Below are 71,419 nucleotides of genomic sequence, written 5' to 3' on the forward strand. Positions count from 1 at the left end.
TTAGAAATTAGAGAGCAATTGATTAAGAATGAATATGTGCTACATTTGTGCCTGTGCTGCACTTATACCACCAGATAACAGGAGCCTCTCGGACCCCGAGAACCAGATCAAAAACAACCTCACGGTTCGGACTTTAATCAAGGGGTCTGAGATAAGGAGGACTGTTCACAAAGGGACAGGTTAGGAACATGTATATGTATAGGAATGTTCATGTATATGTAACTCTTTACTAGAGCAATTTGCCACGTTAGGCGCGCACGACTTTGGTGGGACTACCTGTCCCGTGCTGCATGGAACTGAGTAAACATACCTACTTTACAATCTTACTGATTGTGGAGTCAGCTTTCTGTGAGTCATTTTGGTGAGCCAGGCAGGAAACACTCTGCTCGGCTGTGGGATCAGCTGCAGCGTGGACGCCCCTAGGTGCACCCTGAGTGTTTTTGCTCGGAGGGGACTCCACTCTCAGCTGCTCACCGCAGGAGCAAAGATCTCCTGAAACTGCAGACAAACGGTATGTTTTCGGCTGCTGGAGGGATACTAACTGGAGTGTTAATAATTGTATGTGTTTTTATGTATGCATTTTGTGTTGTATTTTGTGTTGAAATTTTGTATATTGTAATATTTGCATATTGTATGTATTTTGTGTTGAAAGTATTTGTGTAAGTGTAAGGGTTTGAAACAAAGTGTTACAAGTCACTTCACGAAGAACACAGTCAGAGACAATACTTATTTGGTTGGTTATCATTCTAAATTATATTCCTGTGGTATGAATGAGATGTGCTGGAGGCCTCCGTGTGCGATTGTGCTGTGTGAGTGAGACGCAGCGTTGCTGCAAAGCGAGTGCAGAGTTCCAATCCGTGGTTCCGTACTCTCTGCAAGGGGAGTGGGCAGAGACGAACAAAGTGCGTGACAGACTGAAAAGAAGTGCTGTTTTATCCAAGTTTTGAGTGGTGGTGCCTAATATATGGGCCCGGTGTATCTTGTGTATCTTGTGTATCCTATTTTTGCACTTAAATGTTTTGACTGTGACAAGAAAAAGGCAGGAGCATGACATGACATGCTTCCTGCAACATATGAGGCCCGCACAGGCCGAGACCTGGACTCGCTGAGACCTGAACAGGCCGAGAGACCGGAGCGGCGCCGAGAGACTGGAGCGGCGCTGGGAGACCAGAGAAACTACGGAGGGACTACCGCTAGACGGAGAGAGCCCTGAGAGACGCTGCAGAGCCACGGACGGCTCTGAGAGACACAGAATAGACCTGACAGAAGCTGCAAAACGCGGGGAAATTGAAGTAATTGCTGGACATCCGAGATCGAGTTGCTACGGGAGATCAGAGGCATCAGTGGACACCGGCAGTCGACTCTCACCGTGTGGCGAGTCGGCACAGAGCAGAGGGACGGACATCAGGACCCTGCAGCCTGTCTGATGTAACCATGGAGGCAGTGGCAGCAGCGGCTGTGCTGCTTCACTCTAGCATTCTTTTTATAAAAGGTTTATCTTGCAATGCAAAAAAGACTATTAGTCCCCAGATCGGTGTTATAACCATTACTAATGACGACTTAGCTCTATTGCAGGGCAGGAGTGCAGAGACGCAGATTACACTGCCAAATGACCACCGGCAGGCTCTTTCACAAACCTAAGGTTGCAGCTGGCACTGCCTGCAGCCGTATAGCAGACGTTACACTCTCTTTCCTAACTAGTAATCATGTGTCTCATCCAGTTGTGGTGAATGGTCAGTGGCAAAAAGAAAAGGAGGATGCCACTGACACTAACAGCATGGGTAATAGGAGTAGTATAATTGACACAGGTGACGGTGCGGGGCGCTCTGCCTGCTGCTCGCCTTCGCCTGACTGTGCACTGCTGCCGACGGTGCAAGAGTAAAATGTGAAGACTGCTCAGATGGCAGTGATGAGAGTGCTTGTGTGAAGAAGATGTGTGCTGAATCTGACTTTGTGTGCAACAGTGGTCAGTGTGTGCCAAACAGATGGCAGTGTGATGGGGACCCGGATTGTGAAGATGGGTCTGACGAAAGTGCTGAGCTGTGTCATATAAGAACAGTGTCATGGAAATGTGATGGTGAAAAAGACTGTGACAGTGGAGAAGATGAAGAGAATTGTGGCAATGTGACTTGTAGTGCAGCAGAGTTCACATGCAGTAGTGGACAATGTATTTCCAAAAGCTTTGTCTGCAATGGTCAAGGTGACTGCTCCGACCACTCGGATGAATCTTTGGAGCAGTGTGGCTGCCAGCCTGCACCTCGGGTGAAGTGTTCTGTGAGTGAGGTGCAGTGCGGCTCAGGTGAATGTATCTACAAGAAGTGGTGATGTGACAGAGATCCTTATTGCAAGGATGGAAGTGATGAAATTAACTGCCCTTCCTGGACCAGTTCAGATGTGAAGATGGGAACTGTGTCCATGGGAGTAGGCAGTGCAGTGGTGTGAGAGACTGTCTGGATGGCACTGATGAAGCAAACTGTAACAATGTTATTCAGTGCTCTGGACCTGGCAAATTCAAGTGCAGAAGTGGAGAATGCATAGATATCAATAAAGTGTGTAACCAGCAGAGAGACTGCAAGGACTGGGGTGATGAGCCCCTGGAGGAATGCAACATAAATGAATGTGACTGTCCAGCTGGGAAACTGTGGAGATAGTGATGAATGCCAAAATCCTGGTATCTGTAGTCAAATATGTATCAACCTGAAAGGTGGCTACAAATGTGAATGTAGCCGTGGCTATCAGATGAATCCTGCTACGGCAAAGCAAACTACATAACCGTTGCTTAACTTGTCAGAAGATAAAAAAGGAAGTGTTTCAACAAGCAGCCACGGGAGGGAAGAATCACTGAACCCCTGATGTGAGGGACTGTACCTTGTTTCACTGACTACTGAAACAGCTGTGAGAACTGCAGAAAGGGACCCACGCATCCAGAATAAAAGGACCAGTAACTACTGAAACTTGGAGGGTTGAGTCCCGCTCCTGGGAAACTGAAACTCAAGCTAAGGGAGAACTAATATTCTGGCAACGAGGCTCTGCATGAATTAAGGATGCCAAATAAAGGGGACAAGCCTAAAGGGAGAAAAGGGAGAAGGCAAGACCGGGGCAGGACCCTCCACTGCGGTGTGTATGGTCTACCGAGGGAGGCAACCCCTATGGGTATTGACTGCCGAGTGAGAGGGCCTCGACCGGACTTCTCCCACACTAAGATCAGGTTGTCCCAAGAAAATAACATAAGAACCTTTTTAAACCTATATAAAATTGTGATTCGTTTTACAGGAGCTGGATCACCCTGACAGGCTGAACGGTAACACAAGCCTGAATCGACCCTGAAGGCGTTTGCCTATTATGATCCAGCTACGTGGGCAGAAGATAGATCCTGGGGCTATAGGACCTCAGTATATATACTTAATAGAATAATTAGGTTATTAGCTGTAATAGAAATAGTTATAAATGATGACAACTGATCTAAATGAGTTATAAAGATGAGAACTGCTTTGTATCAAAATTGCCTAGCTTTGGATTATTTACTAGCACAAGAAGGAGAAGTCTGTGGAAAATTTAGCTTTAGTAATTGCTGTTTAAAGATTGATAAAAAGGGTGTTTCTTCCTAGTAGCTGATAGAATGTTATGTTCTGGTTTAGGATGAGAAGAATGTTAATAATATGATGATGTTTTAATTGTTTTTAATTGTTACAGAGCAGTGCTTACACCAAGCCAAGGACCAAGCCAAATTCAGCTTCTCACTGTCCTGTCAGCAGGCAGGCTGGGAGGAGGGCCGGACTGCTCGGGGTTAGGTTGGGCATCGGACAGCAGGTGGTGAGCAATTGCATTGTGCATCACTTGTTTCGTACACATTATTACTAGTAGTACTATTATCATCATTATTGTTATTATCTTCTTGTTTTTATCTCAACTCACAGGCTTCACTTTCCCATTTCTCTCTCCCATCCCAGAGAAGGAGGGGGGGGAGGTGAGCGAGCAAACACAAACCTGGAAGGATATGGAATGGGATTTATTTTCATGGTTGCCTGGTGCACCATAGGTTAAAAGAGTGTTATTTTTGTTGTTATGTGGTGTAATGATGTTATTGTTTATACCTTGTATGATACCTTGTCTTACATTATTAATACACCGGGTGATAAATAGTACATTTGTAATAACTTCATTAAAAAAGGAAGGGGATATGTCAATTATGATGTTTAAGAATTGGACCCTCCAAGAACGGACTGATGAAATCCAGTTATTAACAACAGAAGTGACACGAATTGTTGATATTAAAAAGAAGATAAGGGATTGTGAGGAATGTTTTAACAGTTCGTGTCCATGAAGAACAATTCTGTTTGAATCCTGTCTGCCTCTGGGCCCTGCACTGGCAATTTAATTCTTGAACCACAGATGCAGTGTGTCCCAGTCTCCCCCTCATTCTAGTCAATTTATCACGTCTTCAGAAAACACTCCTTAAATTTATGAACCTGTTTGCTTTTGTTATTCCGGACTTCTATTTCTAACACTGCTATAGATGTGTCTTTGAATGGCTGGGGAAGAATGTTTTAATTACTCGTGAAGCGTCAAATAAGAAAGCTGTTTGTGTTTGATGTCTGGGAGTTTCAGAACAACTGATAACAACTAGTGACTGTTATGGGATACTATGCGGATCTTTGGTATCTGGTTAGGGGGGCCGAGAGATTAAGAGGAAGGAAAAAGAAGCTGAAGGTCGGCTGGGAGACAAGACTTGAAGAGAATGTTCTATAAACTTGGCATGGTGCCAAGTAAGTACAAAGGGGGAGAGGAAGACTACAAGCCTTCAGCATGAAAGACCCATGGAGACCCCCAGAAGAGACCCCCAGAGGAGACTGCGCATGCTCCAGTAGGAGGGACTGCACCCCGGAAGCTAATTATAATAATCTATTTTTTTAGAAGTAGTAATGAATATGTATTAGTCTAGGAGCATAAAAATCAGCTGCTTGATGTAACTGGTGTGCGTCCTGGTGGAGCAGAGACTCCCGGTGCACCCAGCGCTGTTTGCTTACCTCTATTCCTTTATATTCTTTTAATAAATCCTATTTTTTTATTTAATCCTAATTTGAATCCTGAGCCATTTATAACAGCATTATCTAAGTAACTAACAGTTTGTAGTGGGTTTACATGGCAAGGTTTTGGTAGCAGGGGGCCATAGGGGTGGTTTCTGTGAGATGGATCTAGAAGCTGCCCCATGTTTGGGAAGAGCCCCATTGTTTTCCAAAGCTGAGCCAATAAGCGATGTTGCTTTGTGCCTCTGTGAGAGCATATTTAAGACAGGGAAAAAAACGCTGCGCCACACAGCAGCTGGGAGAGTGAAAGGAGTGAGGAACGGCCTTGCAGGCGCCAAGGTCAGTGCAGAAGGAGGGGGAGAGGTGCTCCAGGCGCCGGAGCAGAAGTCCCCTGCGGCCTGTGGTGAGGACCATGGTGAAGCAGGATGTCCCCCTGCAGCCCATGGAGTACCACGGTGGAGCAGGGTTCCACGCTGCAGCCCGTGGAGGAGACCACGGTGGAGCAGGTGGCCCTGCACCGACGGAGGCTGCCGCCTGTGGAAGACCCCTGCCGGAGCAGATTCCGGGCCGGACCTGTAGCCCGTGGAGAGGAGACCACGCAGGAGCAGGTGATCTGGCAGGAGCTGCTACCCGTGGGGGAGCCAGGTTGGAGCAGTTTTCTCCTGAGGGATGGACCCCGTGGTACGGACCCATATCTGGAGCAGCTCTGGAAGAGCTGCTGCCTGTGGGAAGCCCACGCCGGATCAGTTCATCAAGGACTGCATCCCGTGGGTGGGACCCCACAGCACAGGGGACGAGAGTGACCGAGAAGGAGCGGCAGAGAAGAAGCGCTGTAGACTGACCATAACCCCCATTTCCCCCGTTCCCCTGCGCCGCTCGGGGGGAGGAGGTGGAAGAGGGTGGATGGGGGGAGGAAGGTGCTTTTGGCTTCTTTCCTTTGTTTCTCACTTCTCTAGCTTGTTAGTAATAGGCAATAAATCTCCTTATGCGGAGTCTGTTTTGCCCGTTACAATAATTACTGAGTGATTTTCTCATCCGTATCTCAACCTTTGAGCCCTTTTCATATATTTTCTCCCCATTCCTCTTTGAGGAGGGGGAGTGAGAGAGCAGCTGTGGTGGAGCTCAGCTGCCCACTCTAGCGGAACCACGACACAGTTGAGAAGTGTTGGTGTATTTGCTGTGGTGTTTGGTCAGTTTCCCAAGTACTGGTGGGGGGGGGAAGGGGGCTGTCTGATTATCAAAGCAGAACGGAGAGAGTCATTTCTTTGGTGGTTTGGGCTTGAGCCCTGGGAATTTGGTAAGAAGGGGGGGAGCGAATTTATTTAGGCATCAATACCTAGGATACACAGGAGCGATTCCTTGTTTTGTATGGGCTTACTAACAAAGTGCATGAGAAAAATTGGCATTCGGCTTGAAATTCGGTCCTGTTGAAATGTAAATTTTTGTGGAAAAGGTGGTAAGGCTTGTCTAGAAGATGGAAGGCTGCATGCTTCAGCTGTTTTCCTAAAGTTCCGTGGATTTATGATTGAAACGGGGCTCATTAATAATCTGAAATAGTAAAGTTTGTATGTGGGAAGAAGAGTTTAATCCCAGAGACTTGGGACATTTGGGAAGAAGATTAGGAAAAGATAGTAAAAACCCGCAGTAAAAATGGTTTAGTGGGGACTGTTAGCGTTAGGTCAGAGGTTGGACTCGATGATCTTGAGGTCTCTTCCAACCTAGAAAATTCTGTGATTCTGTGATTCTGTGAAATTGAAACAAAGGACAGTAACTAGTAAGGAATAGTAATAAATAAATAAACAAATAAAAGGGAATGGGAAATCAAGGAAATGGGTAATATCCAAAACAAAGACGTTTTAAAGAAAGCCTCCTTGGATGCATATTGGCACATTGGAAGGATATTGTTAGAACTGGGGGCACAGAAAGCAAGAGGACTGTCACTAAGTATTGCAGTCAGTGGTGGCCACTATATAAAGTGAATGGCCACTTTATGGATCAATCGACTATAACACTATCTTGCAATTAATGTTGTTTTTGAGGAGAGGAGGAAAATAGGATTAAATGTCTCATACTGATATGTTGTTTCAGCATCTTAGAGGGAAAAGGAGTGGAATTAAGTTGGCCCCTGACTTAGCCTTTGGTGTTGGCATGAGAAAAGTACAGGGTTGAGAAAGATAAAGGAAGGGTTAAAAGAGTTGTTGAAGGTGTTAAAGGTGTGGCATGTAGTATTTAACAGAGCTCTTTGAAGCTGGTTTCAGTTAGAACAGAATTAATTTTCTTCCTAGTAGCTGGTGGAATGCTGTGTTTTGGCTTAGGATGAGAAGAGTGCTGGTAACACCCCGATGTTTTAATTGTTGCAGAGCAGTGCTTATACCAAGCCAAGGACATCTCAGCCTTTTGCTCTGTCCTGCCAACAGGCAGGCTGGGGGTGCAGCAAGAGCTGGGAGGGGACAGACCCAGGACAGGTGACCCAAACTAGCCAAAGGGGTATTCCATACCATCTGACATCATGCTAAACAATATATAGGGGTGGCTAGCCGGGGGGAGGGGGCCGGACTGCTCGGGGTTAGGCTGGGCATCGGTCAGCGGGTGGTGAGCAATTGCATTGTGCATCACTTGTTTGTACATATTATTATTACTTTCCTATTATCACCATTGTAACATTATTGTTATTATTGTTATTATTATTTTGTTATTATTATTTTCCTGTCTTATTAAACTGTCTTTATCTCAACTCACGGGCTTCACTTTCCATTTCTCTCCCCCGTCCCAGAGAGGGAGGGGGAAGGGTGAGTGAACGGCTGCGTGGTATTTAGCTGCCGGGTTAAACCACGACAGTCTTTTTGGCGCCCAACGTGGGGCTCGAAAGGTTGAGATAACGGCAGATCTGACCAGAGTGTGTTAAACTAAAATTGGTGTAAGTATTAGACCTGCTTAATAGTCACTTGTCATAATGCTGATTGCTTTAATCTCAACTCTGCTGCGCCTGTTTTCCAAATTGAGTATTATAGTACATTATTTTCCGTATGTGCTCTCTGTCATGTTGTTTATCCTCTCCGGGCCCTGGTTTCAGATCATTATGGTACTGAGTGTTGTAGCAATGGCTTATGAGACGATGAGATATCTGGTCATGACTCTAACTTGGTATTTGTACTCAGTAACATCGTCGACTCTGTACTTTGGAAACTGTATCTTGGAAACTATTAGCAATTATACCTATTGTTTTTTTCCATTAGGGAGTCAATCTGTGGAGGGGAAAGGGGAAGATATTTTTTCTTACTTGATTACTCTCCCTTTCTCCTTCACCACCCCTGTATCCTCCTGGATCACTCTGCCTTCCTCCTTCACCACCCTCTTACCCTCCGAGCTTGCTACAATAGCTCTCCAAGATATTGAATATCCTTGGGATACTCAGACCAGCATAGTCTTGTTGTTCTGCCTCCTGAATGCACTTCAGATTCTGCTTAAAGTTAAACAACTACTTAGGAAGCTCATACGGAGATCTGCCCGGAGGCAGTATAGTTGTGGGTGGCAGGGAGTATGGGAGGATATGGGCAGGCATCTAGAGCAGTTGGCACCCCCAGTGTTTTGGAAATTCACCCCTGAACAACTGCAAAATCCTCAAAAACTGGCAGAATGCTTGAGAAAAAGGTGTCATGATTCTGGCAGTTCCAAAGTAACACAAATCATTGTAACATGCTGGGGCCTGGCTCATGCCTATCAAGCTGCCATTGATACTGCTATCAACTTAGTGACAGACCCTGCGGCCACTCCAAGCCCTGTGACAGATCCAACGGCCACTGTGACCCCTACGGTGGACTCTGCAGCCGCTCCAGTCCCAGCTTCTGCAGATGCTCCAGTCCCAGTTCCTGCAGATGCTCCAGTTCCAGCTCCTGCAGCCGCTCCAGTCCCAGCTCCTGCAGCCGCCCCAGTTCCAGCTCCTGAAGCCGCTCCAGACCCAGCTCCTGCAGCCGCTCCAGTTCCAGCTCCTGCAGCCACTCCAGTTCCAGCTCCTGCAACTGCTCCAACTCCAGTTCCTGCAGCCACTCCAGCTCCGGTTCCTGCAGCTGCTCCAGCTCCTGCAGCCACTCCAGCTCCTGTGGCTGGGTCAGAGAAAAGAGCTGTAGCAGTGCAAGTTGACCCTGCAGAGGGTATTCCAACCTCTGTGGCAGACCCTGTAACAAGGTCAGAGAAACGAGCAGTAGCAGTGCAAGCTGCCCCTGTAGAGAAGGTGAAAAAATGGTATAGAGATTCAGGTCGTTTAGAACGCAGAGAGTCTTCTGCCAAATCTAGGTATAGAGACGACGGAGACGACGACGACGCTGGGCCATCAAGGATTCAGGAGGAGGAAGATGAGGATGCCGAAAAATCAACAGTAACTACCCGAAGCCTAAACGAGCGTGAGTTACGAGATGTGCGAAAAGATTTTGGTCGCTGTATAGGTGAGCAGCTTGTCACCTGGCTGCTCCGATGCTGGGACTCTGGAGCCAATTGTGTGGAATTAGATGGCAGGGAAGCCAAGCGACTGGGATCCCTTGTTCGAGATGCCAGCATTGACAAAGCAATTGCAGATGGAGCACAATCTCACAGCCTCTGGAGGCGTCTCCTCTCAGCTGTGAGGGAAAGGTATCCCTTCAAGGAAGAACTTTTATGTCTACCAGGCAAGTGGACCACTATGGAGAAGGGAATCCAGTACCTGAGGGAATTAGCCGTACGGGAAGTGATTTATGAGGATCCAGACCTCAGACAAACATCCAAAGATCCAGATGAAGTCAGGTGTACACGACCCATGTGGCGGAAGTTTGTACGGAGTGCACCATCATCATATGCCAGCTCATTGGCAATAATGGCCTGGAAAGAGGATGAGGAACCCACAGTGGATGAAGTGGCTAAACAACTCCGGCAGTATGAAGAAAGTCTCTCCTCTTCCTTACAGGCCTGCGTCTCAGCTGTGGAGAAACTTTCTGAAGAGTTCCACCGACTTAAAGAGAATCTATCTTCATCCCCACCTGAACCAACCAGTGTCCACCGACCAAAAGAGAACACTTGGGAGAAACTTTCTGAAAAGGTTCACCAACTTGAAGAGAGATTATTCTCCTCCGCACCTGCACAAAGCAGTGTCTCAGCTATCAGGGGTAGGTGTTCATCCACACAAGGAAGACGATATGGTGGGTACTCACCCCGTGCCACCCTGTGGTTTTACTTACGAGACCATGGAGAGGACATGAGAAAATGGGATGGAAAATCTACTGCGACCCTAGAGGCACGGGTACGTGAGTTGCAAAAGAAAACAATCAAGAAAAAGGGATTCTCTGAAAAGTTTGCTGCTCCAACTTCCAGCAGACAGTCCTTCAAACACAGAAATGAAGAAGATTCTGACCAGGATTAGGGGAGCCCTGCCTCCAGCCAGGGGGAGGAAAGGGACAATCGAGTTTATTGGACTGTGTGGATTCGATGGCCTGGCACGTCAGACGCACAGAAGTATAAGGCTTTAGTAGACACCGGTGCACAATGTACTATAATGCCATCGAGATATAAAGGACCAGAGCCCATCTATATTTGTGGAGTGACAGGGGGATCTCAGCAGTTGACTGTATTGGAGGCTGAAGTGAGTCTGACTGGGAATGAGTGGGAAAAGCGCCGCATTGTGACTGGCCCGGATGCTCCATGTATCCTTGGCATAGACTATCTTAGAAGAGGATATTTCAAGGACCCAAAAGGGTTCCGGTGGGCTTTTGGTATAGCTGCCTTAGAGACAGAAGGCATTAAAAAATTATCTACCTTGCCTGGTCTCTCAGAGGACCCCTCCGTTGTGGGGTTGCTGAGGGTCGAAGAACAGCAAGTGCCAATCGCTACCACAACTGTGCACCGGCGGCAATATCGCACTAACCGAGACTCCCTGATTCCCATCCATAAGCTAATTCGTCAATTGGAGAGCCAAGGAGTGATCAGCAAGACTCATTCACCTTTCAATAGTCCCATATGGCCAGTGCGAAAGTCTAGTGGCGAGTGGAGACTAACAGTGGACTATCGTGGCCTGAACGAAGTGACGCCACCACTGAGTGCTGCAGTGCCGGACATGCTGGAACTTCAGTACGAACTTGAATCGAAGGCAGCCAAGTGGTACGCCACAATTGATATCGCTAATGCATTTTTCTCCATCCCTCTAGCAGCAGAGTGCAGGCCACAATTTGCCTTCACTTGGAGGGGAGTCCAATATACTTGGAATCGGCTGCCCCAGGGGTGGAAACACAGCCCTACCATTTGCCATGGGCTGATCCAGTCTGCACTGGAGCAGGGGGAAGCTCCTGAACACCTGCAGTACATCGATGACATTATTGTGTGGGGTGACACAGCAGAGGAAGTTTTCGAGAAAGGGAAGAAAATAGTCCAAATCCTTCTGAAAGCCGGTTTTGCCATAAAACAAAATAAAGTCAAAGGACCTGCACGAGAGATCCAGTTTTTAGGAATAAAATGGCAAGATGGACGTCGTCAAATCCCAATGGATGTGATCAACAAAATAACAGCTATGTCTCCACCAACTAACAAAAAAGAAACACAGACTTTCCTAGGTGTTGTGGGGTTTTGGAGAATGCACATCCCAAATTACAGTCTGATTGTAAACCCGCTCTACCAAGTAACCCGTGAGAAGAATGAGTTTGAATGGGGCCCTGAAAAACGACAAGCCTTTGAACAAATCAAGCAGGAAATAGTCCATGCAGTAGCCCTTGGGCCAGTTCGAACAGGACCAGATGTAAAGAATGTGCTCTACACTGCAGCCAGGGAGAACGGCGCCACCTGGAGCCTCTGGCAGAAAGAACCTGGGGAAACTCGAGGTCGGCCCCTGGGGTTTTGGAGTCGGGGATACAGAGGATCTGAGGCCCGCTATACTCCAACTGAAAAGGAGATATTGGCAGCATATGAAGGAGTTCGATCTGCTTCGGAGGTGGTCGGTACTGAAGCGCAGCTCCTCCTAGCACCCCGATTGCCGGTACTAGGCTGGATGTTCAAGGGAAGGGTCTCTTCTACGCATCATGCAACTGATGCTACGTGGAGCAAGTGGGTTGCACTGATTACTCAGCGGGCTCGAATAGGAAACCCCAGTCACCCAGGAATATTGGAAGTGATTATGGACTGGCCAGAAGGCAAATACTTTGGGATATCATCCGAGGAGGAGGTGGGTCATGCTGAAGAAGCCCCACTGTACAACCAGTTACCAGAGAATGAAAAGAAATATGCCCTGTTCACTGATGGGTCCTGTCGTATTGTGGGGAAGCATCGGAGATGGAAGGCTGCTGTATGGAGCCCTACACGACGAGTTGCAGAAGCTGCTGAGGGAGAAGGCGAATCGAGTCAGTTTGCAGAAGTGAAAGCCATTCAGCTGGCTTTAGACATTGCTGAACGAGAAAAATGGCCAGTTCTCTATCTCTACACCGATTCATGGATGGTAGCAAATGCCCTGTGGGGATGGTTACAGCAATGGAAGCAAAACAACTGGCAGCGTAGGGGCAAACCCATCTGGGCTGCTGCATTGTGGCAAGATATTGCTGCTCGAGTAGAGAACCTGGCTGTGAAAGTACGTCACGTAGATGCTCATGTGCCCAAGAATCGGGCTACTGAAGAACATCAAAACAACCAGCAGGTGGATCAGGCTGCTAAGATTGAAGTAGCTCAGGTGGACCTGGATTGGCAGCATAAAGGTGAATTATTTATAGCCCGATGGGCCCATGACACCTCAGGCCATCAAGGTAGAGATGCAACATACAGATGGGCTCGTGATCGAGGGGTGGACCTGACCATGGACGCTATAGCACAGGTTATTCATGACTGTGAAACATGTGCTGCAATCAAGCAAGCCAAACGGTCAAAGCCTCTTTGGTATGGAGGACGATGGCTGAAATATAAATATGGAGAGGCCTGGCAGATTGATTACATCACACTCCCTCAAACTCGCAATGGCAAGCGCCACGTACTTACAATGGTGGAAGCAACCACCGGATGGCTGGAAACATATCCTGTGCCTCATGCCACCGCCCGGAACACTATCCTGGGCCTTGAAAAGCAAGTACTATGGCGACATGGTACCCCAGAAAGAATAGAGTCAGACAATGGAACTCATTTCCGAAACAACCTTATAGACACTTGGGCCAAAGAACATGGTATTGAGTGGGTGTATCACATCCCCTATCATGCACCAGCCTCCGGGAAAGTTGAACGATACAACGGACTGTTAAAGACTACATTGAAAGCAATGGGTGCTGGAACATTCAAAAATTGGGATACGCATTTGGCAAAGGCCACCTGGTTAGTCAATACTAGGGGATCTGCCAACCGAGCTGGACCTGCCCAATCAAACCTGTTACGTACTGTAGATGGGGATAAAGTTCCTGTAGTGCATGTAAGAAATATGCTGGGTAAAACAGTCTGGGCTACTCCTGCCTCAGGAAAAGGCAAACCTATTCGTGGAATTGTTTTCGCTCAGGGACCTGGATACACTTGGTGGGTGATGCAAAAGAACGGAGAGGTCCGGTGTGTACCTCAAGGAGATTTAATACTGGGTGAGAATAGCCCATGAACTGAATTGTACCATGTTAATTACTATATAATACTGTATGTTATCACTACCATGACTACTGTAGGTGACTAATTAGAATGTATAGAAAAGAGTGTAACCTGAGCATGACATAAATGGTATGGAATAAGGGGTGGATAGATGTCCTGGTTTCAGTTAGAACAGAATTAATTTTCTTCCTAGAAGCTGGTGGAATGCTGTGTTTTGGCTTAGGATGAGAAGAGTGCTGATAACACCCCGATGTTTTAATTGTTGCAGAGCAGTGCTTATACCAAGCCAAGGACATCTCAGCTTCTTGCTCTGTCCTGCCAACAGGCAGGCTGGGGGTGCAGTAAGAGCTGGGAGGGGACAGACCCGGGACAGGTGACCCAAACTAGCCAAAGGGGTATTCCATACCATCTGACATCATGCTAAACAATATATAGGGGTGGCTAGCCGGGGGGAGGGGGCCGGACTGCTCGGGGTTAGGCTGGGCATCGGTCAGCGGGTGGTGAGCAATTGCACTGTGCATCACTTGTTTGTACATATTATTATTACTTTCCTATTATCACCATTGTAACATTATTATTATTATTGTTATTATTATTTTGTTATTATTATTTTCCTGTCTTATTAAACTGTCTTTATCTCAACTCACGGGCTTCACTTTCCATTTCTCTCCCCCGTCCCAGAGAGGGAGGGGGAAGGGTGAGTGAACGGCTGCGTGGTATTTAGCTGCCAGCTGGGTTAAACCACGACATTCTCCTTTGTCCAACTTGGCTGTATGTCAGAGACTTGTGCAACGTCCCCTGCAAGCTTTGTCTTTTAGTTGTTCTTCAGCTCTCCCCGCTAGATATCAGAGACTTGCATAGTGTCCCATGCAATAGTCATAATAGTTAGCAGTTATTCTGAAACCCCCCAGATATCAGAGACTTCAAGGAAAAGCCTACAAATACATTTCCCTTCAAGCTCTCTATTGACACGAAATGCTAAAACATTCCTCACAATCCCTTATCGTCATTATACATAAAATACAAAAATTATATATATTAACCACTCTGTTTTTCTTAGACTTGTGGTTATACAAGGGTATGTAAGACAGAAGGTCACATTCATCATACCATGCGGCCCTAGCATTGTTCCATACTGACACGAATCAGATGAACATATCTCACAGGGCCGTCCACAGCTGGGGCAAAGGGTTGGCATTAGGAGAAGGGTTAGGGGTTGGGGCCGTCCAGGTTTGGGACAAGGGTTCACGTTAGGAGAAGGGTTAGGTGTTGGGGCTGTCCAGGGTTGGGACCATATGGGGTTGGGGCCAGGGGTTTGCATTAGAAGAAGTGTTAGTGTTTGGGGCCATCCTCAGTTGGCGTTAGGAGAAGGGTTAGGGTTTGGGGTCATCCGGGATTGGCGTTAGGAGAATGGTTAGGGGTTGGGGCCATCCGGGGTTGGTGATAGGAGAAGGGTTAGGGGTGTGGGCTGTCTGGGGTTGGGGCCAAGGGTTGGTGTTAGAAGAAGGGTTGGGGGTTGTGGCCCTCCAGGGTTGGTGTTAGGAGAAGGGTTAAGGGTTGAGGCCGTCCGGAGTTGAGGCCATTCTGGATTAACGTTAGGAGGAGGGTTAAGGCATGGGGCCGTCTGGTGCTGGGGCCGTCCGGGCTTGGGGCCAGGGGTTGGCGATAGAAGAAGAGTTAGGGTTTGTGGCCCATCTGGGGTGGGTGTTAGGAGAAGGGTAAGGGGTTGGGGCCATCCAGGGTTGGGGCCGACTGTTGGCTTTAGGAGAAGGGTTAGGTGTTGAGGACGTCCGGGGTTGGCGTTAGGAGAAGGGTTAGGGGTTTGCCCTGGTCCGCATGGTGGCGGAGCTCAAGGAGGAGATGGAGAGGTTGAGGGCCATCAGGGAGTGTGAGCGAGAGATAGACTTGTGGAGTAACTCCCTGCAGGGCCTCAAGGGGAGGTACCAAGGTGAGACTCCTCAAATGGGGGTGGACCCCCTGCCCTGTCCCCGTCGGGCAGAGGGAGGGGATCTGGGAGCTGAGGAGGAATGGAAACAGGTCCCTGCTCGACATCGCAGGCGACGCCCTCCCCTTCCAGCCCCACCTTCCCAGATGCCCTTACACAACAGGTTTGAGGCCCTAGAGATTGAGACGCCGGTGCGTGAGGAAGAGGTAGCAAGTGTTCCCAGGAGGATGCCTAGGGCAAGGAGGTCGACTCCACGCCTCAGGACTGACTCCACCAGGAAAGACAGGAGGGTTATTGTTGTTGGGGACTCGATTCTTAGGGGAACAGAGGGCCCTATTTGTCGGCCTGACCCTACCCATAGGGAAGTCTTCTGTCTCCCTGGGGCCAGGGTCAGGGACGTTGCCAGGAAGCTTCCCAACCTGGTACGCCCCTCTGACTATTACCCTCTTTTGATAGTCCAGGCAGGCAGTGACAACATCGAAGAGAGAAGCCTCAAGGCTATCAAAAGAGACTTTAGGGGGCTGGGTCGGTTAGTGGATGGAGCGGGAGTGCAGGTGGTGTTTTCATCCATCCCTACGGTGGCAGGGAGGGGTTCAGAGAGGACACGGAAAGCCCACCTGTTAAACACGTGGCTCCGGGGCTGGTGCCAACACAGAAATCTTGGGTTTTTTGTTCATGGGGCACTTTACTCAGCACCCGGCCTGATGGCCGCAGACGGGTCCCTATCTTTTAGGGGAAAAAGGATCCTGGGCCAGGAACTGGCAGGGCTCATTGAGAGGGCTTTAAACTAGGTAAGAAGGGGGATGGGGCTGAAGCTAGGATTGTTGGGGCTGTGCCAGGGGGAATGATGGCAAGGCCGGAGGATAAGGCAATGACCCAGCTGAAGTGCATCTACATCAATGCACGCAGCATGGGTAACAAACAGGAGGAGCTGGAAGCCATCGTGCAGCAGGCAGGCTACGACTTGGTTGCCATCACGGAGACGTGGTGGGACCAGTCTCATGACTGGAGTGCTGCAATGGCTGGCTATAAGCTCTTCAGAAGGGACAGGCAGCATAGAAGGGGTGGTGGTGTGGCTCTCTATATTAGAGAGTCTTTCGAGGTTGTAGAACTCGAGTCTGGGAATGACAAGGTCGAGTCCCTTTGGGTTAGGATCGGCAGGGACAACAAGGCTAGTGTCCTGGTTGGGGTCTGCTATTGACCGCCGAACCAGGATGAGGAGACAGATGAGGAACTCTACAGGCAGCTGACAGAAGTTGCGAAATCGTCAGCGCTTGTTCTCGTGGGGGACTTCAACTTCCCTGACATATCCTGGAAGCACAACACAGCCCAGAGAAAGCAGTCTAGGAGGTTTCTGGAGAGTGTGGAAGATAGCTTCCTGACGCAGCTGGTTAGTGAACCTACCAGGGGTTGCGCCCCGCTAGACCTTCTCTTCACAAACAGAGAAGGACTGGTGGGAGATGTGGTGGTTGGAAACTGTCTTGGGCAGAGTGACCACGAAATGGTGGAGTTCTCTATTCTTGGCGAGGCCAGGAAGGGGACCAGTAAAACCGCTCTATTGGACTTCTGGAGGGCTGACTTTGTGCTGCTGAGGACACTGGTTGGTGGAGTCCCTTGGGAGGTGGTTCTGAAGGGCAGAGGGGTCCAGGAAGGCTGGGCGCTCTTCAAGAGGGAAATCTTAATGGCGCAGGAATGGTCTGTCCCCAAGTGCCTGAAGATGAGCTGGCGGGGAAGAACACCAGCCTGGCTCAACAGAGAATTGTGGCTTGATCTTAGGAGAAAAAAGAGGGTTTATAATCTTTGGAAAAGTGGGCAGGCTACTAGGGAGGACTTTAAGGATGTAGCGAGGCTGTGCAGGGACAAAATTAGGAAGGCCAAAGCTCATCTGGAGCTCAATCTGGCTACTGTCGTTAAAGATAACAAAAAACGTTTCTATAAATACATCAACACAAAAAGGAGGACTAAGGAGAATCTCCATCCTTTACTGGATGCGGGGGGAAACTTAGTTACAAGAGATGAGGAAAAGGTGGAGGTGCTCAATGCCTTCTTTGCCTCAGTCTTTAGCGGCAATACCGGTTGTTCTCTGGATACTCAGTACCCTGAGCTGGTGGAAGGGGATGGGGAGCAGGATGTGGCCCTCACTATCCATGAAGAACTGGTTGGTGACCTGCTACGGCACTTAGATGTGCACAAGTCGATGGGGCCGGATGGGATCCACCCAAGGGTACTGAGAGAACTGGCAGAGGAGCTGGCCAAGCCACTGTCCATCATTTATCAGCAGTCCTGGCTATCGGGGGAGGTCCCAGTTGACTGGCGGCTAGCAAACGTGACGCCCATCTACAAGAAGGGCCGGAGGGCAGACCCGGGAAACTACAGGCCTGTCAGTTTGACCTCAGTGCCAGGGAAGCTCATGGAGCAGATCTTCCTGAGAGTCATCACGCAGCACTTGCAGGGCAAGCAGGCGATCAGGCCCAGTCAGCATGGGTTTATGAAAGGCAGGTCCTGCTTGACGAACCTGATCTCCTTCTATGACAAAGTGACGCGCTGGGTGGATGAGGGAAAGGCTGTGGATGTGGTCTACCTTGACTTCAGCAAGGCTTTTGACACCGTCTCCCACAGCATTCTCCTCAAGAAACTGGCTGCTCGTGGCTTGGACTGGCGCACGCTTCGTTGGGTTAGAAACTGGCTGGATAGCCGGGCCCAAAGAGTCGTGGTGAATGGAGTCAAGTCCAGTTGGAGGCCAGTCACTAGTGGTGTCCCCCAGGGCTCGGTGCTGGGGCCGGTCCTCTTTAATATCTTCATCGATGATCTGGATGAGGGCATTGAGTGCACCCTCAGTAAGTTTGCAGATGACACCAAGTATGCGCATGTGTCGATCTGCTTGAGGATAGGTAGGCTCTGCAGGAGGATCTGGATAGGCTGCACCGATGGGCTGAGGTCAACTGCATGAAGTTTAACAAGGCCAAGTGCCGGGTCCTGCACCTGGGGCGCAATAACCCCAAGCAGAGCTACAGGCTGGGAGAGGAATGGTTGGAGAGCTGCCAGGCAGAGAAGGACCTGGGAGTGATGGTGGAGAGTCAGCTGAATATGAGCCATCAGTGTGCTCAGGTGGCCAAGAAGGCTAACGGCATCCTGGCTTGTATCAGGAACAGTGTGACCAGCAGGGCTAGGGAGGTGATCGTCCCCCTGTACTCGGCTCTGGTGAGGCCGCACCTCGAGGACTGTGTTCAGTTTTGGGCCCCTCGCTACAAGAAGGACATCGAGGTGCTTGAGCGGGTGCAGAGAAGGGCGACGAAGCTGGTGAGGGGCCTGGAGAACAAGTCCTACGAGGAGCGGCTGAGGGAGCTGGGCTTGTTCAGCCTGGAGAAGAGGAGGCTCAGGGGCGACCTTATCGCTCTCTATAGGTACCTCAAGGGAGGCTGTAGCGAGGTGGGGGTTGGTCTGTTCTCCCACGTGCCTGGTGACAGGACGAGGGGGAATGGGCTTAAGTTGAGCCAGGGGAGTTTTAGGTTGGATCTTAGGAAGAACTTCTTCACTGAAAGGGTTGTGAGGCATTGGAACAGGCTGCCCAGGGAAGTGGTGGAGTCACCATCCCTGGAGGTCTTTAAAAGACGTTTAGATGTAGAGCTTAGGGATATGGTTTAGTGGGGACTGCTAGCGTTAGGTCAGAGGTTGGACTCGATGATCTTGAGGTCTCTTCCAACCTAGAAATTCTGTGATTCTGTGATTCTGTGGGTTTGGGGTCGTCCGGGTTGACGTTGTTAGAAGGGTTAGGGGTTGGAGACGTCCGAGGTTGGCGTTAGGAGAAGTGTTAGGGGTTGGGGCCATCTGGGGCTAGTGTTAGGAGAAGGCTTAGGGGTTGGGGCTGTCCGGGGTTGCGGCCAAGGGTTGGCGTTAGGAAATGGGTTAGGGTTTGGGGCTATCCGGGGTTTGCATTAGGAGAAGGGTTAGGGGCTAAGGCCGTCTGGGGTTGGCGTTAGAAGGGTTAGGGGCTGGGGCTGTCCGGTGTTGGCGTTAGGAGAAGGGTTAGGGGATGGAGATGTCTGGGGTTTTCGTTAGGAGTAGGGTTAGGGGTTGGGTCTGTCCGGGGTTGGGGCCTTCCGGGATTGGTGCCAGGGGCTCGGGTTATGAGAACGGTTAGTGGTAGAAGCTTTCCGGGGTTGGGGCCCTCCTGGGTTGCTGTTACAAAAAGGGTTAGGGGTTGGGGCCGTCCACAGTTGGGGCCAGGGGCTGGCGTTAGGAGAAGGGTTAGGGGTTGGGGCCGTCCGGGGTTGGCATTAGGGTAAGGGTTAGGGGTTGGGGCCATCCGGGGTTGGTGTTGGGAGAAGGGGTTTGGGCCGGGGCTATCCGGGGCAGGGACCGTCCAGGGTTGGGGCAGGGACTGGCGTTAGAAGAAGGGTTAGTCGTTGGGGCTGTTCGGGGACGGGGCCTTCTTTGGCTCATGTTAGGAGAAGGGTTAGTGGTTGTGGCCATCAGGGCTTGGAGCTAAGAGAAGGTTAGGAATTAGTGCCATCCAGGGTTAGGACCAAGGGTTGGCGTTAGGAGAAGGGTTAGGGTTTGGGGCCCTCTGGGTTTGGGGCCAAGGTTTGGCGTTAGGAGAAGGTTTAGGGGTTGGGGCCGTCAGGTTTTTGGGTCAAGGTTTAAGGTTAGGGGTTTGGGCTGTCCGGGGTTGGGGCCAAGTGTTGGCGTTAGGAGAAGGGTTAAGGGCTGGGGCTGTGCAGGGTTGGCATTAGGAGAAGGGTTAGGGGCTAAGGCTGTCCGGGGTTTGCGATAGGAGAAGGGTTAGAGGATTAAGGCCGTCCGGGGTTGGTGTTAGAAAAAGGGTTAGGGGCTGGGGTCGTCCGGGGTTGGCTTTTAGGAGAAGGGTTAAGGCTGGGGCCGTGCAGGGTTGGCGTTAGGAGAAGTGTTAGGGCTCGGCCCCCTCACGGGTTGGAGCCAGGGGCTGGCGTTAGGATAAGGGTTAGTGTTTGGGGCTGTCGTGGTTCCGCTCGAGTGGGCAGCCGAGCTCCACCACAGCCGCTCTCTCACTCCCCCTCCTCAAAGAGGAATGGGGAGAAAATATGTGAAAAGGGCTCAAGGATTGAGATAAGGACGAGAAAATCACGCAATAATTATTGTAACGGGCAAAACAGACTCGGCATAAGGAGATAGTAAGATTTATTGCCTACAACTAACAAGCGAGAGAAGTGAGAAAACAAAGAAAAAAAAACAAAAGCACCTTCCCCCCCCATGCACCCTCTTCCACCTCCTCCCCCCGAGCGGCGCAGGGGAACGGGGAATGGGGGTTATGGTCAGTCTACAGCACTTCTTCTCTGCCGCTCCTTCTCGGTCACTCTCGTCCCCTGTGCTGTGGGGTCCCACCCACGGGATGCAGTCCTTGATGAACTGATCCGGCGTGGGCTTCCCACAGGCAGCAGCTCTTTCAGAACTGCTCCAGATATGGGTCCGTACCACGGGGTCCATCCCTCAGGAGGAAACTGCTCCAACCTGGCTCCCCTACGGGCAGCAGCTCCTGCCAGATCACCTGCTCCTGCGTGGGCTCCTCTCCACGGGCTACAGGTCCGGCCCAGAATCTGCTCCGGCAGGGGTCTTCCACAGGCGGCAGCCTCCGTCGGTGCAGGGCCACCTGCTCCACCGTGGTCTCCTCCACGGGCTACAGGGGGACATCCTGCTTCACCATGGTCCTCACCACAGGCCGCAGGGGACTTCTGCTCCGGCGCCTGGAGCACCTCTCCCCCTCCTTCTACACTGACCTTGGTGCAAGGCTGTTCCTCACTCCTCTCACTCTCCCGGCTGCTGTGTGGCGCAGCGTTTTTCCCTGTCTTAAATATGCTCTCACAGAGGCGCAAAACAACATCGCTTATTGGCTCGGATCTGGAAAACAATGGGGCCCTTCCCAAACATGGGGCAGCTTCTAGATCTTTCTCACAGAAACCACCCCTATGGCTCCCTGCTACCAAAACCTTGCCACGTAAACCCACTACATTCCACCCCTCGCCTCTGTTAAAAGCATATTTAAGACTACTCACAACATACTCTCACTTTACAATTATCACAACAACCTTCACAAACTTCACTTACATCAAAAAGGAAAAGAATTCACCACACCAAAATAAACATAACATCATCACAGCACCGACAAGGTGGACATTTTACACACACGCCACCCCTCGTCCCTTCACCACACTAACATATCACAGTTACTGCTTTCTTAAATTCTTCACAACTTGTACATTCCTAACAATCATCCTGCACATATTTTTGCCCGTTACTTCTACTAACTATCATCCTTATCTCAAATTCCTCGAGCCCCACGTTGGGCGCCAAAAAAGACTGTCGTGGTTCCGCTCGAGTGGGCAGCCGAGCTCCACCACAGCCGCTCTCTCACTCCCCCTCCTCAAAGAGGACTGGGGAGAAAATATGTGAAAAGGGCTCAAGGATTGAGATAAGGACGAGAAAATCACGCAATAATTATTGTAACGGGCAAAACAGACTCGGCATAAGGAGATAGTAAGATTTATTGCCTACAACTAACAAGCGAGAGAAGTGAGAAAACAAAGAAAAAAAAACAAAAGCACCTTCCCCCCCCATGCACCCTCTTCCACCTCCTCCCCCCGAGCGGCGCAGGGGAACGGGGAATGGGGGTTATGGTCAGTCTACAGCACTTCTTCTCTGCCGCTCCTTCTCGGTCACTCTCGTCCCCTGTGCTGTGGGGTCCCACCCACGGGATGCAGTCCTTGATGAACTGATCCGGCGTGGGCTTCCCACAGGCAGCAGCTCTTTCAGAACTGCTCCAGATATGGGTCCGTACCACGGGGTCCATCCCTCAGGAGGAAACTGCTCCAACCTGGCTCCCCTACGGGCAGCAGCTCCTGCCAGATCACCTGCTCCTGCGTGGGCTCCTCTCCACGGGCTACAGGTCCGGCCCAGAATCTGCTCCGGCAGGGGTCTTCCACAGGCGGCAGCCTCCGTCGGTGCAGGGCCACCTGCTCCACCGTGGTCTCCTCCACGGGCTACAGGGGGACATCCTGCTTCACCATGGTCCTCACCACAGGCCGCAGGGGACTTCTGCTCCGGCGCCTGGAGCACCTCTCCCCCTCCTTCTACACTGACCTTGGTGCAAGGCTGTTCCTCACTCCTCTCACTCTCCCGGCTGCTGTGTGGCGCAGCGTTTTTCCCTGTCTTAAATATGCTCTCACAGAGGTGAAAAACAACATCGCTTATTGGCTCGGATCTGGAAAACAATGGGGCCCTTCCCAAACATGGGGCAGCTTCTAGATCTTTCTCACAGAAACCACCCCTATGGCTCCCTGCTACCAAAACCTTGCCACGTAAACCCACTACAGGGGCCGTCCGTGGTTGGGGCTGTCTTTTGTTGGCGCTGTCCGGGGTTGGGGCCGTCCTGGCTTGGCATTAGGAAAAGGGTTAGGGGTTGGGGCCGTCCATGGTTGGGGCTGTCTTTTGTTGGAGCTGTCCGGGGTTGCAGCCGTACTGGCTTGGCATTAGGAGAAGGGTTAGGGGTTGGAGCTGTCCGGGGTTGGGGCCATCCGGGGTTGGGGCCAGGGGTTGGCATTAGAAGAAGGGTTAGGTTTTGGGGCCATCTGGGTTTTGTGTTAGGAGAATGGTTAGGGGTTGGGGCCGTCCGGGATTGGCGTTGGGAGAAGGGTTAGGGGTTGGAGTTGTCCGGGGCTGGCATTAGGAGAACAGTTATGGTTCTGGTCGTTCAGGGTATGTGTTAGGAAAAGGGTTAGGGGTTGGGGCCGTCCGGGGTTGGGACCGTCCGGGGCCGGGGCAGTCCAGGGTTTGGGCCAGGGGCTGGCGTTAAAAGAAGGGTTAGTGGTTGGGGCCGTTCGGGGACGGGGCTTTCTTTGGCTCACGTTAGGAGAAGGGTTAGTGGTTGTGGCCATCAGGGCTTGGAGCTAAGAGAAGGTTAGGGATTGGTGCCATCCGGGGTTTGGGCCAAGGTTTGGCGTTAGGAAAAGGGTTACGACTTGGGTACGTCCAGGGTTGGGGCCAAGCATTGGCGTTAGGAAAAGTGTTAGGTGTTGTTGCTGTCTGGGGTTGGGGCCATCCGGGCTTGGTGTTAGGAGAAGGGTTAGGGTTTGGGGCCATCAGGATTTTGGGTCAAGGTTTAGGGTTAGGGGGTTGGGTTGTCCAGGGTTGGGGCCAAGTGTTGGCGTTGGGAGAAGGGTTAGGTGTTGAGGACGTACAGGGTTGGCGTTAGGAGAAGGCTTAGGGGTTTGGGCCCATCCAGGCTTGGGGCCGTCCGATGCTGGAGCCGTCTGGGGTTCGGTCAGGGACTGGCGTTAGAAGAAGATTTAGTGGTTGGGGCTGTCTGGAGTTGGGGCCAAGGTTTGGCGTTAGGAGAAGGGTTAGGGGTTGGGGCCATCTGGGGTTGGGGCCAAGGGTTGGCGTTAGGAGAAGGGTTAGGTGTTCGGGCTGTCCAGGGTTGGGGCCAAGGTTTGGTGTTAGCAGAAGGGTTAGGGGTTGGGGCCGTCCGGGTTTGGGGCCAAGGTTTGGCGTTAGGAGAAGGGTTAGCAGTTGGGGCCGTCCGGAGTTGGGGCCAAGGGTTGGCGTTAGAAGAGTTAGGTGTTCGGGCTGTCCGGGGTTGGGGCCAAGGTTTGGCGTTAGAAGAAGGGTTAGGGGTTGGGGTCGTCCAGGTTTGGGGCCGTACGGCGTTGAAGTTCGGAGAAGGGTTAGGGGATGAGGCCATCCAGGGTTGGGGCGGTACGGGGTTAACTTCAGGATGAGGGTTAAGGGATGTGGCCGTCTGGGGTTGGGGCCAGGGGCTGGCATTAAGAGAAGGGTTAGTTGTTTGTGCTTTTATAAATTGCTAAGTCCCAAAACAGGATTATAATCAAAATTTACAATTTATTAAAGCAATAGAGGTAAGCAGACAGCACTGGGTGCGCCTGGAGTCTCCGCTCCACCTAGACGCACACCAGTTACATCAACATGCTGATTTTTATGCTCCTAGACTAATACATATTCATTACTACTTCTAAAAAAAATAGGGTTATTATAATTAGTTCCCGGAATCTAAACCCTCCTACTGGAGCATGCATATCAGTCTCTGGTGGTCCCTCTGGGGGTCTCTGGGGGTCTCTCATGCTGACTACTCATAGTCTTCCTCTCAGCCTTTTTTTCCTGTCCTTCTCCTTTGTCCTTCTTGGCTGCATGTCAAAAGCTTACACAGCGTTCCCTGCAAGCTTTGTCTTTTAGCTGTCCTTCAGCTTTCCCCTTCTCCTTAATCTCCTGGCCAGATATCAGGGACTTGCATAGTGTCCCATGCAATAGTCATAATAGTTAGCAGTTGTTCTGAAACCCCCCAAATATCAGAGACTTCAAGGAAAAAACCTACAAATACATTTCCCTTCAAGCTCTCTATTGACACAAATTGGTAAAACATTCCTCACAATCCCTTATCGTCTTTTTAATATCCTCAATTCGTGTCTCTTTTTCAACTTTTGTCAGTAATAACTGGATTTAATCAGTCCGTTCTCGGAGGGTCCAATTCTTAAGCATCATAATTGACATATCCCCTTCCTTTTTTAATGAAGTCATTACAAATGTACTATTTATTATCCAGTGTATCAATAATGTAAAGCAAGGTATCATACAAGGTATGAATAATAACATCATTACACCACATAAAAATAACATCCTTTTATCCCATGGTCCACCGGGCAGCCATGAAAACAAATCCCAATCCATACCCTTCCAAGTTTGTGCTGGGACGTGGGCTAATTTTCTAATTTCTTTTGTTATCTGTTCAACCACTTTCCTATTATCATCAATTTCTAAGCAACAATTAGAATCATTTAGTTTCCCACACACACACACACACCTCTTCTGCTAGTAAATAGTCTAAAACCATTCTATGTTGAAAGATAGCATTCCTCATCTGGGTGGACTGATCAGCTAAAAGATCCAAAGCCGTCGCTGTTTGATTGGTTATAATTTCGAGGACAGCTTGCAACCTAATTATTCGATTCAAATTATAAATAGGTTCTAGGGCTCCAGATATTACCTCATTCGGGTTCCAGGTAGCTGGTCCATAATACTGTATGATTCTTTCAGGGGGCCATTCATTTTCTCTCCATTTTTGAGCACTACCCCCGGCTAAGGAAGCATCAATAGATCATTTTTCTCTATTCAGATCATCATATAATTTTATTCCTAAATGATTTCCTTGTATTTGTGACAATAAAAAGAACAAGGGTCTTATGTACCCCACATAGCATATTCCTGACCAGTCCTTTGGTAGCCTTTTGTAGGCCTGTTTGCCACATACCCAATAATGTCCCTTTAGAGCCCACGTCCCATTTGGAAAAGGACCGTCCCATTGTCTTTTATTCCTTGGGGCGTGAAAATACAGAGTGTTTTTGTTACCAAGTGGTCCTGTTACAATGTCTGCCCCATTAGTACTCGTATATATACACCTCCAAGCTCCCGCACCAGATTCCCACTCACAATTACGACTAAGTTCTCCTTCACGGCTTGTCATATTACGAGATGACCAGAAATGTTTAAAGAACACTTGTCCCGTTCTCATCTTACCACCTCCAGTGGTAGACTCTTACCACATTGTCGTGGTTTAACCCGGCTGGCAGCTAAACACCACGCAGCCGTTCGCTCACCCTCCCCCCTCCCTCTCTGGGACGGGGGAGAGAAATGGAAAGTGAAGCCCGTGAGTTGAGATAAAGACAGTTTAATAAGACAGGAAAATAATAATAATAATAATAATAATAATAATACAATGATGATAATAGTACTACTAATAATAATATGTACAAACAAGTGATGCACAATGCAATTGCTCACCACCCGCTGACCGATGCCCAGCTTAACCCCGAGCAGTCCGGCCCCCTCCCCCCGGCTAGCCACCCCTATATATTGTTTAGCATGATGTCAGATGGTATGGAATACCCCTTTGGCTAGTTTGGGTCACCTGTCCTGGGTCTGTCCCCTCCCAGCTCTTACTGCACCCCCAGCCTGCCTGTTGGCAGGACAGAGCAAAAGTCTGAGGTGTCCTTGGCTTGGTATAAGCACTGCTCTGCAACAATTAAAACATCGGGGTGTTATCAGCACTCTTCTCATCCTAAGCCAAAACACAGCATTCCACCAGCTACTAGGAAGAAAATTAATTCTGTTCTAACTGAAACCAGGACATCTATCCACCCCTTATTCCATACCATTTATGTCATGCTCAGGTTACACTCTTTTCCATACATTCTAATTAGTCGCCTACAGTAGTCATGGTAGTGGTAACATACAGTATTATATAGCAATTAACATGGTACAATTCAGTTCATGGGCTATTCTCACCCAGTATTAAATCTCCTTGAGGTACACACCGGACCTCTCCGTTCTTTTGCATCACCCACCAAGTGTATCCAGGTCCCTGAGCGAAAACAATTCCACGAATGGGTTTGCCTTTTCCTGAGGCAGGAGTAGCCCAGACTGTTTTACCCAGCATATTTTTTACATGCACTACAGGAACTTTATCCCCATCTACAGTACGTAACAGGTTTGATTGGGCAGGTCCAGCTCGGTTGGCAGATCCCCTAGTATTGACTAACCAGGTGGCCTTTGCCAAATGCGTATCCCAGTTTTTGAATGTCCCAGCGCCCATTGCTTTCAATGTAGTCTTTAACAGTCCATTGTATCGTTCAACTTTCCCGGAGGCTGGTGCATGATAGGGGATGTGATACACCCACTCAATACCATGTTCTTTGGCCCAAGTGTCTATAAAGTTGTTTCGGAAATGAGTTCCATTGTCTGACTCTATTCTTTCTGGGGTACCATGTCGCCATAGGACTTGCTTTTCAAGGCCCAGGATAGTGTTCCGGGTGGTGGCATGAGGCACAGGATATGTTTCCAGCCATTCGGTGGTTGCTTCCACCATTGTAAGTACGTGGCGCTTGCCATTGCGAGTTTGAGGGAGTGTGATGTAATCAATCTGCCAGGCCTCTCCATATTTATATTTCAGCCATCGTCCTCCATACCAAAGAGGCTTTGACCGTTTGGCTTGCTTGATTGCAGCACATGTTTCACAGTCATGAATAACCTGTGCTATAGCGTCCATGGTCAGGTCCACCCCTCGATCACGAGCCCATCTGTATGTTGCATCTCTACCTTGATGGCCTGAGGTGTCATGGGCCCATCGGGCTATAAATAATTCACCTTTATGCTGCCAATCCAGATCCACCTGAGCTACTTCAATCTTAGCAGCCTGATCCACCTGCTGGTTGTTCTGATGTTCTTCAGTAGCCCGATTCTTGGGCACATGAGCATCTACGTGACGTACTTTCACAGCCAGGTTCTCTACTCGAGCAGCAATATCTTGCCACAATGCAGCAGCCCAGATGGGTTTGCCCCTACGCTGCCAGTTGTTTTGCTTCCATTGCTGTAACCATCCCCACAGGGCATTTGCTACCATCCATGAATCGGTGTAGAGATAGAGAACTGGCCATTTTTCTCGTTCAGCAATGTCTAAAGCCAGCTGAATGGCTTTCACTTCTGCAAACTGACTCGATTCACCTTCTCCCTCAGCAGCTTCTGCAACTCGTCGTGTAGGACTCCATACAGCAGCCTTCCATCTTCGATGCTTCCCCACAATACGACAGGACCCATCAGTGAACAGGACATATTTCTTTTCATTCTCTGGTAACTGGTTGTACAGTGGAGCTTCTTCAGCACGACCCACCTCCTCCTCGGATGATATCCCAAAGTATTTACCTTCTGGCCAGTCCATAATCACTTCCAATATTCCTGGGCGACTGGGGTTTCCTATTCGAGCCCGCTGAGTAATTAGTGCAATCCACTTGCTCCATGTAGCATCAGTTGCATGATGCGTAGAAGAGACCCTTCCCTTGAACATCCAGCCTAGTACCGGCAATCGGGGTGCTAGGAGGAGCTGCGCTTCAGTACCGACCACCTCTGAAGCAGATCGAACTCCTTCATATGCTGCCAGTATCTCCTTTTCAGTTGGAGTATAGCGGGCCTCAGACCCTCTGTATCCCCGGCTCCAAAACCCCAGGGGCCGACCTCGAGTTTCCCCAGGTTCTTTCTGCCAGAGGCTCCAGGTGGGGCCGTTCTCCCCGGCTGCAGTGTAGAGCACATTCTTTACATCTGGTCCTGTTCGAACTGGCCCAAGGGCTACTGCATGGACTATTTCCTGCTTAATTTGTTCAAAGGCTTGTCGTTGTTCAGGGCCCCATTCAAACTCATTCTTCTTACGGGTTACTTGGTAGAGCGGGTTTACAATCAGACTGTAATTTGGGATGTGCATTCTCCAAAACCCCACAACACCTAGGAAAGTCTGTGTTTCTTTTTTGTTAGTTGGTGGAGACATAGCTGTTATTTTGTTGATCACATCCATTGGGATTTGACGACGTCCATCTTGCCATTTTATTCCTAAAAACTGGATCTCTCGTGCAGGTCCTTTGACTGTATTTTGTTTTATGGCAAAACCGGCTTTCAGAAGGATTTGGACTATTTTCTTCCCTTTCTCGAAAACTTCCTCTGCTGTGTCACCCCACACAATAATGTCATCGATGTACTGCAGGTGTTCAGGAGCTTCCCCCTGCTCTAGTGCAGACTGGATCAGTCCATGGCAAATGGTAGGGCTGTGTTTCCACCCCTGGGGCAGCCGATTCCAAGTATATTGGACTCCCCTCCAAGTGAAAGCAAACTGTGGTCTGCACTCTGCTGCTAGAGGGATGGAGAAAAATGCATTAGCGATATCAATTGTGGCGTACCACTTGGCTGCCTTCGATTCAAGTTCGTACTGAAGTTCCAGCATGTCCGGCACTGCAGCACTCAGTGGTGGCGTCACTTCGTTCAGGCCACGATAGTCCACTGTTAGTCTCCACTCGCCATTAGACTTTCGCACTGGCCATATGGGACTATTGAAAGGTGAATGAGTCTTGCTGATCACTCCTTGGCTCTCCAATTGACGAATTAGCTTATGGATGGGAATCAGGGAGTCCCGGTTAGTGCGATATTGCCGCCGGTGCACAGTTGTGGTAGCGATTGGCACTTGCTGTTCTTCGACCCTCAGCAACCCCACAACAGAGGGGTCCTCTGAGAGACCAGGCAAGGTAGATAATTGTTTAATGCCCTCTGTCTCTAAGGCAGCTATACCAAAAGCCCACCGGAACCCTTTTGGGTCCTTGCAATATCCTCTTCTGAGATAGTCTCTGCCAAGGATACATGGAGCATCCGGGCCAGTCACAATGCGGTGCTTTTCCCACTCATTCCCAGTCAGACTCACTTCAGCCTCCAATACAGTTAACTGCTGGGATCCCCCTGTCACTCCACAAATATAGATGGGCTCTGGTCCTTTATAGCTCGATGGCATTATAGTGCATTGTGCACCGGTGTCTACTAAAGCCTTATACTTCTGTGCGTCTGATGTGCCAGGCCATCGAATCCACACAGTCCAATAAACTCGATTATCCCTTTCCTCCCCCTGGCTGGAGGCAGGGCCTCCCTAATCCTGGTCGGAATCTTCTTCGTTTCTGTGTTTGAAGGACTGTCTGCTGGAAGTTGGAGCAGCAAACTTTTCAGAGAATCCCTTCTTTCTGATTGTTTTCTTTTGCAACTCACGTACCCGTGCCTCTAGGGTTGCGGTAGATTTTCCATCCCATTTTCTCATGTCCTCTCCATGGTCTCGTAAGTAAAACCACAGGGTGGCACGGGGTGAGTACCCACCATATCGTCTTCCTTGTGTGGATGAACGACTACCCCTGATAGCTGAGACACTGCTCTGTACAGGTACGGAGGAGAATAATCTCTCTTCAAGTTGGTGAACCTTTTCAGAAAGTTTCTCCACAGTGTTCTCTTTTGGTCGGTGGACACTGGTTGGTTCAGGTGGGGATGAAGATAGATTCTCTTTAAGTTGGTGGAACTCTTCAGAAAGTTTCTCCACAGCTGAGACGCAGGCCTGTAAGGAAGAGGAGAGACTTTCTTCGTACTGCCGGAGTTGTTTAGCCACTTCATCCACTGTGGGTTCCTCATCCTCTTTCCAGGCCATTATTGCCAATGAGCTGGCATATGATGATGGTGCACTCCGTACAAACTTCCGCCACATGGGTCGCGTACACCTGACTTCATCTGGATCTTTGGATGTTTGTCTGAGGTCTGGATCCTCATAAATCACTTCCCGTACGGCTAATTCCCTCAGATACTGGATTCCCTTCTCCATAGTGGTCCACTTGCCTGGTAGACATAAAAGTTCTTCCTTGAAGGGATACCTTTCCCTCACAGCTGAGAGGAGACGCCTCCAGAGGCTGTGAGATTGTGCTCCATCTGCAATTGCTTTGTCAATGCCTGCATCTCTAGCAAGGGATCCCAGTCGCTTGGCTTCCCTGCCGTCTAATTCCACACAATTGGCTCCAGAGTCCCAGCATCGGAGCAGCCAGGTGACAAGCTGCTCACCTATACAGCGACCAAAATCTTTTCGCACATCTCGTAACTCACGCTCGTTTAGGCTTCGGGTAGTTACTGTTGATTTTTCGGCATCCTCATCTTCCTCCTCCTGAACCCTTGATGGCCCAGCGTCGTCGTCGTCTCCGTCGTCTCTATACCTAGATTTGGCAGAAGATTCTCTGCGTTCTAAACGACCTGAATCTCTATACCATTTTTTCACCTTCTCTACAGGGGCAGCTTGCACTGCTACTGCTCGTTTCTCTGACCTTGTTACAGGGTCTGCCACAGAGGTTGGAATACCCTCCGCAGGGTCAACTTGCACTGCTACAGCTCGTTTCTCTGACCCAGCTACAGGAGCTGGAGCGGCTGCAGGAGCTGAAGCAGCTGCAGAAACCGGAGCTGGAGCGGCTGCAGGAGCTGGAACTGGAGCGGCTGCAGGAGCTTGAACTGGAGCAGCTGCAGGAACCGGAGCTGGAGCGGCTGCAGGAGCTGGAACTGGAGCGGCTGCAGGAGCTGGAACTGGAGCGGCTGCAGGAACTGGAGCTGGAGCAGCTGCAGGAACCAGAGCTGGAGTGGCTGCAGGAGCTGGGACTGGAGCAGCTGCAGGAACCAGAGCTGGAGCGGCTGCAGGAACCAGAGCTGGAGCGGCTGCAGGAACTGGGACTGGGGCGGCTTCAGGAGCTGGGACTGGGGCGGCTTCAGGAGCTGGGACTGGAGCGGCTGCAGGAGCTGGGACTGGAGCGGCTTCAGGAGTTGGGACTGGAGCGGCTTCAGGAGCTGGGACTGGAGCGGCTGCAGAGTCCACCGTAGGGGTCACAGTGGCCGTTGGATCTGTCACGGGACTTGGAGTGGCCGCAGGGTCTGTCACTAAGTTGATAGCAGTATCCATGGCAGCTCGATAGGCATAAGCCAGGCCCCAGCATGTTACAATGATTTGTGTTACTTTGGAACTTCCCGAATCGCGACACCTTTTATTCAAGCATTCTGCCAGTTTTTGAGGATTTTGCACTTGTTCAGGGGTGAATTTCCAAAACACTGGGGGTGCCAACTGGTCTAGATGCCTGCCCATATCCTCCCATACTCCCTGCCACCCACAACTATACTGCCTCCGGGCAGATCTCCGGATGAGCTTCCTAAGTAGTTGTTTAACTTTAAGCAGAACCTGAAGTGCATTCAGGAGGCAGAACAACAGGACTATGCTGGTCTGAGTATCCCAAGGATATTCAATATCTTGGAGAGCTATTGTAATAAACTCGGAGGGTAAGAGGGTGGTGAAGGAGGAAGGGAGAGTGATCAAGGAGGGTACAGGGGTGGTGAAGGAGAAAGGGAGAGTGATCAAGTAAGAAAAATTATCTTCCCCTTTCCCCTCCACAGATTGACTCCCTAATGAAAAAAGGCAACAGATACAATTGCTAATAGTTTCCAAAATACAGTTTCCAAAGTATAGAATCGAAGATGTTACTGAGTACAAATACCAGGTTAGAGTCATGGCCAGATATTTCATCATCTCATAAGCCACTGATACAACACACAGTACCATAATGGTCTGAAACCAGGGCCCGGAGAGGATAAACAACATGACAGAGAGCAAATACGGCAAATAACGTGCTATAATACTCAATTTGGAAAACAGGCGCAGCACAGTTGAGATTAAAGCAATCAGCATTATGACAAGTGACTATTAAGCAGGTCTAATACTTATACCAATTTTAGTTTAACACACTCTGGTCAGATCTGCCGTTATCTCAACCTTTCGTGCCCCACGTTGGGCGCCAAAAAGACTGTCGTGGTTTAACCCGGCTGGCAGCTAAACACCACGCAGCCGTTCGCTCACCCTCCCCCCTCCCTCTCTGGGACGGGGGAGAGAAATGGAAAGTGAAGCCCGTGAGTTGAGATAAAGACAGTTTAATAAGACAGGAAAATAATAATAATAATAATAATAATACAATGATGATAATAGTACTACTAATAATAATATGTACAAACAAGTGATGCACAATGCAATTGCTCACCACCCGCTGACCGATGCCCAGCTTAACCCCGAGCAGTCCGGCTCCCTCCCCCCGGCTAGCCACCCCTATATATTGTTTAGTATGACGTCAGATGGTATGGAATACCCCTTTGGCTAGTTCGGGTCACCTGTCCTGGGTCTGTCCCCTCCCAGCTCTTACTGCACCCCCAGCCTGCCTGTTGGCAGGACAGAGCAAAAGTCTGAGGTGTCCTTGGCTTGGTATAAGCACTGCTCTGCAACAATTAAAACATCGGGGTGTTATCAGCACTCTTCTCATCCTAAGCCAAAACACAGCATTCCACCAGCTACTAGGAAGAAAATTAATTCTGTTCTAACTGAAACCAGGACACACATGCTGCTCCCTAGTGGTGTTATCACGCTGACAACTCAGGATCTGAACATCGAATTGTCCCTTTGATTGTGCTCTTGCCATGGCTTTACATCCAGGTCCAAAAAATTCCTTATATGAGCATTTCAGCCAAGTCCTGTTTTTCAGCTGGACGTGTGTAGCGTTCCATTTTCCTTTACTTGCTGTACAGTTTATAGGTCCACATTCAGGATCAGTACAATCATATCCGGGAGATAGAGTCCAATTAAAAATGCTTTTTCCCACCTCTACTGTTCCTGTTCTGTTTAAACAGTATATACCCCACTCCGACGAGTGCAATTGCCATGGGCCTTCTTCCTCTTTCCAGAATTGTGTTCCATTATGAACTTCACTCAAATTACTAACCCACCACTTAGGTTCAACCAGGCCAGCTACCCAGGGCCAACTTTCAGTTCCCCCTGGTCCCCCACAAACCCATCAATTGCTAAGGTTAAAAGTCTTGGCCACTTCCTCCCCCAGAATGAAAAAGTTATTCCTCCATTCTTGCCCATGGCTTAATTGCCCCTATAAAAATAGTAACAGGAAGTATAACATCCTTCTGCGTCGTCCAGGGGGTAGCGTGGGGGTGTGAGAAATGCCTTCAATCAAGGGGTTGGGCCCACTTCCAGGATCTATTTGAGCTTGTGTTACCATTCAGCCTTTGAGGGTGATCCAGCTCCTGGAAAACTAATTACAATAGGTTTAAAAAAAATCTTATTTATTATATACATATATCTTTGTTTGTTTTTTTTGTTTCTTTTCCCTGAGACAACCTGGCTTTAGTATGGGAGAAGTCCGCTCGAGGCCCTCTCACTCGGCAGTCAATACTCGTAGGGATTGCCTCCCTAGGTAGACCATACACACCGCAGTGGAGGGTCCTGCCCCGGTCTTGCCTTCTCCCTTTCTTCCCTTCAGGCTTGTCCCCTTCATCTGGCATCCTTAATTCCTGCAGAGCCTTATTGCCAGAATATTAGTTCTTCTTTAGCTTTAATTTCAATTCCCCAGGAGCGGACTCAACCCTCCAAACTTTGGTAGTTATTGGTCCTTTTACTCTGGATGCATGGGTCCAACCCCTTTCTGCTGTTCTTACAGCTCTTTCAGTAGTAAGTAAAACAAGGTACAGTCCCTCCCATCGGGGGTTCAATGATTCTTCCCTCCAAGTTTTTATTAAGACCTTGTCTCCTGGTTGTATCTTATGAATAGCAAATCCTAAAGGTGGTGTTTGAGCCATCATTCCAATTTCTCTTAGCTCTTGTAATCTCCTTCCAATAGTAATTACATATTTCTGGATACTACGATCCTCAACTACATTGTTCCCCAGAGGCATCCCCTGTGAATAAGGCATATCATATAACATTTCATATGATGATAATCCAGTCTCACTGTGTGGTTTAGTTCTTATGTTTAGAAGTGCCAATGGTAAGCATTTTGTCCAGGGCATTTGTGTCTCAGTCATTAATTTAGCCAATTGTTGTTTTATTGTTTGATTCATTCTCTCTACTTTCCCTGAGCTTTGTGGGTGCCACGGAGTATGGTATTCCCACTGAATACCTAATGATTGACATAATAATTTTATTATTTTAGAAGTAAAGTGTGTGCCCTGATCAGAATCAATGTACTGGATTATCCCATATCTAGGTATCAGGTGTTCTAATAGAATTTTTACCACCATTTGTGCTGTAGCTCGTGCTACGGGATAAGCTTCTACCCATTGTGTTAAATGATCTACTATTACCAAAAGATATTTTATCCTCCCTACCTCGGGCAATTCAGTGAAATCAACTTGTACTCTCTCGAAAGGCCTATAAGCTCTTTTCCTGCTTGTCAAAACACTTTCTTATTTATCTTCTGACAAGTTAAGCAACCTTGTGTAATTTGCTTTGCTATTTCAAAAACCCCTATGCAACCAAATTGTTTAAGTAAATGATTTCTTAATGCTTTTGTACCCCAATGTGTTTGTGTATGCAAACGTTCCAATATTTGCCTTGCATAAGCTTTTGGTAATATCTCTCCCCCGTCTGGCAATGTCCATTTTCCTTGTTCTAATTTAGCACCTATTTTCTCCAGTTTTGTCTGTTCTTCAGGGGTAAACTTTTTTTCTTCTCCCTCTCGCCTTTCTTCCTCCTGTACTATATTAATTTTAGCAGCCTGAGTTCTCAAGGCTGATTCCTGAGCTTCTTTATCTGCTAGATTATTCCCTCTGGTGTGGTAATCTAATCCCTTTTACATGTACCACTGCTATTTCTTTTGGTTCTCTTAATGCCCTTAAAATTTTTATTATTAATTCTTAATGTATAATATTCCTCCCTTGAGTATTAATTAAACCTCTTTCTTCCCAATTTTTTCCAAAGGTATGAACCACCCCATATGCATATTTAGAATCTGTATATATACATGTAGTTCCACTTTTCCCCTTTAATAGTTCCAGGGCCCTATATAGGGCATACAGCTCACAAGCCTGAGCTGACCATGATGGACTCAAGGGTCCTGATTCCACAGGTTCCAGGTGTTTATTAATTATTGCATATCCTGATTTTCTTTTTTCCTCCACTACTCGGGTGGAGCCATCTATGAATAGTGCTTCTCCTTTCTCCAACTCAGTATCCCTTAAATCTGGTCTTACTTTAGTCTGGGTCTCAATTACCTCCAAACAGTTATGTTGTAATTCCTCTGATGGTTTTCTGAACAAAAATTGTGCTGGACTCTGAGCAGAGGTTACCCTTAGTTCTAAGTCAGGGGAGTCAATTAGTATAGCTTCATACTTTAGGATCCGGCTGTCTGTTAACCATTTCTCTGCTTTCTGTTGTAAGACACTTCTGACATTGTGTGGAGTATACACTTTTAAGGGAGCATTAAAGGTGATCTTTCTAACTTCCTCTATTAATAATGCCATAGCGACCAAAGCTTGGTTACAAGCAGGCCACCCTCTACTTACTGGATCAAGTAACTTAGAACAATACCCCACGAGTTTCTTAATTCCTGCCCAGTCTTGAGTAAGAACTCCATATGCTGTCTGGTTTGTGTTCACAAAGAGATAAAAAGTTTTTTCCAGATCTGGAAGGCTCAATACAGGTGCTTGTATTAATGCCTCTTTTATTTCCTCAAATTTTTGATCATCTTCTGCAGACCACTTCAGTTGGTTATTAATTAATTTCTCATATAAGAATTTAACTTTTTCACTGTAGCTTTCAAGCCATGGTCTACAATATCCTAATAATCCCAATATTTGCCAGATTTCCTTTTTAGTTTGTGGGGGTCTTAAGGATAGGATCCCAGATACCCTGTCAGGATCTAACTTCTTTTTTCCCCTACTTAACCAATGTCCTAAGTATTTTACTTCCTGTTCCACAAATTGTAATTTTGATCGAGACACCTTTAATCCCTTTTCTTCCAGGAAATTTAACAATTTAATAGTAGCTTCTCGGGTTCCCTCTTCAGTTTCTCCTGCTACTAATAGATCATCCACATATTGCAGTAATTTTACTTCCCTGGGTAATGTAAAATCTTGTAAAACTTTTTTTAAAGTTTGTCCAAATAGATTTGGTGACTCTGTAAACCCCTGTGGTAGCACGGTCCACCTTAATTGTTGTTTCCGTCCTGTTTCAGGGTCCTCCCACTCAAAGGCAAAATAATCTCTGGATTCCTCATCCAGAGGGCAGGCCCAAAAAGCATCTTTCAGATCTATTACGCTATACCAAGTATGTTTGGGAGAGATATGACTTAGTAAAGTATAGGGATTTGCCACCACAGGGAATTTAGTGATTGTTCACTGATTTACAGCTCTCAGGTCCTGTACCATTCTGTATGACCCATCCGATTTCTTTACATGGAGGATGGGTGTATTATGAGGTGACATACATGGTTCTAGAGTTCCTTTTTCCAGAAGTCTGTCAACTATAGGTTTTAATCCTTTTCGACCCTCCATTGGTATAGGGTATTGTTTAATTCGAATTGGATGATGTAGATCCATTATTTGAACATTTATGGGGTCCATTTCTATTTTTCCAATTTCCCCTTCCTTATACCACACTGAAGGGTTAATGAATTCTTCATCTTTTTGTGTCAAAGTGTATAAATTTAATCTGCAATTTATCCCCTTGGCTTTGAATGCTTCAGTTTAATTTTAAAACCAAATCCCTTCCTAGTAAATTGTACTCCGCTTCAGGGAGCAAAAGTAAACCATTAAGACAATTTTTTTTTCTCTGTTTCTACTTCTACATCTTTCAAAACAGGTACCTTAAAGGGCTCTCCTTTTGCCCCTATTACAGGCATATAACTCTTCCCTTCTTCTATTCCTTTTGGAAGTTTTTGAATAGTGGATTTTTCAGCCCCTGTGTCTACTAAAAATAAGACTTCCTCTTTATGGGGACCAATTAATAGTTTTATCAAGGGCTCTGTTGATGTTGAAGTCCCCAGAAGATATAGCCCCTGACACCCCTATTCTTCTTTGGATATTTTCTCATCTTTTTCCCACTTAATACGTCCCTTCATATTCCTCTGAATACGTCCCTTTTTGTTGCAATAGTAACAGACGTGAATTGTGAATCTCTCTCGACAAGGCTGCCCCCTAGGGTTTTTTTCTATTCCTTCTTCCCTCCTCTCTCTGGACGAGGTCTTTTTCTGACTTTCTCTTACTGCTGCTACAAAGATCTTGGCTTTTGCTTTTTGTTTTTCCTCATCTCTTCTAACATATGCTTTCTGTACTTCCCTAAATAATTCTTCTACTCCTCTGTCTTGCCAGTCTTCCAGCTTTTCTAATTTTCTTCTTATGCCCCCCCAGGATTTAGCTACAAATTGTCTTCTAAGGAGTGCGGTTCCAACTACTGTATTTGTATTAATTCCCGAATACATTTGTAGGCTTTTCCTTAATCTCTCCAACCATTCCGTTGAAGATTCATCTTTCCCTTGTTGTTCATTAAATGCTTTATTAATGTTTTGTCCTCGTGGAACTGCTTCCCTTATTCCCTGTATGATTAATGTTCTCAAATCCCTCATATTCTGTCTTCCTTGGGGTTGTTGATGATCCCAGTGGGGATCCGCATTTGGCCATTTTTGGTCTCCTGGGGGTCCTGCTTGATTCTGTCTTTCCCAAATCCTCATTCCAGCTTGCCTAATCATTCCCCTTTCCTCAGCAGTAAATAAGATTCTTAAAATGGACTGTATTTCTTCCCAGGTTGTCGTGGTTCCGCTCGAGTGGGCAGCCGAGCTCCACCACAGCCGCTCTCTCACTCCCCCTCCTCAAAGAGGAATGGGGAGAAAATATGTGAAAAGGGCTCAAGGATTGAGATAAGGACGAGAAAATCACGCAATAATTATTGTAACGGGCAAAACAGACTCGGCATAAGGAGATAGTAAGATTTATTGCCTACAACTAACAAGCGAGAGAAGTGAGAAAACAAAGAAAAAAAACAAAAGCACCTTCCCCCCCCATCCACCCTCTTCCACCTCCTCCCCCCGAGCGGCGCAGGGGAACGGGGAATGGGGGTTATGGTCAGTCTACAGCACTTCTTCTCTGCCGCTCCTTCTCGATCACTCTCGTCCCCTGTGCTGTGGGGTCCCACCCACGGGATGCAGTCCTTGATGAACTGATCCGGCGTGGGCTTCCCACAGGCAGCAGCTCTTTCAGAACTGCTCCAGATATGGGTCCGTACCACGGGGTCCATCCCTCAGGAGAAAACTGCTCCAACCTGGCTCCCCTACGGGCAGCAGCTCCTGCCGGGTCACCTGCTCCTGCGTGGGCTCCTCTCCACGGGCTACAGGTCCGGCCCGGAATCTGCTCCGGCAGGGGTCTTCCACAGGCGGCAGCCTCCGTCGGTGCAGGGCCACCTGCTCCACCGTGGTCTCCTCCACGGGCTGCAGCGTGGAACCCTGCTCCACCGTGGTACTCCATGGGCTGCAGGGGGACATCCTGCTTCACCATGGTCCTCACCACAGGCCGCAGGGGACTTCTGCTCCGGCGCCTGGAGCATCTCTCCCCCTCCTTCTACACTGACCTTGGTGCAAGGCTGTTCTCTCGCTCCACTGACTCTCCCGGCTGCTGTGTGGCGCAGCGTTTTTTCCCTGTCTTAAATATGCTCTCACAGAGGCGAAAAACAACATCGCTTATTGGCTCGGATCTGGAAAACAATGGGGCCCTTCCCAAACATGGGGCAGCTTCTAGATCTTTCTCACAGAAACCACCCCTATGGCTCCCTGCTACCAAAACCTTGCCACGTAAACCCACTACATTCCACCCCTCGCCTCTGTTAAAAGCATATTTAAGACTACTCACAACATACTCTTACTTTACAATTATCACAACAACCTTCACAAACTTCACTTACATCAAAAAGGAAAAGAATTCACCACACCAAAATAAACATAACATCATCACAGCACCGACAAGGTGGACATTTTACACACACACACCACCCCTCGTCCCTTCACCACACTAACATATCACAGTTACTGCTTTCTTAAATTCTTCACAACTTGTACATTCCTAACAATCATCCTGCACATATTTTTGCCCGTTACTTCTACTAACTATCATCCTTATCTCAAATTCCTCGAGCCCCACGTTGGGCGCCAAAAAAGACTGTCGTGGTTCCGCTCGAGTGGGCAGCCGAGCTCCACCACAGCCGCTCTCTCACTCCCCCTCCTCAAAGAGGAATGGGGAGAAAATATGTGAAAAGGGCTCAAGGATTGAGATAAGGACGAGAAAATCACGCAATAATTATTGTAACGGGCAAAACAGACTCGGCATAAGGAGATAGTAAGATTTATTGCCTACAACTAACAAGCGAGAGAAGTGAGAAAACAAAGAAAAAAAAGTATTAGGGCCTAGGAATTGGTCCAGTTTTTCAGCTACTCTGAGGGGGTCATTTAATAGGATCCCCATTTCTTTCTTAAAATTCCTTACATCTGTGGTATTTAAGGGGACTGCCACGAACCCGATGCCTCCCTGATTGCCTCCGAGGTTTACCTCTCTTAAGGGATATAGAGAAGCTCTCTCAGATACGGCAGTCCTACTTCTTATACATGCAGCCGGAGGTCCGTCTAATTCCAGTGCTGTTAGTGGTGGAGGCAGGGACAACGGTGGTACTGCTGGAGATATTACGGCCACCAGAGGGGGAGCCTCCAGGGATGTATTGTTAGGATATAGAGGTGGTAAATTATCCAATGGCTCCCATTCATCATCTTTTTCTTTTTCATGTTTTTCTTCTTCTTCAAAATTCTCATTTTTTTTTAGTGTAAATATTGAAGCTGGACGTTAAATCCTAATCCATAATCCTGCATAATCACTTTCTTCCTGGCAAAAAGGTTTTTTTGAATTAACATGTATATTTAAGGCCTGGCAGATCCAGTCTTCAAAAGATCCAAAAACAGGCATGTGTCAACAGGCATGTGGTCTTAAAGGCTCCTTTGGTCATTCTATCATACAATACTGAACCGTTTTTAATTTACTTTTTCCCTTTCTGGGGCCCCTATCGTTCCAATTTCCAATCATTATTCCTAATGGACTTTCTGGTGGTATATCTGGTATTTGCTCCCTTCCTTCTGGTCCCTGGTCTTTGACTTTGTCTGACCCATCTAGGAATTTTACTATGGCAATTCCCACAGCCCCTTGGTTACCTTAGTAAGAGTGTCTTGCAGGGGATTTAGGACCTATTACCCACCCACGGATCCTATAGGAATCGCCTCGGTCCTTCACCGGCCAAGTCCCTCGTGGGAGATTGGAACCGCGGTTAGAAGACCTCCAAATTCGCTTCGGAACTGAGTTCCGTCTCAGTCACACTCTTACACACACAGGCAACCGAATCCCACCCAACCAGATGGTATATGCCTTAAATACTTATGACTCCGTCGTCTTCGTCCGGATCTTCGCACGCAGAATTATGGGCGAAAAACAGTGCTGCAGCCAGCAAGGGAGCTCATCAAAATCAAAATCAAAATCAAAATCAAAATCTTTGCTTACCTTTATTCAGGTACAAGATGGCATTGGTTCCGGACAGGAGACACGAAATGGTGGGACGCCTCTCCTAGATTAAAATCCAGGAACCAAAACCATCCCAGACAAGCCCCCAAGTTGTTATAAATGGCTAAGTCTCAAAATAGGATTATAATCAAAGTTTACAATTTATTAAAGGAATAGAGGTAAGCAAACAGCGCTGGGTGGGTCTAGGTGGAGCGGAGACTCCTGGTGCACCCAGTGCTGTTTGCTTACATCTATTCCTTTAATAAATTGTAAACTTTGATTATAGTCCTATTTTGAGACTTAGCCATTTATAACAGTGCCATCCGGTGTTGGGGCTGTTCGGGGTTGGGGCCGTCTGGGCTTGGCGTTAGGAGACGGGTTAGGGTTTGGGGCCATCCGGGTTTGGGGCCAAGGTTTAGGGTTATGGGTTGGGGATGTCCGGGGTTGGGGCTGTACGGAGTTGGTGCCAGGGGCTAGCGTTAAGAGAAAGGTTAGTGGTTGGGGCCGTCTGGGGTTGGGGCCAGGGGCTGGATTAAGGAGAAGGGTTAGGGGTTGGGGCTGGCCGGGATGGGGCCGTCCAAGCTTGGGGTAGTCCGGGGTTGGGGCCAGGGGCTGGCATTAGGAGAAGGCTTAGGGCTTTGGGCCATCCGGGGTTGGGGCCGTCTGAGGTTGGAGCTAGGGACTGGCATTAGAAGAAGGGTTAGGGGTTGGTGCCGTCCTGGGTTGGGGCCAGGGGCTGGCTTTAAGAGGTGTCCAGGGTTGGTTCTGTCTGGGTTTGGGGCCATTAGGGGTTGGCGATAGGAGAAGGGTTAGGGTTTGGGGCCGTCCGGGGTTGAGGCCGTCCGGGGGTTGAGGCCAAGGGTTGGTGTTATGAGAAGAGTTAGGGTTCAGGGCCGTCTGGGACTGGGGCTAAGGGTTGCCATGAGGAGAAGGGTTAGGAGATGGGACCGTCCTGGGTTGAGGCCAAGGGTTGGCGTTAGGAGAAGGGTTAGAGCTTGGGGCCATCCGGGGTTGGGGCCATCCGGGATAGGGGCCATGGGCTGGCGTTAGGATAAGGGTTAGGACATGGGGCCGTCTGGGGTTGGGGCAGTCCAGGGTAGGGCCTGTTGCAGTTGGGGTGAGGGGATGGCGTTAGGAGAAGTGTTAGGGGTTGGGGTCCTCTGGGGTTGGCGCCAGTGGCTGGCGTTAGGAGAAGGGTTAGGGGTTGGGGCTGTCCGAGGTTGGGGCCAGGGATTGGCGTTAGGAGAAGGGATAGGTGTTGGGGCCGTCTGGGGTTGGGGCCAGGGATGTGCATTAGGCGAAGTCTTAGGGCTTGGGGCTGTCCGGGGCTGGGGCCAGGGGCTGGCATTAGGAGAAGGGTTAGGGGTTTGGGCTCACTGTGTTTGGGGCCCACTGTGTTTGGGGCCAGGGGCTGGTGCCAGGAGATGGGTTAGGGTTTGGGGCCGTCCAGGGTTGGAGCCAGGGGCTGGGCGTTAGAGGCAGTGTTAGGGATTGGGGCCGTCCGGGGTTGGAGCCAAGGGTTTGCGTTCTGAGAAGGGTAAGAGGTTGGGTCCAAGGGTTGCCGTTAGGAGAAGTATTAGGGGTTGAGGACCTCTGGGGTAGGGGCCAGGGGCTGGCGTTAGGAGAAGGGTTAGTGCTTGGGGCCATCTAGGGATGGGGCCAAGTGTTGCCATTAGGAGAAGGGTTAGGTTTTGTGGCCATCCGGGGTTGGGGCCAATGTTTGGCGATATGAGATTGGTTAGGGCTTGGGGCTGTCCGGGGTTGGGGCCAAGGGTTGGCGTTAGGAGAATTGTGAGGGGTTGGGGCCAAGGGTTGGCGTTATGAGAAGGGTGAAGGGTTGGGGCCTTCTGGCCTTGGGGCCGGGGATTGACATTAATAGGAGAAGGCTTAGGGGTTGGGGCCGTCTGGGATATTAGCCAGGGGCTGGCTTTAGGATAAGGATTAAGACTTGGGGCAGTCCGGGGCAGTGGCCAGGGGTTGGCTTTAGGAGAAGGGTTAAAGGTTGGGGACGTCCAGGGCTGGGGCCAGGTGCTGGCATTAGGAGACATGTTAGTAGTTGGGGCCGTCTGGGGTTGGGGCCAGGGGTTGGCATTAGGAGAAGGGTTAGGGGTTAGCGACCTCCGGGGTTGGGGCCATGGGCTGTCATTAGGAGAAGGGTTCGGGGTTGGGGACCTCGGGGGTTGGGGCCAGGGATTGGTGTTAGGAGAAGGGTTAGGGCTTGGGGCCATCTGGGTTTGGGCCAGGGTTTGCGTTAGGAGAAGGGTTAGAGGTTTGGGGCCGTCCGGGGTTGGGGCCCGGGATTGGTGTTAGGAGAAGGGTTAGGGTTTACAGCCGTCCGGTGTTGGGGCCACGGGTTGACGTTATGAGAAGGGTGAAGGGTTGGGGCCATCTGGGGTTGGGGCCAGGGATTGGCGTTAGGAGAAGGGTTAGGGCTTGGGGCCGTCCGGGGTTGGGGCCAAGGTTTGCCGTTATGAGAAGGGTTAGGGGTTGGGGCCAAGAGTTTGTTTTAGGGAAAGGTTAGGGGTTGTGTCCGTCCGGGGTTGGGGCCAAGTGTTGGCATTAGGAGAAGGGTGAGGGGTTGGCACCATCCACGTTTGGGGCCAAGGTTTGGCGTTCTGAGAAGGTTGAGGTGTTGGGGCCCACCGTGGTTGGGGCCAGGGGCTGGCATTACGAGAAGGGTTAGGGGTTGGGGCCGTCCAGGGTTGGGGCCAGGGTTTGGCGTTAGGAGAAGGTTTAGGGCTTGGGGCCAAGAGTTGGTTTTAGGGAAACGTTAGGGGTTGGGTCCGTCCGGGGTTGGGGCCAAGTGTTGGCATTAGGAGAATGGTGAGGGGTTGGTGGATATCCAGGTTTGAAGGCAAGGTTTGACGTTCTGAGAAGGGTGAGGGGTTGGGTCCAATGGTTGGCGTTCTGAGAAGTGTTAGGGATTTGAACCAAGGGTTTGCGTTCTGAGAAGGGTGAGGGTTTGGGGCCAAGGGTTGGCCTTAGGAGAAGGGTGAGGGGTTGGGGCCGTCTGGTGTTGGGACCAGGGGCTGGGCGTTAGGAGAAGTGTTAGGGGTTTGGGGCCATCCGGTGTTGGGGCCAAGGATTGACGTTATGAGAAGGGTGAAGGGTTGGGGCCATCTGGGGTTGTGGCCAAGAGTTTGTTTTAGGGAACTGCTAGGGGTTCGGTCCTTCTGGGGTTGGGGCCAAGTCTTGGCATTAGGAGAAGGGTGAGGGGTTGGGGCCGTCCAGGGTTGGGGCCAAGGGTTGACGTTATGAGAAGGGTGAAGGGTTGGGGCCATCTGGGGTTGGGGCCAGGGATTGGTGTTAGGAGAAGGGTTAGGAATTGGGGCCATCCAGGGCTGGGGCCAGGGGCTGGCATTAGGAGAAGGGTCAGGGGTTGGGGCCAAGAGTTGGTTTTAGGGAACGGTTAGGGGTTGTGTCTGTCCGGGGTTGGGGCCAACGGTTTGCATTAGGAGAAGGGTTAGGGGTTGGGGCCGTCCAGGGTTGGGGCCAAGGACTGGCGTTATGAGAAGGGTGAAGGTTTGGGGCCGTCCGGGGTTGGGGCCAAGGGTTGGCGTTAGTAGAAAGGTTAGGGCTTGGGGCCATCTGGGGTTGGGGCCAAGGATTGGCGTTAGGAGAACTGTAAGGTGTTGGGGCCAAGGATTTGCGTTTGGAGAAGGTTAAGGAGTTGGGGCCAAGGGTTGGCGTTAATAGAATGGTTAGGGGTCGGGGTCGTCCTGGGTTCGGACCAAGGGTTGGCGTTAGGAGAAGGGTTAGCGTTTGGGACCGTCTGGGGTTAGCGTTAGGTGAAGGTTTAGGGGATGGGGCCGTCCAGGGTTGGCGTTAAGTGAAGGGTTAAGGGTTGGGGCCGTAGGGGGTTGGGGCCGTCCGGGGTTGGATCTCTCCAGGGTTGGACACTTCCGGGATTGGCGTTTGGAGAAGGTTTATGGTTTGGGGTCGTCCAGGTTTGGGGCCAAGGATTGGCGTTAGGAGAAGGGTTAGGGATTGGGGCCCTTCAGGACTGGTGCTGTCCAAGGTTTGGGCTGTCTGGGGATGGGGCCAGGGGCTAGCGTTAGGAGAAGGGTTAGGGGTAGGGGCCGTCCAGGGTTGGGAGCCTCCGTGGTTGGGGCCAGGGGCTGGTATTAGGAGAAGGGTTAGGGGTTTGGGGCCGTCTGAGGTTGGGGCTGGCCGGGCTTGGTGCCAGGGGCTGGTGTTAGGGGAAGTGTTAGGGGTTGGGGCTGCCAGGGTTGGCGTTAGAATAGGGTTATGGGTTGGGGCCGCCTGGGCTTGGGCCATCTGGGGTTGGGGCCATGGTCTGGCATTAGGCGAAGGGTTAGGGGTTGGGGCCGTCCGGGGTTGAGGCCGTCTGGGGTTGGCCTTAGGAGAAGTGTTAGGGGTTGTGGCCTTCCAGGTATGGCGTTAGAAGAAGGGTTAGGGCTTGGGGCCATCCGGGGTTGGTGCCGTCTGGGGTTGGGGCCAGGGGCTGGCGTTTGGAAAAGGGTTAAGTGTTGGGGCCAAGGAATGGTGTTAGGACAAGGGTTAGAGCTTGGGTCTAAGAGTTGGAGTTAGGAGAAGAGTTAGGGTTTTGGGCGAAGGGTTGGCGTTCGGAGAAGGTTTAGGGGTTGTGGCTCTCCGGGGCTGGGGCCAAAGGTTGGCTTTAGGAGAAAGGTAAGGGGTTGGTGCCATCTGGGGTTGGGGCAAAGGGTTGGCATTAGGAGAAGGGTGAGGGGTTGGGGCCATCTGGGTTTGGGGTCAAGGTTTGGTGTTCTGAGAAGGGTGAGGGGTTGGGGCCATCCGGGGCTGGGGCCAGGGGCTGGCATTAGGGGAAGGGTTAGGGGTTGGGGCCAAGAGTTGGTTTTAGGGAAAGGTTAGGGGTTGTGTCCGTCCGGGGTTGGGGCCAACGGTTTGCATTAGAAGGGTTAGGGGTTGGGGTCATTCGGTGTTGGGGCCAATGGTTCGCATTAGGAGAAGGGTTAGGGACTGGGGCCGTCCGGGGCTGGGGCCAGGGGCTGATGTTAGGAGACGTGTTAGTGTTTGGGGCCGTCCGGTGTTGGGGCCAGGGGCTGGCATTAGGAGAAAGGTTAGGGGTTGGGGCAAAGGGTTGGTGTTAGGACAAGTGTTAGGGTTTTGGGCGGAGGGTTGGCGTTCGGAGAAGGTTTAGGGGTTGTGTCTCTCCGGGGCTGGGGCCAAAGGTTGGCTTTAGGAGAAAGGTAAGGGGTTGGTGCCATCTGGGGTTGGGGCCAAGGGTTGGCATTAGGAGAAGGGTGAGGGGTTGGGTCCATGTGGGGTTGGAGCCAAGAGTTGACATTCTGAGAATTGTGAGGGGTTGGGGAAATCCGGGGTTGGGGCCAAGGGTTGGCGTTACGAGAAGGGTCAGGTGTTGGGGCCATCTGGGGTTGGAGCCAGGGGTTGGCTTTAGGAGAAGGGTTAAGGGTTGGGGCCGTCAGGGGCTGGGGCCAGGGGCTGGCATTAGGAGACATGTTAGTAGTTGGGGCCGTCTGGGGTTGGGGCCAGGGGTTGGCGTTAGGAGAAGGGTTAGGGGTTAGTGACCTCCGGGGTTGGGGCCATGGGCTGGCATTAGGAGAAGGGTTCGGGTGTTGAGGGATTTCTTGAAACAGCAAAAATCCCATGGCTTGCTGTAGCTGAGCAAACCAAGCTACCAGGGCAACTATGAGAAGTTCCCATGACAGTGTTCCCACATCGCCCAATTGAGGAATTCAGGAAAATATTGTTACCAGTAGCTGGCCTCAAGGACAAGGTCTATGTGACTGCTAATCACAAGGGGGTTGTTTTCTTGCAGGTGGGGTTGTTTTCTTGTAGCTGTTTGTCTGAGTGCTTTTGACCAATAATCTTGTGTGAAACACTGTCCACCCCTGTTAAGTTCTCTATAAAAGTTAGGCTATTCGGGCAATAAAATGGAGCATGATCTGACTCTACTGGTGTCTGTCGTGCTTTCGGCTGTGCTTCCTGCAACATATGGCGCCCGAACAGGGACCCCTGAACAGGACCCGAACAGGACATCGGAGCGGCGCCGGGACAAACATCGCAGCGCAGCGGGACACTAGCGGCGCCGGCACATCGGAACGCAGGGGGACCAGGAAACCAGCGGCGTCGGGACCAGCGGCGCCGCGACCTCGCCGCGCCGCCGGGACATCGGAGCGCCCATCCGACCGGCGCTGGAGCAGACCAGACACCGACCCGGAAACACTGTACACAGGCCTCACGGTGAGACGCGGTACTCCCGGTGAGAGATGCGGGACGCGGGAAACGGAATCGCGGTGGGACACGGAATCGCGGTGAGACGCGGGAAACGGAATCGCGGTGGGACGCGGAAAACAGAATCGCGGTGGGACGCGGAATCGCGGAGGGACGTGGAATCGCAGTGAGACGCGGGAAACGGAATCGCGGTGGGACGCGGAAAATGGAATCGCGGAGGGACGCGGAATCGCAGTGGGACGCGGGAAATGGAATCGCGGTGGGACGCGGAATCGCGGAGGGACGCGGAATCGCGGTGAGACGCGGGAAACGGAATCGCGGAGAGACGCGGAATCGCGGAGAGACGCGGAAAAAGGAATCGCGGTGGGACGCGGAAAACAGAATCGCGGTGGGACGCGGAATCGCGGAGGGACGTGGAATCGCAGTGAGACGCGGGAAACGGAATCGCGGTGGGACGCGGAAAATGGAATCGCGGAGGGACGCGGAATCGCAGTGGGACGCGGGAAATGGAATCGCGGTGGGACGCGGAATCGCGGAGGGACGCGGAATCGCGGTGAGACGCGGGAAACGGAATCGCGGAGAGACGCGGAATCGCGGAGAGACGCGGAAAAAGGAATCGCGGTGAGACGTGGAATCACGGGGGGACTCGGAATCGCGGGGGGACGCGGGAAACGGAATCGCGGAGGGACGCGGAATCGCAGTGAGACGCGGGAAACGGAATCGCGGAGGGACGCGGAATCGCAGTGGGACGCGGGAAATGGAATCGCGGTGGGACGCGGAATCGCGGAGGGACGCGGAATCGCGGTGAGACGCGGGAAACGGAATTGCGGAGAGACGCGGAAAAAGGAATCGCGGTGAGACGTGGAATCACGGGGGGACTCGGAATCGCAGTGAGACGCGGAAAAGGGAATCGCGGAGAGACGCGGAATCGCGGAGAGACGCGGAAAAAGGAATCGCGGAGAGACGCGGAGTCGCGGGGGGACGCGGAAAAAGGAATCGCGGAGAGATGCGGGAAATTTGAAGTAATCGCATGAAATTGAAGTAATCGCGGTGCGATACGGGACATCCGAGATCGAGTTGCTACGGGAGACCAGAGGCGTCAGTGGACAACAGCAGCCGACCCTCACCGTGTGGCGAGTCGGCACAGAGCAGAGGGACGGACATCAGGACCCTGCAGCCTGTCTGACGGAACCATGGAGGCAGCAGCAGCTGTGCTGCTTTACTCTAGCATTCTTTTTATAAGAAGTTTATCTTGCAATGCAAAAAAGACTATTCGTCCCCAGATCGGTGTTATAACTATGTTTCTGGATAACATTCCGTGGGGTTGCCACATTCTACAGATTACTAGTGACAATTTAGCTCTATTGCGGGGCAGGAGTGCAGAGACGCAGATTACACTGCCAAATGACCACCGGCAGGCTTGTTCACAAACAGCTTCTAGGGTTGCAGCTGGCACGGCCTGCAGCCGTAAAGCAGACATGACACTCTCTTTCCTAACTAGTAATCATGTGTCTCATCCAGTTGTGGTGAATGGTCAGTGGCAAAAAGAAAAGGGGGAGAGCAAGGGGCGACAAAGACAGAAACGGTACCAGGAGGATGCCACTGACACTGACGGCACGGGTAATAGGAGTAGTATAAGTGACACAGGTGCGGAGCGGTGGCAGGCGCTGCTGCTCTGTGGGGCGCTCTGCCTGCTGCTCGCCCTCGCCTGCCTGTGTACTGCCGCCAACAGTGCAAGAGTAAAATGTGAAGACTGCTCAGATGGCAGTGATGAGAGTGCTTGTGTGAAGAAGACGTGTGCTGAACCTGACTTTGTGTGCAACAGTGGTCAGTGTGTGCCAAATAGATGGCCATGTGATGGGGATCCGGACTGTGAAAATGGGTCTGATGAGAGTGCTGATCTGTGTCATATGAGAACATGTCGGGTAAATGAAATTAGCGGTGGTCCTGTCAGTCCAGCGTATCCCGGTGTCCTGGAAATGTGATGGTGAAAAGGACTGTGACAGTGGAGAAGATGAAGAGAATTGTGGCATTGTGACTTGTAGTGCAGCAGAATTCACATGCAGTAGTGGGCAATGTATTTCCAAAAGCTTTGTCTGAAATGTTCAAGATGACTGCAGTGATGGTAGCAATGAGCTGGAGTGTGCACCTCCTACCTGTGGTGTTCATGAGTTTCAGTGCAAGAGTTCTACCTGCATCCCTATCAGCTGGGTGTGTGATGATGATGCTGACTGCTCCGACCACTCGGATGAATCTTTGGAGCAGTGTGGCCGCCTGCCTGCACCTCCAGTGAAGTGTTCTACGAGTGAGGTGCAGTGCAGCTCAGGTGAATGTATCCACAAGAAGTGGCGATGTGATGGAGATCCTGATTGCAAGGATGGAAGTGATGAAATTAACTGCCCTTCTCAGACCTGCAGGCCAGACCAGTTCAGATGTGAAGATGGGAACTGTGTCCATGGGAGTAGGCAGTGCAGTGGTGTGAGAGACTGTCTGGATGGCACTGATGAAGCAAACTATAACAATGTTATTCAGTGCTCTGGACCTGGCAAATTCAAGTGCAGAAGTGGAGAATGCATAGATATCAATAAAGTGTGTAACCAGCAGAGAGACTGCAAGGACTGGGGTGATGAGCCCCTGGAGGAATGCATCATAAAGGAATGTGACTGTCCAGCTGGGTTTGAGTTTGTAGACAAGAGAAACTGTGGAGATAATGATGAATGCCAAAACCCTGGTATCTGTAGTCAAATATGTATCAACCTGAAAGGTGGCTACAAAAGTGAACGTAGCCGTGGATATCAGATGATTCCTGCTACAGGAACCTGGAAAAGGCCATACCGGTACAAAAACACAAATAACACCTGTGATTACAATGACGCTGCTAAGCAGGACTTAGGGGTTTATAGCATGGAGACAAGGGGTAACAACTACAGTGTTTGGAACAATTGTACAGCTTTGGCCTTACCTCCTGATGTGCTTCTGATTTGTGGGGATAGGACCTGGCAAGGTATCTCTGCAAATGCTATCAGATGTCCATGTTACTTAGATAAACTCATTGTATTTGCTCCTAGCTTGTTACAGTTGCGTGAGATCACCAGACATAAATGGGCATTGCTTGCATCGGATTGCAATGATAATGTTGAATTGTGTGGGGTTGCAGCTAGAGCGGCATTAGCAATTTCAGTGCCTGGAGTGGCACCTCCGGCCGCACGTAACAACTTAGAAAATTTGGTATGCTGGGCCGAGAGGCAAGCCTATGCCACGACAGAGATACTTGAGGAGATGTTACCAGATCAAAATAGTCTGCGACATCTGCTTTTACAGGATCAAGCTGCTATTGACATCTTGCTTTTGGCTCAAAGGAATGGGTGTGAGGACTTTAAGGGAATGTACTGTTTAAACCTTTCTGATCATAATGAGTCAATTCACAAATCCATTACTTTCCTGAAAGAGCACATGAGAAAGATTCAATATGGTATCAATCCTTTCAATCAATGGTTCACTGACTTGTTTGAAACAAAGTGTAGATGGTTGCTGGGTTTAATCACAAGGGGATTAAGGATTTGGTTTATGGTGGTAATCATCGTTGTGTGTTGTAAGTATAGCTAAAGAGTTACTTGTAAAACTGCTGTGTCGGGCTTGGTTTGCTCAAAAGAAGAAGGGGGAATTGTTGAGGGGTTTCTTGAAACAGCAAAAATCCCATGGCTTGCTGTAGTTGAGCAAACCAAGCTACCAGGGCAACTATGAGAAGTTCCCATGACAGTGTTCCCACATCGCCCAATTGAGGAATTCAGGAAAATATTGTTACCAGTAGCTGGCCTCAAGGACAAGGTCTATGTGACTGCTAATCACAAGGGGGTTGTTTTCTTGCAGGTGGGGTTGTTTTCTTGTAGCTGTTTGTCTGAGTGCTTTTGACCAATAATCTTGTGTGAAACACTGTCCACCCCTGTTAAGTTCTCTATAAAAGTTAGGCTATTCGGGCAATAAATTGGAGCATGATCTGACTCTACTGGTGTCTGTCGTGTTTTCGGCCGTGCTTCCTGCAACATTCGGGGTTGGGGACCTCGGGGGTTGGAGCCAGGGGTTGGCGTTAGGAGAAGGGTTAGGGCTTGGGGCCATCTGGGTTTGGGCCAGGGTTTGCGTTAGGAGAAGGGTTAGAGGTTTGGGGCCGTCCGGGGTTGGGGCCGGGAATTGGTGTTAGGAGAAGGGTTAGGGTTTACAGCCGTCCGGTGTTGGGGCCACGGGTTGACGTTATGAGAAGGGTGAAGGGTTGGGGCCATCTGGGGTTGGGGCCAGGGATTGGCGTTAGGAGAAGGGTTAGGGCTTGGGGCCGTCCGGGGTTGGGGCCAAGGTTTGCCGTTATGAGAAGGGTTAGGGGTTGGGGCCAAGAGTTTGTTTTAGGGAAAGGTTAGGGGTTGTGTCCGTCCGGGGTTGGGGCCAAGTGTTGGCATTAGGAGAAGGGTGAGGGGTTGGCACCATCTACGTTTGGGGCCAAGGTTTGGCGTTCTGAGAAGGTTGAGGTGTTGAGGCCCACCGTCGTTGGGGCCAGGGGCTGGCGTTACGAGAAGGGTCAGGTGTTGGGGCCATCTGGGGTTGGGGCCAGGGTTTTGCGTTAGGAGAAGGGTTAGGGGTTGGGGCCAAGGGTTAGCGTTGGGAGAAGGGTGAGGGATTGGGGCCAAGGGTTGGCGTTAAGAGAATGGTTAGGGGTTGGGGCCGTCCTGGGTTCGGGCCAAGGGTTTTCATTAGGAGAAGCATTAGGGGATGGGGCCAAGGGTTGTCTTTAGGGGAAGGGTTAGGGGTTGGGGCTGTCGGGGGTTGGGGCCGTCGGGGGTTGGGGGCCTCCGGGGTTGGGGCCATCCAGTGTTGGGGCCACTGGCCGCTGTTAAGAGAAGGGTTAGTGGTTAGTGCCAGACGGGGTTGGAACCGTCCGGCGTTGGGGTCGTCCGTGCTTGGGGCCGTCATGGATTGGTGTTAGGTGAAGGGTTAGGGGTTTGGGCCCTCGGTGGTTGGGGCCATCTAGGGTTGGGGCCATCTGGGGTTGGGGCCGTCCATGCTTGGGGCCGTCCTGGGTTGGGGCCACGGGCTGGTGTTAGGAGAAGGGTTAGAGGTTGGGGCCGTGCGGGCTTGGCGTTAGAAGAAGGGTTAGGGGTTGGAGCCATCCGCAGTTAGGGCCAAGGATTGGCATTAGGAGAAGGGTTAGGGGTTGGGACGATATGGGCTTGGCGTTAGAAGAAGGGTTAGGGGTTGGGGCTGTCCGGGTTTGGGGCCAAGGTTTGGCCTTAGGAGAAGGATAAGGGGTTGGGGCCATCTGGGGTTGGGGCCAAGGGTTGGTTTTAGTAGAAGGGTAAGGGGTTGGTGCCAAGGGTTAGTGTTTGGAGAAGGGTTAGGAGTTAGGGCCAAGAGTTGGCGTTAAGAGAATGGTTTGGGGTTGGGGCCGTCCAGGGTTAACGTTAGGTGAAGGGTTAAGGGTTGGGGCCGTCGGGGGTTGAGGCTGACTGTGGTTGGGGGCGTCTGTGGTTGGGGGCCATCCGGGGTTGGGGCCAAAGGCTGGCGTTAGGAGAAGTGTTGCAGTTTATGGCCGTCCGGGGTTGGGACCGTCCCTGCTTGGGGCAATCCTGGGTTGGGACCAGGGGCTGACGTTAGGAGAAGGGTTAGGGGTTGGGGCCGTCTGGGGTTGGGGCCAAGGGTTGGCGTTAGGAGAAGAGTGAGAAGTGGGGGACAAGGGTTGTCATTAGGAGAAGGCTTAGGGCTTGGGGCCAAGAGTTGGCGTTAGGAGAAATGTTAGGGTTTTGGGTGAAGGGTTGGCGTTAGTAGAAGTTTTAGGGGTTGTGGCTGTCCGGGGCTGGGGCCATGGGTTTGCGTTAGGAGAAGGGCGAGGGGTTGGGGCCAAGGTTTGGCGTTAGGAGAAGGGTAAGGGTTGTTGCCATCTGGGGTTGGGGACAAGGGTTGGCATTAGGAGAAGGGTGAGGTGTTTGGTCCGTGCGGGGTTGGAGCCAAGAGTATGTGTTATGAGAAGTGTGATGGGTTGGGGAAATCCGGGGTTGGGGCCAAGGATTGGCGTTAGGAGAAGGGTCAGGAGTTGGGGCCATCTGGGGTTGGGGACATCCGGTGTTGGGGTCATCTGTGGTTGGGATCACTGGCTGGCATTAGTAAAATGGTAAGTGGTTAGGGCCAGCCGCTGTTTGGGTGGTCTGCGGTTGTGGCCATGTGTTGGTTTTAGGAAAAGGTTAGGGGTTGGGGCCATCCGGAGTTGGATCTCTCCGGGGTTGGGCCCGTCCGGGCTTGGTGTTTGGAGAAGGTTTATGGTTTGGGGCCGTCCGGGTTTGGGGCCAAGGATTGGTGTTATGAGAAGTGTTAGGGGTTGGGGCCATCCAGGTTTGGGGCCCTCTGGGGTTTGGGCCAGGGCTGGTTTTAGGAGAAGGGTTAGGTGTTGTATCTGTCGAGGGTTTGAGCCGTCCGGGACAGGCGCAAGGGGCTGGCGTTAGGAGAAGGGTTAGGGGTTGGTGCCATCCGGGGTTTGGGCCATCGGGGGTTGGAGCAATGCGCTGGCATTAGTAGAAGTGTTAGGGGTTTGGGCTGTCCGGTGTTGGGGCCATCCGCGGTTGGCATTAGAATAAGGTTAGGGGTTTGGTCCATCTGGCCTTGGGCCATCCGGGCTTGGGGCCAGGGGCTGGCATTAGCAGAAGGATTAGGGGCTGGGGCCGTTCGGGGATGGGGCCAAGGATTGGCATTAGGAAAAAGGTTAGGATTTGGGGCCGTCTGGGATTGTGGCCCTCCGGGGTTGGGGCCAGGGGCTGGCATTAGGAGACAAGTTTATGGGGCCAAGGATTGGTATTAGGGAAAGGGTTAGGAGTTGTGGCTCTCCAGGGTTGGGGCCAAGGGTTGGTGTTAGAAGAAGGATTAGGGGCTGGGGCCATCCAGGGTTTGGGGCCAAATGCTGGCATTAGGAGAAGTGTTAGAGTTTATAGCTAGCCAGGGTTGGGGCCGTCCTGCGTTGGGGTCGTCCGTGCTTGGGGCCCTCATGGGTTGGTGTTAGGAAAAGGGTTGGGGCCTCCGGGGGTTGGGTCCTTCGGTGATTGGGGGCCTCCGGGGTTGGGGCCATCCAGGGTTGGGGCCATCTGGGGTAGGGGTCACTGGCCAGCGTTAGTAGAAGGGTAAGTGTTTACGGCCAGCCGATGTTTGGGCGGTGCAGGGTTGTGGCCATGGGCTGGTGTTAGGAAAAGGGTTAGGAGTTGGATCTCTCCGGGGTTGGGCCCATCTGGGCTTGGTGTTTGGAGAAGGTTTATGGTTTGGGGCCATCCGGGTTTGGGGCCAAGGATTGGCGTTATGAGAAGTGTTAGGGGTTGGGGCCATCCAGGTTTGGGGCCCTCCAGGATTTGGGCCAGGGGCTGGATTTAGGAGAATTGTTAGGGGTTGTGTCTGTCCACATTTGGAGCCGTCCGGGGCAGGCACAAGGGGCTGGCATTAGGAGAAGGATTAGGATTTGGGGCAATCCGGGGTTTGGGCTGTCCGGGGTTGGGGCCATGGGTTGGCATTAGGAGAAGGGTTAGGGGTTTGGGCTGTCCGGGGTTGGGCCCGTCCGCGGTTGGCGTTATAATAGGGTTAGGGTTTGGGGCCGTCTAGGCTTGGGCCGTCCGGGGTTGGGGCCATCGGCTGGCATTAGGAGAAGGGTTAGGTGTTGGGACCATCCGGGCTTAGCAGTAGGAGAAGGGTTAGGGTTTGCTGCCATGGCGCCCAATGTGGGGCTCGAAAGTTTGAGATAATGGCAGATCTGACCAGAGTGTGTTAAACTAAAATTGGTGTAAGTATTAGACCTGCTTAATAGTCACTTGTCATAATGCTGATTGCTTTAATCTCAACTCTGCTGTGCCTGTTTTCCAAATTGAGTATTATAGCACATTATTTTCCGTATTTGCTCTCTGTCATGTTGTTTATCCTCTCCGGGCCCTGGTCTCAGATCATTATGGTACTGAGTGTTGTAACAGTGGCTTATGAGACGATGAGATATCTGGTCATGACTCTAACTTGTACTATACTATGTACTCAGTAACATCGTCGACTCTGTATTTTGGAAACTGTATCTTGGAAACTATTAGCAATTATACCTATTGTTTTTTTCCATTAGGGAGTCAAACTGTGGAGGGGAAAGGGGAAGATATTTTTTCTTACTTGATTACTCTCCCTTTCTCCTTCACCACCCCTGTATCCTCCTGGATCACTCTGCCTTCCTCCTTCACCACCCTCTTATCCTCCGAGCTTATTACAATAGCTCCCCAAGATATTGAATATCCTTGGGATACTCAGACCAGCATGGTCTTGTTGTTCTGCCTCCTGAATGCACTTCAGATTCTGCTTAAAGTTAAACAACTACTTAGGAAGCTCATACGGAGATCTGCCCGGAGGCAGTATAGTTGTGGGTGGCAGGGAGTATGGGAGGATATGGGCAGGCATCTAGAGCAGTTGGCACCCCCAGTGTTTTGGAAATTCACCCCTGAACAACTGCAAAATCCTCAAAAACTGGCAGAATGCTTGAAAAAAAGGTGTCATGATTCTGGCAGTTCCAAAGTGACACAAATCATTGTAACGTGCTGGGGCCTGGCTCATGTCTATCGAGCTGCCATTGATACTGCTATCAACTTAGTGACAGACCCTGCGGCCACTCCAAGCCCTGTGACAGATCCAACGGCCACTGTGACCCCTACAGTGGACTCTGCAGCCGCTCCAGTCCCAGCTCCTGCAGCCACTCCTGTTACAGCTCCTGCAGCTGCTCCAGTTCCAGCTCCTGCAGCCGCTCCAGTCCCAGCTCCTGCAGCCGCTCCAGTTCCAGCTCCTGTAGCTGCTCCAGTTCCAGCTCCTGCAGCCGCTCTAGCTCCGGTTCCTGCAGCTGCTCCAGCTCCTGCAGCCGCTCCAGCTCCTGTGGCTGGGTCAGAGAAATGAGCTGTAGCAGTGCAAGTTGACCCTGCGGAGGGTATTCCAACCTCTGTGGCAGACCCTGTAACAAGGTCAGAGAAACGAGCAGTAGCAGTGCAAGCTGCCCCTGTAGAGAAGGTGAAAAAATGGTATAGAGATTCAGGTCGTTTAGAACGCAGAGAGTCTTCTGCCAAATCTAGGTATAGAGACGACGGAGACAATGACGACGCTGGGCCATCAAGGATTCAGGAGGAGGAAGATGAGGATGCCGAAAAATCAACAGTAACTACCCGAAGCCTAAACGAGTGTGAGTTACAAGATGTGCGAAAAGATTTTGGTCGCTGTATAGGTGAGCAGCTTGTCACCTGGCTGCTCCGATGCTGGGACTCTGGAGCCAATTGTGTGGAATTAGACGGCAGGGAAGCCAAGCGACTGGGATCCCTTGCTAGAGACGCAGGCATTGACAAAGTAATTGCAGATGGAGCACAATCTCACAGCCTCTGGAGGCGTCTCCTCTCAGCTGTGAGGGAAAGGTATCCCTTCAAGGAAGAACTTTTATGTCTACCAGGCAAGTGGACCACTATGGAGAAGGGAATCCAGTACCTGAGGGAATTAGCCGTACGGGAAGTGATTTATGAGGATCCAGACCTCAGACAAACATCCAAAGATCCAGATGAAGTCAGGTGTACACGATCCATGTGGAGGAAGTTTGTACGGAGTGCACCATCATCATATGCCAGCTCATTGGCAATAATGGCAATAATGAGAAAATGGGATGGAAAATCTACCGCGACCCTAGAGGCATGGGTACGTGAGTTGCAAAAGAAAACAATCAAGAAAAAGGGATTCTCTGAAAAGTTTGCTGCTCCAACTTCCAGCAGACAGTCCTTCAAACACAGAAACGAAGAAGATTCTGACCAGGATTAGGGGGGCCCTGCCTCCAGCCAGGGGGAGGAAAGGGACAATCGAGTTTATTGGACTGTGTGGATTCGATGGCCTGGCACGTCAGACGCACAGAAGTATAAGGTTTTAGTAGACACCGGTGCACAATGTACTCTAATGCCATCGAGCTATAAAGGACCAGAGCCCATCTGTATTTGTGGAGTGACAGGGGGATCTCAGCAGTTGACTTATTGGAGGCTGAAGTGAGTCTGACTGGGAATGAGTGGGAAAAGCACCGCATTGTGACTGGCCCGGATGCTCCGCGTATCCTTGGCATAGACTATCTTAGAAGAGGATATTGCAAGGACCCAAAAGGGTTCCGGTGGGCTTTTGGTATAGTTGCATTAGAGACAGAGGACATTAAACAATTATCTACCTTGCCTGGTCTCTCAGAGGACCCCTCCGTTGTGGGGTTGCTGAGGGTCGAAGAACAGCAAGTGCCAATCGCTACCACAACTGTGCACCGGCGGCAATATCGCACTAACCGAGACTCCCTGATTCCCATCCATAAGCTAATTCGTCAATAGGAGAGCCAAGCAGTGATCAGCAAGACTCATTCACCTTTCAGTAGTCCCATATGGCCAGTGCAAAAGTCTAATGACGAGTGGAGGCTAACAGTGGACTATCGTGGCCTGAACGAAGTGACGCCACCACTGAGTGCTGCAGTGCCGGACATGCTGGAACTTCAGTACGAACTTGAATCGAAGGCAGCCAAGTGGTACGCCACAATTGATATCGCTAATGCATTTTTCTCCATCCCTCTAGCAGCAGAGTGCAGGCCACAATTTGCCTTCACTTGGAGGGGAGTCCAATATACTTGGAATCGGCTGCCCCAGGGGTGGAAACACAGCCCTACCATTTGCCATGGGCTGATCCAGTCTGCGCTAGAGCAGGGGGAAGCTCCTGAACACCTGCAATACATTGATGACATTATTGTGTGGGGTGACACAGCAGAGGAAGTTTTCGAGAAAGGGAAGAAAATAGTCCAAATCCTTCTGAAAGCCGGTTTTGCCATAAAACAAAATAAAGTCAAAGGACCTGCACGAGAGATCCAGTTTTTAGGAATAAAATGGCAAGATGGACGTCGTCAAATCCCAATGGATGTGATCAACAAAATAACAGCTATGTCTCCACCAACTAACAAAAAAGAAACACAGACTTTCCTAGGTGTTGTGGGGTTTTGGAGAATGCACATCCCAAATTACAGTCTGATTGTAAACCCGCTCTACCAAGTAACCCGTAAGAAGAATGAGTTTGAATGGGGCCCTGAACAACGACAAGCCTTTGAACAAATCAAGCAGGAAATAGTTCATGCAGTAGCCCTTGGGCCAGTTCGAACAGGACCAGTTGTAAAGAATGTGCTCTACACTGCAGCCAGGGAGAACGGCGCCACCTGGAGCCTCTGGCAGAAAGAACCTGGGGAAACTCGAGGTCGGCCCCTGGGGTTTTGGAGTCGGGGATACAGAGGATCTGAGGCCCGCTATACTCCAACTGAAAAGGAGATATTGGCAGCATATGAAGGAGTTCGATCTGCTTCGGAGGTGCTCGGTACTGAAGCGCAGCTCCTCCTAGCACCCCAATTGCCGGTACTAGGCTGGATGTTCAAGGGAAGGGTCTCCTCTACGCATCATGCAACCGATGCTACATGGAGCAAGTGGGTTGCACTGATTACTCAGCGGGCTCGAATAGGAAACCCCAGTCGCCCAGGAATATTGGAAGTGATTATGGACTGGCCAGAAGGCAAATACTTTGGCATATCATCAGAGGAGGAGGTGGGTCGTGCTGAAGAAGCCCCACTGTACAACCAGTTACCAGAGAATGAAAAGAAATATGCCCTGTTCACTGATGGGTCCTGTCGTATTGTGGGGAAGCATCGGAGATGGAAGGCTGCTGTATGGAGTCCTACATGACGAGTTGCAGAAGCTGCTGAGGGAGAAGGCGAATCGAGTCAGTTTGCAGAAGTGAAAGCCATTCAGCTGGCTTTAGACATTGCTGAACGAGAAAAATGGCCAGTTCTCTATCTCTACACCGATTCATGGATGGTAGCAAATGCCCTGTGGGGATGGTTACAGCAATGGAAGCAAAACAACTGGCAGCACCAGGGCAAACCCATCTGGGCTGCTGCATTGTGGCAAGATATTGCTGCTCGGGTAGAGAACCTGGCTGTGAAAGTACTCCACGTAGATGCTCATGTGCCCAAGAATCGGGCTAGAACATCAAGACAACCAGCAGGTGGATCAGGCTGCTAAGATTGAAGTAGCTCAGGTGGACCTGGATTGGCAGCATAAAGGTGAATTATTTATAGCCCGATGGGCCCATGACACCTCAGGCCATCAAGGTAGAGATGCAACATACAGATGGGCTCGTGATCGAGGGGTGGACCTGACCATGGACGCTATAGCACAGGTTATTCATGACTGTGAAACGTGTGCTGCAATCAAGCAAGCCAAACGGTCAAAGCCTCTTTGGTATGGAGGACGATGGCTGAAATATAAATATGGAGAGGCCTGGCAGATTGATTACATCACACTCCCTCAAACTCGCAATGGCAAGCGCCACGTACTTACAATGGTGGAAGCAACCACCGGATGGCTGGAAACATATCCTGTGCCTAAGGCCACCGCCCGGAACACTATCCTGGGCCTTGAAAAGCAAGTCCTATGGCAACATGGTACCCCAGAAAGAATAGAGTCAAACAATGGAACTCATTTCCGAAACAACCTTATAGACACTTGGGCCAAAGAACATGGTATTGAGTGGGTGTATCACATCCCCTATCATGCACCAGCCTCTGGGAAAGTTGAACGATACAATGGACTGTAAAAGACTACATTGAAAGCAATGGGCGCTGGGACATTCAAAAATTGGGATACGCATTTGGCAAAGGCCACCTGGTTAGTCAATACTAGGGGATCTGCCAACCGAGCTGGACCTGCCCAATCAAACCTGTTACGTACTGTAGATGGGGATAAAGTTCCTGTAGTGCATGTAAGAAATATGCTGGGTAAAACAGTCTGGGCTACTCCTGCCTCAGGAAAAGGCAAACCTATTCGTGGAATTGTTTTCGCTCAGGGACCTGGATACACTTGGTGGGTGATGCAAAAGAGTGGAGAGGTCCGGTGTGTACCTCAAGGAGATTTAATACTGGGTGAGAATAGCCCATGAACTGAATTGTACCATGTTAATTACTTTATAATACTGTATGTTATCACTACCATGACTACTGTAGGCGACTAATTAGAATGTATGGAAAAGAGTGTAACCTGAGCATGACATAAATGGTATGGAATAAGGGGTGGATAGATGTCCTGGTTTCAGTTAGAACAGAATTAATTTTCTTCCTAGTAGCTGGTGGAATGCTGTGTTTTGGCTTAGGATGAGAAGAGTGCTGATAACACCCCAATGTTTTAATTGTTGCAGAGCAGTGCTTATACCAAGCCAAGGACATCTCAGCCTTTTGCTCTGTCCTGCCAACAGGCAGGCTGGGGGTGCAGTAAGAGCTGGGAGGGGACAGACCCGGGACAGGTGACCCAAACTAGCCAAAGGGGTATTCCATACCATCTGACATCATGCTAAACAATATATAGGGGTGGCTAGCCGGGGGGAGGGGGCCGGACTGCTCGGGGTTAGGCTGGGCATCGGTCAGCGGGTGGTGAGCAATTGCATTGTGCATCACTTGTTTGTACATATTATTATTACTTTCCTATTATCACCATTGTATTATTATTATTATTATTGTTATTATTATTTTGTTATTATTATTTTCCTGTCCTATTAAACTGTCTTTATCTCAACTCATGGGCTTCACTTTCCATTTCTCTCCCCCGTCCCAGAGAGGGAGGGGGGAGGGTGAGAGAACGGCTGCGTGGTATTTATCTGCCGGCCGGGTTAAACCACGACAGGGTTTTAGGCCAAGGACTGTCGTTAGGAGAAGGGTTAGGGGTTGGGGCCATCCGTGCTTGGGGCCATCCTGGGTTGGGGCCATGGGCTGGCATTAGGAGAAGGGTTAGGGGTTGGGGCCCTCCGGGTTTGGGGCCGACTGGGGTTGAGGCCAGGGGCTAGCTTTAGTAGTAGAGTTAGGGCTTGGGGTCAAGGGTTGGCATTAGGAGACATTTTATGGTTTGGGGCCAAGGGTTGGCATTAGGAGAAGGGTTAGGAGTTGTGGCCGTCCAGGGTTGGGTTCAAGGTTTGGCGTTAGGAGAAGTGTTAGGGGTTTGGGCCATCCTGGGTTTGGGTTCAAGGTTTGGCGTTAGGAGAAGAGTCCATCTGGGCTTGGCTTTAGGAGAAGGGTTTTGATTTGGGGTCATCCTAGTTTGTGGCCAAGGACTGGCGTTAAGGGAATGGTTAGGTGTTGGGGCCATCCGGGGTTGACCTTACGAGAAGGGTTAGGGGTTGTGGCCGTCCGGGTTTGGGGCCAAGGGTTGGCGTTAGGAGATGGATAACGGGTTGAGGCCAAGGGTTCGTGTTAGGAGAAGGGTTAGGGGTTGGGGCCATCCTGGGATGGCTTTAGGGGAAGGGTTAGGAGTTGGGGCCGTCCAGGATTGACGTTTAGAGAAGGGTTAGAGGTTTGGGCAGTCCAGGATTAGGGCCAAGGATTGGTGTGAGGAGAAGAGTTAGGGGTTGGGGCCAGGGGTTGGCGTTAGGAGAAGTTTTAGGTGTTGGGTCTAATGTTGGTGTTAAGAAAATGGTTAGGGTTTAAGTTTTTGCGATAGGAGAAGTGTTAGGGGTTGGGGCCGTAGAGGATTGGGGCCAAGGGTTGTCGTTAGGAGAAGGGTGAGGTGTTGGGGCCATCCATGTCTGGAGCCAAGGGTTGGCGTTCTGAGAAGGGTGAGGGATTTGGGGCCAAGGATTTGGTGTTAGGAGAAGGGTGAGGGGTTGGGGAAATCCGTGGTTGGGGCGAAGGGTTGGCATTAGCAGAAGGGTAAGTGTTTGGGGCCAAGGGTTTGCATTGTGAGCAGGGTTAGGGCTTGGGTCCATCCAGGGTTTGGGCCAAGTGTTGGCGTTAGGAGAAAAGTTAGGGGTTAAGGACAAGGGTTGTTGTTAGGAGAAAGTTTAGGGGTTGGGGCCAAGGGTTGGCGTTAGGAGAAGGGTTAGGAGTTGGGGCCAAGTTTTGCTGTTAGGAGAAGGGTTAGGGCTTGGGGCCATCCGGGGTTCAGGCCAAGGGTTGGCGTTCGGAGAAGAGTTAGGGGTTTGAGGCCAAGGGTTGGCGTTAGGAGAAGGGTTAGGGGTTGGGGCCGTCCTGGGATGGCTTTAGGAGAAGGGTTAGGCGTTGGGGCCGTCCAGGTTTGGCGTTAGGAGAAGGGTTAGGGGTTGGGGCCGTCCAGGTTTGGGGCTCTCCGGGGTTGGGGCCATCCAGCGTTGGGGCCACGGGCTAGCATTAGTAGAAGGGTTAGTGGTTGGGGCCGTCCGGGGCTGGGGCCGTCCGGGGTTGGGGCCAAGGATTGGCGTTAGGAGAAGTGTTAGGTGTTGAGGCCGTTACGGGTTGGGGCCAACGGCTGGTGGTAGTAGTAGGGTTAGGGTTTGTGTTAGTGTAAGGTGTTGGGGTAGTTAGGGGTTCAGGCCAAGAGTTTGCATTAAAAGTAGGGTTACGGTTAGGAGTTGGGGCCGTTAGGGGTTGGGGCCAAAGGTTGGCGTTAGGAGTAGGATTAGGGTTAGGATTAGGGGTTGGGGCCGTTAGGGTTTTGGGGCCAAGGGTTGGCTTCAGAAGTAGGGTTAGGGGTTGGGGCCATTACGGGTTGGGGCCAAGGGCTGGCGTTAGGATTAGGATTAGGTGTTGGGGCCCTTAGGGTTTGGGGCCAAGGGTTGGCTTCAGCAGTAGTGTTAGGGTTAGGGGTTGGGGCCATTAGGGGTTGGGGCCTAGGGTTGTGGTTAGGAGTAGGGTTTGGTTTACGGTTAGGGGTTGGGGCCATTAGGGGTTCGTGCCAAGGTTTGACGTTAGGTGTACGGATAGGGTTATGGGTTGGGGCCAGTGTTGGCGTTAGAAGTAGGGTTAGGGTTGGGATTGGAGCCGTTAGGGGTTGGGGTCAAGGGCTGGTGTTAGGAGTAGTGTTAGGGTTAGGGTTTGGGGCCTTTAGGGATTTGGGCGAAGGGCTGGCTTTATCCGTAGGGATAGGGTTACGGTTAGGGGTTGGGTTTGTTAATGGTTTTGGCGATGGGCTGGCAATAGGAATAGCATTAGGGTTACAGGTTGCGGCCATTAGGGTTTTGGCCAAGGATTGGCATTAGGAGTAGGGTAAGGGTTAGGGGTTGGGGCCGTTAGGGGTTCAGGCCAAGGGCTGGCGTTTGGAGTAGGGTTACAGTTATGAGTTGGGGCCACATATTGCCATTAGAAGTAGGGTTAGGGTTAGGGGTCGGGGCCGTTAGGGGTTCAGGCCAAGAGTTTGCATTAAAAATAGGGTTAGGTTTAGGAGTTGGGGCCGTTGGGGTTTGGGGCCTAGGGTTGGTGTTAGGAGAAGGGTTAGGTTTAGGGGTTGGAGCCATTAGGTGTTGGGTCAAAGGTTGTTGTTAGGAGTAGGGTTGGGTTACGTTTATGTGTTGGGGCCAAGTGCTGGTGTTAGGAGTAGGGTTAGTGCTAGGGTTAGGATTAGGGGTTTGGGCCCTTAGGGGTTGGGGCGAACGGTTGGCAGTAGGAGTAGGGTTAGGGTTAGGGTTTGGGGCAGATAGGGGTTTGGGCCAAGGGTTGGCGTTAGGAGTAGGTTTAGGGTTAGGGGTTGGGGCCATTAGGGGTTGGGGCCAAGGGCTAACGTTGGGAAATGGGTTAGGTTACGTTTATGTGTTGGGGCTAAGTGCTGGCGTTAGGAGTAGAGTTTGGGTTTAGGTTTAGGATTAGGAGTTTGGGCCCTAAGGGGCTGGGGCCAATGGTTGGAGGTAGAAGTAGGGTTAGGGTTAGGGTTTGGGGCACATAGGAGTTCGGGCCAAGGGTTGGTGTTAGGAGTAGGGTTAGGTTTAGGGTTAGGGGTTGGAGCCTAGGGTTGGCGTTAGGAATAGGGTTAGGTTTTTGGGTTGGGGCCATAAGGGGTTGGGTCAAAGGTTGTCATTAGGAGTAGGGTTAAGTTACGTTTATGTGTTGAGGCCAAGTGCTGGCGTTAGGAGTAGGGTTAAGGTTAGGTTAGGGGTAGGGGTACGGCAGTTAGGTGTTCGGGCAAAGGGTTGGCGTTAGGAGTAGGGTTAGGGTTAATCGTTGGGGCCGTTAGGGTTTGGGGCCAAGGGTTGGCTTTACGAGTAGGGGTAAGGTTAGGGTTATTTAGGGTTAGGGTTTGGGGCCGTTAGGAGTTTGGGCCATTAGGAGTTGGGGCCAAGGGTTGGCGTTAGGAGTAGGATTAGGGTTAGGGGTTGGGGCAGTTAGGTTAGGGGCCATTAGGGTTTGGGGCCATTAGGGATTGGTGTTAGGAGTGGGGTGAAGGTTAGGGGTTGGGGGCCGTTAGGGTTTGGGGCCATGGGTTGGTGTTAGGAGTAGGATTAGGGTTAGGGGTTGAGGCTGTTAAGGGTTGGGGCCTAGGGTTGGTGTTAGGAGTAGGGTTAGGGTTTGGGGCCATTAGGATTTGGGTCAAAGGTTGTCATTAGGAGTAGGATTGGGTTTAGGGTTATGTGTTGGGGCCAATTTCTGGTGTTAGGAGTAGGGTTAGGGTTAAGGGTTGGGTCGTTAGGGGTTGGGGCCAAGTGTTGGCATTAGGAATAGGGTTAGGGTTAGGTGTTGGTTCCTTTAGTGTTTGGAGCCAAGGGTTGGCGTTAGGAGTAGGGTTAGGGTTAGTGTTAGGTGTTGGTGCCATTAGGGGTTGGGGCCTAGGGTTGGCGTTAGGAGTACAGTTAGGTTTATGGTTAGGAGTTGTGGCCGTTAGGGGTTGGAGCCAAGGGTTGTTGTTAGGAGTAGGGTTAGGTTTAGTGTTAGGGGTTGGGGCCATTAGAGGTTGGAGCCAAGGGTTGGCGTTAGGAGTAGGATTAGTGTTAGGGATAGGAGTTGGGGCCATTGGTGGCTGGGGCCAAGGTTTGACGTTAGCACTAGGGATATCGTTAGTATTAGGGCCTGTAAGGAATTGGGGCCAAGGGTTGGAATTAGGAGTAGGGTTAGGGTTAATGGTTGGGGCTGTTAGGGTTTTGGGCCAAGGGTTGGCTTTAGCAGTAGGGTTTTGGGTTGGGGCGGTTAGGGGTTGGGGCCCTTAGGGGTTGGGGCCTAGCGTTGGCATGAGGTTAGGGTTAGGGGTTGGAGATGTTTTGCTTTGGGGCCAGGGGTTGGTGTTAGGAGTAGGGTTAGGGTTATGTTTAGGGTTTGTGGCCTTTAGGGGTTGGTGCCAAGGGTTCCCACACTGCCCGACTGAGGAATTAAAAAATATTGTTGCCAGTAGCTGACTTCAAGGATGGGGTCTACGTGACTGGTAATCACAAGGTGGGGTTGTTTTCTTGCAGTTGTTTGTCTGACTGCTTTTGATCATTAATCTTGTGTGAGACACTATCTGCCCCTGTTAAGTTTGCTATAAAAGTCAGGCTATTTGGGTAATAGAGAGCATGATCTGACCATACTGGTATCTGTCGTGTTTTCGGCCGTTCTTCCTTCAACAGGTTAGGGGGCCAAGAGTTGGATTTATGAGTAGGGTTAGGGTTAGGGTTAGGGTTTGGGGCCATTAGGGGTTGCAGCTATAATAAATGGCTCAGTCTTCAAAATAGGACTATAATCAAAGTTTACAATTTATTAAAGGAATAGAGGTAAGCAAACAGCGCTGGGTGTGCCGGGAGTCTCTGCTCCACCAGGACGCACACCAGTTACACTGAGATGCTGATTTTTATGCTCCTAGGCTAATACATATTCATTACTACTTCTAAGAAAAACAGGGTTACTATAATTAGTTTCCGGAATCCAAACCCTCCTAATGGAGCATGCGTATTAGTCTCCGGTGGTCCCTCTGGGGGTCTCTGGGGGTCTCTCGTGCAGAAGGCTCATAGTCTTCCTCCCTCTTGTCCTTCTCCTTTGTCCAACTTGGCTGTATGTCAGAGACTTGTGCAACGTCCCCTGCAAGCTTTGTCTTTTAGTTGTTCTTCAGCTCTCCCCGTCTCCTTAATCTCCTGGCCAGATATCAGAGACTTGCATAGTGTCCCATGCAATAGTCATAATAGTTAGCAGTTATTCTGAAACCCCCCAGATATCAGAGACTTCAATGAAAAGCCTTCAAATACATTTCCCTTCAAGCTCTCTATTGACACGAAATGCTAAAACATTCCTTTTCAGAATACAAAAATTATATACATTAACCACTCTGTTTTTCTTAGACTTGTGGTTATACAAGGGTATGTAAGACAGAAGGTCACATTCATCATACCATGCGGCCCTAGCATTGTTCCATACTGACACGAATCGGATGAACATATCTCACAATCCACCATTTCCTTTTTCATGGCATTGATTCGTGTTTTCCTTTCTAATCAAGCCAATACTTCCTGAATTGATGCCATTGATACCAATTTTGGATCTTTGTTTTTATTATCATCAGGGAATGGGTTTTCTCTTTCCCTGGTGCTCGGTCAACAGGTACCACAGATATTTGCATTCCTTGTATAACCGAGTGTATTAGTCTGGTAATACAGGGTATTAAACATGGAATTATTAACAATTCTCCCCATATCCCCAGTACAACCACCCTTATTTTAGCAAACCAATCACCACCCATAAACCCTCTTCCGTAATCCTCTTAGATTGATTCCATTTCAAATTTGAACTGGGACATGTGCAATTTTCTTCATTTCCTTTACAAGTTCATTTACAGCTTTTCTTTCTGTTGTGGTTTAACCCAGCAGGCAGCTAAACAACACACAGCCGCTCGCTCACCTCCCCCCCTCCTTCTCTGGGATGGGAGAGAGAAATGGGAAAGTGAACCCTGTGAGTTGAGATAAAGACAAGAAAATAATAATAACAACAATAATAATAATGACAATAATGATGATAATAGTACTACTAGTAATAATGTGTACAAAACAGGTGATGCACAATGCAATTGCTCATCACCTGCTGTCCGATGCCCAGCCTAACCCCAAGCAGTCCGGCCCTCCTCCCAGCTCTTGCACCCCCAGCCTGCCCACTGGCAGGACAGAGTGAGAAGCTGAAACATCCTTGGCTTGGTGTAAGCACTGCTCTGCAACAATTAAAACATCAGCATATTATCAGCACTCTTCTCATCCTAACCAGAATATAGCATTCTACCAGCTACTAGGAAGAAACACCCTCATCATCAATCTTTAAACAGCAATTATTAAAGTTAAATTATCCAGACTTCTCCTTCTTGTGCTAGTAAATAATCCAAAGCTAAGCTATTTTGATACAAAGCAGTTCTCATCTTGGTATTTTGCTTTGCAATTAATCCAAGTGCATCTCCAGTTTTATTTATAACTATTTCTATTACAGCTTGTAACCTAATTATTCTATTAAGTATATATATTGGGGTCCTATAGCCCCAGGATCCATCTTCTGCCCACATAGCTGGATCATAATAGGGAAACGCCTTCAATCACGGGGTTGGTCCGCTTTCAGGGTCGATTCAGGCTTGTGTTACCGTTCGGCTTGTCAGGGTGATCCAGCTCCTGGAAAACAAATCACAATTTTATATAGGTTTAAAAAAAAGAGGTTCTTATGTTATTTTCTCGGGACAACCTGACCTTAGTGTGGGAGAAGTCCGGTCGAGGCCCTCTCACTCGGCAGTCAATACCCATAGGGGTTGCCTCCCTCGGTAGACCCTACACACCGCAGTGGAGGGTCCTGCCCCGGTCTTGCCTTCTCCCTTTTCTCCCTTCAGGCTTGTCCCCTTCATCTGGCATCCTTAATTCATGCAGAGCCTTATTGCCAGAATATTAGTTCTTCCTTAGCTTGAGTTTCAGTTCCCCAGGAGCGGACTCAACCCTCCAAGTTTCGGTAGTTACTGGTCCCTTTACTCTGGATGTGTGGGTCCAACCCCTTTCTGCTGTTCTTACAGCTCTTTCCTTACAAGCTGTACCTTGTAAGTAAAACAAGGTACAGTCCCTCCCATCAGGGGTTCAATGATTCTTCCCTCCAAGTTTTTATTAAGACCTTGTCTCCTGGTTGTATCTTATGAATAGCAAATCCTAAAGGTGGTGTTTGAGCCATCATTCCAATTTCTCTTAGCTCTTGTAATCTCCTTCCAATAGTAATTATATATTTCTGGATGCTGTGATCCTCAACTACATTGTTCCCTAGAGGCATCCCTTGAGAATAAGGCATATCATATAACATTTCATATGGTGATTATCCAGTCTCACTGTGTGGTTTAGTTCTTATGTTTAGAAGTGCCAATGGTAAGCATTTTGTCCAGGGCATTTGTCTTGATCATTAATTTAGCCAATTGTTGTTTTATTGTTTGATTCATTCTTTCTACTTTCCCTGAGTTTTGTCGGTGCCACGGAGTGTGGTATTCCCACTGAATACCTAATGATTGACATAATAATTTTATTATTTCAGAAGTAAAGTGAGTGCCCTGATCAGAATCAATGTACTGGATTATCCCATATCTAGGTATCAGGTGTTCTAATAGAATTTTTACCACCATTTGTGCTGTAGCTCGTGCTACGGGATAAGCTTCTACCCATTGTGTTAAATGATCTACTATTACCAAAAGATATTTTATCCTCCCTACCTTGGGCAATTCAGTGAAATCAACTTGTACTTTCTCGAAAGGCCTATAAGCTGTTTGTTGTTTTTTTTTTTTTTCTCCCTCCCGTGGCTGCTTGTTGAAACACTTTCTTATTTATCTTCTGTTTAGTTATGCAATGTTGTGTAATTTGCTTTGCTATTTCAAAAAAAGACAATGCAACCAAATTGTTTTAGTAAATGATCACTTAACACCTTTGTACCCCAATGTGTTTGTGCATGCAAATGTCCCAATATTTGCTTCGCATAATCTTTTGGCAATATGTCTCACCTGTCTGGCAGTGTCCATTTTCCTTGTTTTAACTTAGCCCCTATTTTCTCCAGTTTTGTTTGTTTGTTTTGTTTTGTTTTCCATTGCATTTCATAGTCGGTCCAAAAATTCCATAGTGGTTTCATTTGGATCTTGTTGGAACAGATTCTCCATTCCCAATTTAACCAGATTTTGGTATTTACTGTTCATAATTTCCGGGGTGACTATAGTCTCAGCATGGAGTCGGTCAGGGGAATGCAATTGTCAACAGTTCCCTGAGCGGTCCCATTGGCAATCTGAGCTCACTCATAAACTCAGGTTGTTTTAAGGGTTAACTGCTTTTCTGTTTCCATGACAACTCTCTAGGACCCATCATGGTCCCTCTGCCCCAAAGGGCTCACACCCATGATTCTGAGATCACAGCCTCCTGTTGAGGCAGAACTATTAACATTCCTACATCCTCTTTCCCTGCTCATTCAACTTCAAACAGCTCTGTTAAATACTACATGCCACAACTTTAACACCTTCAACAACTCTTTTAACCCTTCCTTTATCTTTCTCCAGCCTGTACTTTTCTCATGCCAAAACCAAAGGCTTAGTCAGGGGCCAACTTAATTCCACTCCGTTTCCCTCTAAGATGCTGAAACAACATATCAGTATGAGACAGAATCACAGAATCACAGAATTTCTAGGTTGGAAGAGACCTCAAGATCATCGAGTCCAACCACTGACCTAACACTAACAGTCCCCACTAAACCATAGCCCTAAGCTCTACATCTAAACGTCTTTTAAAGACCTCCAGGGATGGTGACTCCACCACTTCCCTGGGCAGCCTGTTCCAATGCCTCACAACCCTTTCGGTAAAGAAGTTCTTCCTAAGATCCAACCTAAAACTCCCCTGGCGCAACTTAAGCCCATTCCCCCTCGTCCTGTCACCAGGCACGTGGGAGAATAGACCAACCCACACCTCACTACAGCCTCCTTTAAGGTATCAGTAGAGAGCAATAAGGTCACCCCTGAGCCTCCTTTTCTCCAGGCTGAACAAGCCCAGCTCCCTCAGCCGCTCCTCGTAGGACTTGTTCTCCAGGCCCCTCACCAGCTTCGTCGCCCTTCTCTGCACCCGCTCAAGCACCTCGATGTCCTTCTTGTAGCGAGGGGCCCAAAACTGAACACAGTCCTCGAGGTGCGGCCTCACCAGAGCCGAGTACAGGGGGACGATCACCTCCCTAGCCCTGCTGGTCACACTGTTTCTTATGCAAGCCAGGATGCTGTTGGCCTTCTTGGCCACCTGAGCACACTGCTGGCTCATATTCAGCTGACTATCAACCAATGCTCCCAGGTCCTTCTCTGCCTGGCAGCTCTCCAACCATTCCTCTCCCAGCCTGTAGCTCTGCTTGGGGTTATTGCACCCCAGGTGCAGGACCCGGCACTTGACCTTGTTGAACTTCATGCAGTTGACCTCAGCCCATAGGTGCAGCCTATCTGATCCTCCTGCAGAGCCTTCCTACCCTCAAGCAGATCGACACACACGCATAGGTTGGTGTCATCTGCAAACTTACTGAGGGTGCACTCAATGCCCTCATCAAGATCATCACATTTAATCCTATTTTCCTTCTCTCCTCAAAAACAACATTAATTGCAAGATAGTGTTATAGTCGATTGATCCATAAAGTGGCCATTTAGCTTATATAGTGGCCACCATTGATTGCAATACTTAGTGAAAGTCCTCTTGCTTTCTGTGCCCCCAGTTCTAACAATATCCTTTGAATGTGCCAATATGCACCCGAGGAGGCTTTCTTTAAAACGTCTTTGTTTTGGATATTGCTCATTTCCTTGATTTCCCATTCCCTTTTATTTGTTTATTAATTTATTTTGTTATATATGGAGTGGTAATTCATGTCGAGAAAATGGTTGATATTAATAAAGAAGGGGGAGATTTGGGAATGTGGCCATGGGGGTTGGAAAGCCCCATGGTTGAGATAACATTAGACTCTTAAGGACGAGGCCATCAGGAATATAAAAGAGTCTAGAGGGAACAAAGAAGGATGATTCACGAGACTCCATGCAGTCTCAGGGTTTCTTGTTCTCCAGCTGGTTCTCTTGTTCTCCAGCCCATAAGGCATAGATGTTTCTGGGTGTTTGCTGTTGTTGTTGCATTCAAAGTTGTTTGA

The sequence above is a fragment of the Netta rufina genome (assembly GCF_964035555.1).
Source record: "Netta rufina genome assembly, chromosome: W".
NCBI classification, from domain to species: Eukaryota; Metazoa; Chordata; class Aves; order Anseriformes; family Anatidae; genus Netta; species Netta rufina.